Consider the following 72,089-nt stretch of genomic DNA (forward strand, 5'->3'; position numbering starts at 1 on the left):
GTTCTTATATTAGTAGGACAATCAATTATATTTTTTTATATTGAATTCCCGAAATTTTCTGCAAAACTCTTACTAACGCACTACGGATGTTGTCTATTAATGAAAAAAAATGATAATTTTTAAATCATTTAAATGATTAATGAATAAGAGAGTGAACTTACTGTATACCGCAATCTACTTGTGCAAATGCTTAAGAAAATACTGAATAAATAAAGATTAACAGTCAGTAAAATAAATCTTTTTAGATAAAGATATCACAATATTAATTACATTTATTTATTTTTGTTTTTAGTTTCAATTTCAGTAGCTTCTTTATAGTAACTATAACCCATTTTTCAGTCGATGCGTTAATTACTATGCTTTTTAGCAGAGGATGGACTTACGTAACCTGAAATTATCCTTTGTCACATTTTTAACGGGAAAATGCATTGCAACATAAAATACATAAAAGTTTCAAATCTATTCGATTAAGATTCGAGTGTACTTAAAGTACTCTTTCTTTTCGCCAAAGTACTTAAAGAGGATTCGAACGTATCTCGTAGAGGTTCGAGTGTACTTAAGAGTACTGTCTGCTTTTGATAAAGTTCTTATAAAAGGTTTGACCCTAGCTCGTAGAAGTTCAAGTATATTTGAAACATACTAAATCCCATCTCTTATTATGGTATTACATTCTTTCTTCAGAAAATAAAATTTATTAAACGATGTCAAATATTATTTTATTCAAAGAATGTTTCCCCGGGCTTACACCAAATGTCCGGGGGTATTTAAAATATTATCGCTTATTGCGGACGCTAAATAAAATATATAAATAATAGAAGCATGAAGATAAAACAACAGAAAATGAAAGTATAGGCAATGCACACACAAATATTACATTTTTAATATGCTCAGTTACTATAGCTCGTATCAAGAAAAGAGTATAGCAAGCGATCTTCATAGGCCATAGACATACAACAATTAGGTTCAAAACATTTTTTTCTTTCTCCTAATATTCACACATGTAATATTTGTTTCGTAAGAAATTTTATATCGATGAAAGAAGCTTTGAAATTCGATTTTAAGTTCTCAAGAAATATTAATTAAATTGCCAAAGTTGTTTCTGTTTGTGAAATCTTTGAAATCGGTTAACAAGGTACAGTAATTGGCTCCTCTGCCCTGTTTGCAGCTTTTTGGATCTTCGAAAAATTTGTCTTTTAAAAAACAGAATGCTGTGTAGCACTTTGAAATTTTTCAAGGCTGTTTCACACACCGTTCCTTACTTAAAAACCTGCAAAATTTCTGGTGACGTAATCAGGACCGCGGCTCGCATTTTCCGGCGGCTAATCATCTTCGCGCACGACTTTATACGAAAGTGCATGTTGCACTACGTGCACTCACAACAGCTGATGTTATCCGACTTTTCGTAAAAGTTCGGCGCTGTCGGCGGTGTTCTCGCGGATATTCGTTCGTCATCCTGGTCTCGCGTAGACAGCATGAAATTCTGCTTAAAAACAGGTGGTTCGTGTGCGCGGCCGGGTGAGCACTGACGAGGAATTTATTGGACAAAAGAAGCAAACGCACGTGGCAAGGGAGAGAGACAGAAAAGAGAGAGAGAGAGAGAGAGAAAGAGAGAGAAAGAGACAGAAAGAGAGAGAGAGAGAGAGAGAGAGAAAAGGAACTGCGAATGTTCCAAGTTTACCGCTTGTCCTTCAAGACTTCGACGGCTCTCGCGCAGCTTTCCATTTATTGCCGGAGTTTAAGCGGCCGCTCTTGCCAACTTGCGCGGACATTATGCCGGAAAACATGGAAGATAATCCGACTGGAATTTAACTGGATGGATGACGAACTTGTGACGACCGCAACGAAAACTTTTTGCCGCTCCTGTGCTCACTGGGGCGCAGTTCCGTGGTCACATTACAACGAAGAAAACGTCGACGACTATTTAACGAGCCTGACTACTGCTCGAAGAGCGCGACTTTTTGAATTTTCCCCGAGAACACTGTTGCGCGCGATGAACTCCAAACACGTGGACTTATTGATACGTAATTCCGAAAGACTCAGTAATTTTTTGAAGCAGGAACATCGAACTTGTCAGAAATGATTAAATATTTAATCTCTTTAGGGATACCGACACATATGCGTACACTTAATTTTCTTAAAATTATGATTAATTCTAGTGCAAAGAAAATGAGAATCAGTAGAAAATTCGCTAAAGAATTCCTCAGCAATTCCGAAAAATCAAATGAGATGGATGATAAATAAAAAAGAAACAATTAAACAGATAGTTTCCTACTATAAAAATTCATCCCTAAAGAGGTTAATGAAACGCCTTGAAATGTTTCTGTAACAGAGTAACATTCTGGAAATTTCAAAAAATTATAAATTGGTTTCGATTATTCAACAAAGGGATCGGCCGTTTTCAATTTTAAGGCTAGGACTTCGTATTAATTTTATTCTTCGCAAAGTTTCAGATAAATTGGCAATATTAAATTAACAGCGTTAGGGATGCTTCGTTTGAAGTTGTCGAAATTCAGAGTTTGCGAATTAAAAAGCCCTCGAAACGTTACAGGTCACGTGCTTGCTATAAAGACAGAAGAATTCTACCCTTTGGGAGCGGGTCTGCAGTTTGCGAGTTTCTCCGCCAGTTCATGAATTTGCTATTGCTACGTGGAAGAGAGCATGATACTGGCTGCGCCGGTGCAAGATAAGAAAGGTAACCGCAGCGATAATATAATGAAATGACCTAATACTTTTATAACAATTCTGCTAACTGTTACAGATGAGACTGTCAGCGGAGTCGCCCGCGTTAATTGGACGAAACATGTAAAAGAATCGAATACTTTTTACGACAATTTTATACAACGATAGAGGTATGCATCCCTTTAGGGTTTATTAATCAATTGCGAATGGTTCGATTAACGTTTGCACATAAATGGAATCCGAATGCATTGTTCGCAGCTTCTCGACGATAACCTAAGTGCCTATTAAGCTAGATTACTCCCAGAACAAGGGGAATCGATGCACTTAATACCCAATACGGCACAGCACTTAATACGAGAACATCTTTAATCAACTATACACCGAATCGATTTTACTTCTTAACTCTATTGATAACGTTTTTATAATATCTAACTCTAAATGCACTCACTTAATGCTAATTAATATTAATTATGTGTAATATTTGAATGTGAGGTTTTAATGATTTACTGTAGCTTTTGATAACGTAGACAAAAAATTTTGTAACGCTTTAGATTGTAATAAACCTCATTTTCTGAACATACTTTGATATTTGATCTTGTTTGTGACTGAAACTAAGCATCGTGAATGATTCAATTCATATCTGTCGGAGAACAGGTTAAAATACGATCGTTTAACACGAGAAATACCGGAATAATGTATTTAGGTCTACTGGAAAATTCCGTCTGCGAAGTGAAAAAATATAATCAATTTTATGTACATTTAATTACATTTATTTTACAATTTAATTTCGTTACCTATTATCTCTAGCCAGCGTGATGGCAATTTGTAAATAACATTTCTAAAACATATATGTCTCAAATGAACATATGCATACGTATTAAACCTCGATATGACACTGTCCGATAGAACTTTCCGGCAGATATAATATATTGTTTCATAACAATGTGAATTCTATTTGATTTACTTAAACTTCGTGCAATTTCTGTTATCACTATAATTTACATATAGTATGAAATCATCAGAAACTGATTTGGTAGTTCTACTGCTAATATCATTAGACAACTACAAACCATGACATTAGGTATTTTATCAGAAGCGTTGGTAAAGAATTAATTAAACAATGAAAATTATTCCATCGAAATGCTACAATTTAAATATAAAAGTCTTGCTAATTTTAAATTGTAAATATATTGAATGAATAAGGCACGGAAGTGTTCGAAGACTCTTTAAAATGGAATAACTTTTTTGGAATACGTATAATATAATATATAATCGTCATGGGATGTTAGAGGAATTTTTATTCCAGATAATTGCTAAAATGCTGTATTAAAGACTTGCAATTTGTTCGCATAATAAAAGAATTAAACAATTAGGCATTTTAAAAATTTTTGTTGCAGGCTTAAATAAAGAAGTTGAAAAAACATAATTTTCTAATTCTTCTATCATGCCAACAAATTGCAATTTTTCAAAATAATTTCTTAACCATTGTCTACCTAAAAAGTTCAATTATAAAAAGTTGTTCCGTTTTGAAAGATGTACGTATACTTTCTACATCCTATTACTATAGCTAAATATTTATTGCTAAAGTATAGCTCTTACATATCTTTTTCTGCGAATTACAATTCCTGCAAAAATTCAAATAAAAGATGCATCTGTAAATTAGACGACCACAGGGATCAAATAAATGTGAAAAATAGATTGTCCGACTGAAAGCAAACGTCACCAGTGCACAAAGATCTACAGTCGAAACACGATTGATCCACGCAAGAAATTAAAATGGTTTCGCTCAATCGCGCCGACACGCCTAACACAATCCCTAACACTGTTCATCCATAAACACTGTGATTCGTGTCTCGCGATTGCGCTTGAAATCACGCGCAACTATGCAGCGCCCGCCTCCCCATAAATTAATTGTAACTGATCAGTTTCAATCAGTTAATCGGTCGGTGAAAAGGGAATCGTTATTTGGTCCAACGCTCTCGGTTCGCGGGGGCGTATTCGGCGCGCGATAGACCAGCATCCTGTTGCAAATAACTCGAGAGAGTAACACGAGTTCGGTATAAAACCAAAATTCGGTCCGAGCCCGACCCTCCGTTCCGGTTCCAATTTGCGCCGGCTTATCCGGCCAGAGGAGCGAAAAGGATCCGGTCGCTTGAAACAATCGGAATCTCTGCTCCTTCTCTCTCTCTCTCTCTCTCTCTCTCTCTCTCTCTCTCTCTCTCTCTCTGTCTCTTTTTCTCTTTTTTCGAGCCTTTCTCTGCCACGTCGGATGGCACGCATAACCGACAGCCAGAAAACTGACGAACCGGACCTATGTGCATTAGCTGATGAAAGAGCAACGGTTTAGCCGGGCTTTTTGACTTCGGGACCTGCTCGAGAGGCAAACGCCGCCGCGCCAGTCGGGTGAAGCTCTCGCGCCAAGCGGAAAGCAGAAACAGCAGTCGCTATGAGGATAGCATCTGAATAATGGAGGCTGGTCGGTGTTACTGCTGCCTGGATTTTTGGATGTGCGAATCTTGAGCAGCCGCTCGATCTAGATTCAAGCGATAAAAGCTAGATTGTATGGGGACTCTGACGTTTCAGATCTTGCTTTATGTCGCTCCGTCGAATGAATATGTCATATTCACCCAGTTGCGCTCCAGCAACAAACCACTGTCAATGCATTGAAACTTTTCTCCGCGTATGAATCTTGAATGGAGATTTTCGGTCTATATGAACCATTCTACTCTAATTGAAAAGTTGAATACGTTTTTAGCAGTGGTATGGTATAGTTTATATTTTATGTTAGTATTATATATTTTTACGTTTAATATTAGCCAAGTAATTATGTCTTTCTCGTTTAAATAATTGTTCGAACAGGTTTCAATGTTAACAATTACACGAAAATCTTTAGAATCATTTACACAACTCTTGGAATAAGAATCATTTTTTGAATGTTGTTATTTAAAATTACGGTTAGTGATAATAAATAATATTAGAAAGTAAAATCATGTGCAACTGATGATATAGCTACATATCTGATCTGATAGTGTAAAAATTGAACGATGGAAGTAATATTTTTATATTTAATATTTAACATATGATCTAATATTAATTTAATATTCGATATTTTTATATTTATATTCTATTTCTTGAAATGTAAAATTGAATGAAGTTGAAGATGTATTAATTAGCTTTCCATTTTCATTGATTGATGATGATATTTTGTACATTATATTTCTAATATAAGTTTTAACTTGATTTCATATTTTAATGATATCAAAAGTTATAAAGATTCAAGGAAAGAAGCAATTCTATATTCATTTTCACAATTTGTGTTTATAAAAAATTTACTAATGAGAGGTATTGGAAAAAATGGTTTTACTCTTACGTAAGACGATCCTCGAAATAAAAATGTAACTTTTGATAGCATTGAAATAACAAATAGAACTACAACTTACATTAGAAGCATTATAAACAAAAGATTATGGTCAGCCAATGAAGATGAAAATGTAACTAATACACCTTCAAGTGTATTAGGTTTTTCATATTAGGAAATAAATATTGGGAACGATGACAAATCAAAACTCGAAACATATCTGTGAGAATCACGGATAAATCATAATTTAAATCTGACGAACCAGTGGAAGCGTGACTTTAAAAAATATAAAAAATTATCAAATTTGGCAGAGGTATATTCAAGTAATCTGGTTACGTCTGTTAGTTCAGGAAGTTTATTTTCTACGGCTGGAAATATCGCGACAGAAATACGCAATATTTTACTACCAGAGACAGTTGACCCATTAATATTTTTATTGCAAAATCAAAATGTAATATGGAACATAATCGAAATGCAGAATTTGATTTATTTGAATATTTATGTAGGAGCTGTAAAAATATAAACTGTTATTTCCACCGTACAATATTTATATCATCGAATTTATTTTCTCATGTATCCGAAATTTACGTACAACTTATCCAAAAATCACCAAATATATTATTGTAAAGTTAAAAAACAAAATGTGATAGCCGATCAATAACTGTTAAATTTTGACGGAATCAATTGTCTCCGATAACGTTTAATTCCTACATTGGAAATTTCGAGCGTACTTAGCGAGCGTCAAATTATTCGAATAAAATTTGATACGAAGAATTTATTCGACATGTTGTTCGAATAAAATTGTATTTGAATAATGTGAAACTCTGGCGAGTGTAATGAATGTCCTTTTGGAAAAATGACTTCGTACAACAGCAGCTAGATTCAATAACATTCTGTGCCACGTGTACCACTGGCGGTACACGCTTAAATAACTATCGAATGCGATAAGAAAGTGTTTTATGACAAGTTAGAGTCTAAGAAATAATTTCCGCCAAAAGAATGGATAAAAAATAAGTCTATTTTATAGTTATATTGACAATAATTAATAAATAAATCAAATTAATAAATGAACATAATATATTGACTTTTAAAGCTTCAATTGATCAGAATGAAGAGTCGACTAAATACAATTCGGCATGGAACGTGTTAATAGATATACATACTGACTCGTTAACAACTCTGTAATAGAACAGAAACATATAAAATATTATTCGGACCTGTTAGCATCTGATGATCCGAATTTGACAGCTTCTTAGATTTCCCGATGGAAATTTCAGAAAGATTAGATATTAAACGGCTCGCAAAAACTGGTATTAAGGGGATTAATTAATCGACTACGGCGCACCGTAGGGCACTAGTGTGCGTTTTATCCTCGAACATTTATAATCCATGGAGTCGATTCTCACACCTGGACACTGTGTATACTGGTGTAGAAAGATCTTGGTGAACTTTCCAGTCTCCAAGCTAGCAGAAAATGAAAACTGGGACTCCGTGTGGATTTTATACCAACAAAGTTTAGATTTAAAAGATTGTTAAGTAGCGAAACTGTTGGTACATAAAATGAAAATACTATGAACCAGAAATTTTAATTCAGATTTATAATTAAAATGGCTTCGAGTGCAAAGGATTAAAATAACTTTTTTGGCACTCTACTAAATGACATACATCTTATTTAGATAATAAAGAAATTACTCTATTAGATCATAACTAGAATGCTTTTCTTAAATGTTGCTGCTGATTAGAATGACAAAAGAGAATAAAGAACACTTTAACCTTTTCATCTGAACCCATAACGAAAATTTAAAAAATGCATTTCGTAGATCTTGGTAAATTACATATATGCATGTCGAAAATTTTATCTGATTCAGTTGATTTTCATATGAGCTCAAACGAATTAAAGATCGCCAGAATCGTAGTTTGCTAATTAATCAATATGTATGAAAAATGTGCAGTTTCTAAAATCTTTTCATAGGTTACGCGTTAATTTTTGCGTTAAGGTCGTCTATATTACACGTTAACGCCTTGGACGTCCTGTTAGGATGTTTCTCTGTCCGAAATCCTCGAAATTGTAATTTCGTAGCACTCCTTTTTCCTAGTGAAAATTGAACACTTACGTGACCACAACGGCACCGCAAAGGACAATATTATTATTCTCGAGGGGACTATTCATATTGGTTTCCGTATTCGGAGCGTTTCCGCGCCGTGGAAACGTAGGTGGAAGATGAGAGAGAGATATTTCTCTTCCTGTCGACGCCTTTAAATAACCTTGAACTAGCATACTGCAAGATTAATTCAATTTAGAGAAGAAAACGTAATGAATTAAAATTTATTCATCAAATTCCATGCAATACACTTTTATTTTATACGCATTTGCATATTTTCACTCTACGCCAATGTACATATTATTACTCTACGCAATTCTGCATATGTTTAGTCGACGCGAATGCATTAATATCTTTGTTCTGTGTTAAATTAGATATTTTTTATTTATATTAAAATTAGGTATTGTCTATACATGAATCGATAATGTCAGCTTACAGATAGCATAATCTATAAGTACATAACGCTTTCGACACACGAATGTGATAATATCTTATTTTACCTTAAGTGTTTATTTTCAAAGTAGAAAGTTACGAAAGTAATTATTATTAATTGTGATGGCCAGAGGTTATGCGATTGTACTTAATCTATATATATTTTATGATACTAACATGTGATATAATAATTAACCCATAATTAAATAATTATGATCGATTTATTTTCCTACACTTTGGACTTTTTTTGAAGAAATTTGCGATCTTCCAAGTTATTTAACAAAGTATATAACCATAACAATTCTTGAACCTTTAAATATATAAAACGATCACTACAAATTTTTAGACACTAAACGCAGCATTAATAAAAAAAATCTATCGAAAAACTCGCTGGTCGCCCAACAATAAATCATATTGTTGATAATCTACATCAAAGTTTTTATTCAACAAAAAACAAAAGTGACAAGAATTTTTCTTTTGAGATTCTATACTTTCTTTGACAAATTATTACGACATTTTAGTAGAAAATTAATTAGCTTAGAAGTTATAATTTTTATCCCGGACGCTGATTAAACGCCGCACGGACGTCTCCTCTCCTAATTATTTTCACTCGATAGCAATGTTCGCCTCGACCAAGCGTTCCTTTGACCGTTCAAAAGAAGCCGCAACCGTACACCCGGATAAAAAGGGCACGCTTTTGGAATTCACCCAGTTCGAACTCGTACTAAAACCCGAAATTTCAAAGTACAGATTTTCTGGGGCGCACGTGAATGATCATCGTTTCGGCGACTGGCTTCGTAAGCGACGAGCGGATCGATTCCACAGCCAATTTACCAAATATTCGAGCATCTATTTTCTTGGACAACGTGGGCCGAAATTTATTTTTGACGTTTTCTAATGCAGCTTCATTAAATCTTCAAGAAATAATCGTAGCATGAAAAACACAAAGAAATAAACATTACATTCGCATGTCAATCCAAGTGCATGTAGGTTTGAAAAAAAACTCAGATCCTTTTGTCTTCCAGTTTCATGACTTTAAATAATTATTTCACACATCCTATTAATTTATACGTTTTCAATGTTTTACATATTATTGGATATTTTATTAACGAAATACATTCTGACTTAATTTAAATTACATCGTTTAACAACTCTATAGAATAAAAATCCAGTACGCTTCACACTGTTGTAATTTAAACAATGATTTAAAGTTTTATTAAAAACTTGCCACGTTCTAAAAACTTATGCCTCTTTTAGTAATATTTTAGGAAATAGACGAATTAATTTCTAATGAATATATCAAAAGGAAGTGTACAATGTGTGTATATATATATATATATATATATATAATGTCAGTATATTGTATTTATTTTATTAATCATATTTGTTAGCAGCTAATTTTTCTATATATTAAAATGTTACCACAAGAGGAGCAGAACATTAAATTATTAGTTCAATTGTAATTTTTATTATGCTGTAGCTGTTACATGATGTAATTTAAATGAAGTCAGAATGTGTCTTTGTTAAAAATCCCAATAATATGTAAAACATTGAGAACGTATAAACTAATATGATTAAGATAATAATTACTTATAGTAGAACAATTAGAAAACAAAAAGACCGGAATTTTTATAACAGTGAGATTCGAATGCATTTGGATAGCTCCCAACGTGAACATAAAGTTCATTTCTTTGTTCCCTTAAGCTACGGTCGCTTATTAAAGATTTAATGAAACCGCGTCGCAAAATTTCTACGATACATTTTAGCCGATGACGTTCAAGAAAATTGGCGTTTCGTTCCATTGTGCGCCGGCGAACCTTTCATTAAAACAATCAGCTGCAACGAAGTAGACTCGTTTGCAGCGGCGCCGTTCCCCGTAACAAATTCGGCGTGCACGCAGCATCAAAGTCGCCCGACTTTCCGGTCCGAGGGCAATTAGAGGCCGCCCTTTGCGGCGGTTAGCCTCCGTGGCAGCTGAAACCCGGCAATTTTTCCGTGCCGTGCGAAATTAAAGCCGAAAACGGCCGGGGCGGTGAGCTGTTACGCGTGATTCGCGAAGGAGAGCCATTGTGTAACGGTCGGTCAATAAACAGAAATTATTTTCCGGTTATAGCGGGCGGGAGCGCGCGCGCGCGCGCGCGGAATCCTCAGGCCGTGCTGGATATTTTATATTCATTGCGGACCGCTTCGCAGCCGGGGCAATTTCTGCAACATTTACGGCTCGCTGTCCCAGACCGAACGTAACGTCGCTATTTGCAGTCCGTCTCCTCGGTAACACGCGAATTATTTAGGCGGCGGCTATTAACGCGGTTAGAAAACGTCATTTTTCGACGCGGAAGACTCGCGCCTCGTTCATTTTTACCCGCGCCACGTGTCCGGCCAATTGCGCCGGCTCCTCCCTTTCAATTTTCAATGTTTACGCAAACATATAATACATTATTTTCCGGAAACGATTTAAGTTTAGTGCAGTAGGCTTAATGTTTTGCGCTGTAACTACTTGTTAGACTCCCAACAAAAATTTTATACAGAATCTGTTAAATATAAATGTTATTACATTCTTTTTAAATGAAATCAAATTTGATGCTCTTGTTATGAAAGTGTAGGACTAAAAGTAAAGGAAGATATAAGAAATAAAATTTATCTCGGTGTATCAAGGAAATTATGATATATAATACATTTCTTGGCAGTGTAACGAGTCAAACTCATGGTAATTTGATTTGGAACAAGGTGACTAAGAAACTAAACGACCTATCCAATTGTAATTTGAAAAATTCACAAAATCAGTTCCTTTAATATGAGATTGCATAATGTCGATGAATTTTTCTTATTTTTAATTTTTTAACAAGTGCATCGAATGGAACAGACATATCTATGAATGGGTCAGTGTAACAAAATTAATTAATATTGGTATTAATCTAATGTTCACCCGGTAGACACGCCACGCCGCTGCGAGCGATTCTCTACGCATGCGTCGTCGCACCACCGCTTGCATAGCGACTTTTCCCAAATACCTTCAACATTTACATTTAAATATTTATCGAGTTTATCTGAAAATTGACTGCTGATTTACAAACTGTAGTTTAATTATCATTTCCCTTATTTGTAACATAGCAATTTAATTCAGATTAAAACGCCGACTCTTCATCAAGGTTTTCCATAAAACCGTGCGGCACGTAAAGTTTTAAAATACACACGTTCGACTGGGAATTGAGCACAAAAAAAGCGTTTGACAGCTTTTTTGCCCGGTTTTTTTTGTTAGACCACGTATTTGCGAATGCGGAATGAATTTGATCGGACGACGCGAAAATCCATCGATCAAAGGTATTGAATTACAGCATTTTAATTTCCGCGGGCGGCCCGCGAGTCGCGGTAAAAAGGTTTCGCCGAGGGAAATTCGTTGCCGGAGGTAAACGCGGAACAAATTTTTTTATTACGGAATTTGATTAGCGGCCGTCGGAAATATGGCGGTTAAAGGGATTAGCGTTTCGACGTTTTTTCGTTACAATTTATTCGGGGCGCTATGGAATTGCAAAGGGAAGTCTTCCGGTGGCGTGGCTTGGCGAGGCGAGGCGCGGCGCGGCGCGTCGTGACGCGAATGCAACTCTCGGCGGACGGCAAGCAACGAGGCTCGATAACGGGAAACGATCGATTCGTTAAGACAGAATGATTGCATCAGCGGTTCTTGATGAACCAGGTATTAGCAAAAGAATCGAGAAGCACTGATTGCAATCTTCTGCCGCGCGGTGGTCTCCGCTTTTCCTGTCGGCCGGGTCAGTTTTACAGATTGCTGAGCGCAATGTCTCGGAGCCTGCCGGCTCAATAGAGGGAACTTATTGATAAGAAACAAACGAATCGACCTCCGCTTTCTATGTTTCTTCAGTTTTCCTTGTGATTACCGAGCTGCGGCTTCATTTATGTTCGCGATTTACGAGCATTCATCGTTCGTTCGAAAGTTCTCATCAATAATCCGGTTACACTGATATCTACAGGCTAATGATTGTGAATCATTCTGTATCTATGGCGTCTGGACGTTTGAAAAATATCAGAACACATTGATGTTAATAAACAATGCTGAAATATCTATTTCATTGTCCTTCAGTGAATGAAATAAATATTTTATATAGTTTTACAATCTGGTAATTATTTGAGAACTACGAAATATCTATTCATTGAAAACTATGTACTGAAGAATGTTCGTTGAAAATTGTAGATTGCGAAACATTTATTTATTAAAAACGCTACTGCATGTTACAAAAACGATTGTATTGTAGAATGTGTTACAGAATTAGTGATTATCGTAAGATAATTAATTTATGTTTTAGTTTTCCGTAGAATCAAAGCACTAGGTATGTTTTTTAACACATTATCTCAAAATAAATTGAACTTAATTATTTCATTTCGAGTTAATTATATTACACATAAGCATTATAAAATTCCTATAGATTTCTATACCCATTTTCTGTAAAAATTACTTTATAAAGTGGCTTTCTATTCATGAAACAACCTAAACAAGCTACATTATCAACTAGCGTACTATTTGTTCTTCCTAAGATTCACTCGGCGAGCTCCCTCAAAATTAATCACATGCTCAATTTTTTAACATTTTGTTGCTATATTTGATTATATAGACATTTTAACACACCATACTCATAACTCTGAATAGATACGAAACAGTGACTTGTTGAAATCTTGTCCATTGTCATCCGCACTGTGCATCGCCCATACGTATAATAAATTTACGACAAACATTTATGCAAATCGGATTCCATAGAGTTCGTTTCATATGCAACAACGTTACATAGAAGATTCGTCAGAACGAAGATTCGCGAGAAAGATATTGATTAGTGCTTCGTCAAGAAGAAATCCGTCCGAACCGATCTCCCGCTGATATGGGACTTTGCACAAGGAACAAACTTCCGGCGACGAGCTACGACCGCGTCGGTCGGTGCGGGGCGGTGGTTCAATCTCGAACTGTCGAAATATCACTCGTCGAGTGATCGACATACGACAGTGCAGGAAACCGTGGCTACGTTCAAACAAAGCGCAGTTCAAAGCGACTGCATCGCTGCTGCATCCGCATCACAGGAAGTAGGATCCACTGGAGGGCCAGAGCGACTCTTTCTAACAAAATCTTACGATTGTTAAATATTAGATAAAAATAGTATACTAAGGAACTGTCGCAGAGGAAGTTCGATATGTGACAGGAAGTCGCCAAGGTTTGTTATCAGTTGACATGTTCTTTAGATATGTCTTTTAAACTATTGAATTTACAGACGTGTATTTTTTCAGGGAATGATAAAAGAATCTTTGTAACACGTATCAACGTGTATCTTGTTTATGAAGCGATAAGAGATATTTTGTTACGATGAAACTTGCGGTTAGTAAAACGAGAAGTCTTAATAGTACAGCGAATTTACTGTTATTTTAAATCTTTTTCTAGCAAACCGCATAATTATACAATCATCGATATTAGACTGAAAGATTGTACGCATTTAAATTATTTAAGGTCTTCTCTTGTCGATTCATTAACATTTTCTATTTTTTCAAACATTAAATTCTCGTATGAGATTTGTCAGTGTATCATATGTTGCTAATTCATAGTTAGTTGTGAAATATTGATCATACAAAACGGGTTTTAATTGCATATAAAATTGACAGGACTATTTATTAACATTCGATCATAGAAAATGTTTTAATGTGCACACATTTTCAAAATACATACGATTGCATGGAAACCATCATTCATTCATATCGTTGTTTAATTTTCTGAAATCAAGCGCAATCAAATGCTTGAACAAGTTTAATAAAGATCTTTATCTCGTTGCAATGTAATAAAGTATCTTCCAACGTAAACGAACATTTTTCATTATTTTTTTCCACAATAATTATACCTACGAGCACATAGATAAAGTCAATATGGAAGCTATAAAATTTAATGAACCGATAAAGTGAAATATTTGTGTAAAATCTTATTTTTTAATGAAAACTAATGATACACTTACCGACAAGAGTCAAGTTAAAAAACACGTTACACAGACACGCATTCTTCAGTGCATTTTTAATTTTTTTATAATTCCTTAATTTCTAATTTTTATTTCACTTTTGTACTTTTGTACTTTTTATATTGTTTCAGTTTGTTTTTACGCTTTCTGTTTCGTTTTATTTCGTATTTACGCTTTTTATTTCGCTTCGTTTTGTGTTTGCGTTTTTGATTTCATTTTATTTTGTGTTTACGCTTTTCAATTCATTTTATTTCGTGTCTATGTTTTTCATTTTGTTTTATCTTGTGTTCACGCTTTTTATTTATCATGTGCACTAAATAAATATGAACAACGTGTTATATGCTTCACTGTACGTATTTTTAATTTAATTAAACTTAAATTTGCTAAAATTGCAAATTTTACTGAAATGTTAACGATATGTAAAATTTCATAGTTTTTGGCAGTAGATGTACCTGTGAAAAATATTTCTGTAACTTCGTTTCCCATTTTAAATTGACAAATAATCATAGGAAGCGACTGCCAGGGATTGTTCCAACGATCATGGAGCATCCCAGTCGAATTCGCGACCGAATCAAGCTTAAAGAGAGAAACTCCATAAGAAAGAGGGAACGTCAAAGCGAGTTCGCCGTGAATCCTTAGCGAAGTTGCCGGGTGTTTGCCGAAACAAGGTAAATTTACAAGGTAACTTTACATTACAAGCAACTTTATTCGCTCCACGGTGAATTCATGAATGTTCCAGCGCTCGCTTCCTCCCTTTCGCACTCCGTAAATCGGCGCGAACCTCGTAAACACGGCGATTATCAATCTTTGATAAAGGGTGAAAAGGATCACGGAAATTTCTTTGTCGCCCGACTACCGAGACAATTCTCCGTTTTCCTTCGCAGCTTACCAACATGCCCCTTAAATTATACGACGGTAAAATTAAAACCGACTCCCTCGTGAAATTTGGTTAAAAAAGACAGCTGCGAAATGTAGACCATAAACATGGAAATTTGAAGATCCACGCAGTTCAGAGGACTCGTTCCCTTAAAAAGTTTCCTCTTGCAAGTTGGATCCAATTTTCTAACAAGTAGTTAGCAAACTAAATGCTGAAAAAAGTGCTTGCCACGGGTCGTATGCCGAAAATGGGGATAATGAAAAATTTATATACAGAGAGTTAACGATAACTAAGGTTTTATACAGTTAATTCGACGAAGTTACTATTGATTCTTGAAAAATTAAGGTAAATAATTCGATATACGGTGATGTAGCTCGACTAACGTTACATTACTTCATAACAATGCCAAGATTAGATTTGAAAATATGTCATAGAAAGATTTTTACATTTGCAGTAACTGTAAAGGAAAGAATTAGAAACCAGTCATTTAGACTGATGTGGTTAACATATTAACAATTAACGTATACGCAATTATAACGTAATAAAAGTGTGTAATATTTTATTTAGCCGAGTCTGCGTAGTAATGCCACGCAAGAAAGTAACTGTAGGCAGATCTACAGCTTTTCTAGTTCACGAGCAAATAATTTTTAAAGCTGAGCAGACGAATTAGTTTTACTTTCCTAAAACTAAATGCGATCGAAATAGGTTTCCGATTTCAATTTAACTCTTCTGCGATATTTTTATATGACCCAGTCCGTGTATTAGGGTTATATAGCTTTTATAATTAGCATCTTATCGAAGTACAATTTATTGAATTCAGCAAATAAATTTATCTTTTTTTATACCTTTATATCATTTCTAGATGAAATTGAATTATGCCTGGTTAAACAATTCATATTCTAATATATTCAATTAACATTTCAATTTATATTCCGTATATCATGCATATTTTATATTCTAATATATTCAATTAATATTTCAATTCATATTCCATATATCATATATATTTTATATTCTATATATTATTTTTATATTACATAAATTATATTCCATATATTATTTCTATATTACATATATTATATTTTATACTTATATTCTACATTCTATATTCAATTTATATCCTAAAACAAATGTTGTAGATTTCGTTTCATATAGTATTATATATCATCATATCACAGTGGCATCTATTTCACTTTCTCTCTTTCTGAAGTCGTCGACAATTATGAAGGCAAGCCGCGCAGCTCGAACAATCATGTCTGGTTTGCCTAAATTGTCCACTTTTGATTCTAAGCTACAGAGCTAAAGATTATCTGAAATGTTAAGTTTTATAAAATATCTAATCCTTATGAAAATCAAAGGGGTGCGATCTTTTATACATAATCACCAGAGAACGTCGTTGTAATTCTATCATAACTCTATCGTAACTCGACAATTTTGTGATTGCGACGATTATGGTGAAATTAATGCAGTATCTCTATCTTAACACATATTCGTCTGGTAATCTTGTGCGTCGCCATTCATAAAATGCCGGCATTTTTTTACACTATCTGTAGAGATGATATAGTCTATATAAAAACAGCGTAACTTGTTAAAATTCACATATTTTTCAGTGAAATTTTAGAAAATGATATAAATCAGATTTGTCTTTATTGGAATTATCTATGCAATCTAATAAAAGAGCAAGAGTTGATTATTTTCTAGAATATACAATCGACGAATTTTTATCATTTGGCTACTGATGATCGTCTACGAAATGACGAATTTCCGTCATGCGTATAAAAATGTGTTAACTGCCTTTCGACAGACTCGAAATTCTGCCAGCTATCGAGAGGAAGCACCATGGCGTTAGTTCTTATAAACACAATAGGATAGTCGAGGGATGAAAATTCATAGAAATTGATAGTTTGTTCTAGAGTTTTCCGGAACGAGATCACGAGAACGATGGAGACCAAGAAGGTGTACGTGAAGAAGCGTACAGAGTTCGGCAAGCAATGCGTCTTTGCGGCGACGGAGCCGAGCCTGGACGTGGATTTGCGGCCGAATCCAGCCGACATGCGCGATTACGTGAAGAGGTATCACTGTAACGCCACTGTGCAGATGTCGACGCAATTGGCAGAGCACGAGGTTAGCCTGAATGTGATTTAAGGAGATTAAAGGGGGAGCGGACTCGGCCGGTTCATTCAGTGCATCAGCGTTGATCCGAATCAACACGGCATGGAAAGTACGGCATTGTTCCTGATCTTGATAGGAGAGTTCTTTTCTCTGTCAAACCGGAACACAATAGCCGAGCCATCCAGTAGACATCGGTTAGGCTGCCAGCCGTTAACGATGTGTCCCTGAATGGGTTTAATTAACCCCTTCGACTGAAAACTTTTCTTCAGACCGTACCGCTCGGTCCATCCCGTGAACGACCGAATAGTTAGGCTCTGCTGTCCTTGGCTCTCCCTTTTCAGCCATAGACTATAGACTTCTGGAGCATTATACTCCACAGGTTTATGCTAAAAAGTTCCTGCGAAATTCGGTAACATTTCACTTTAACGGGTTCTATTGGTTTATAGGTTTATAAGGCAAACTTCTAAACTTCAAATATACAGCACTGGATTCATTTATTCGGACACTCTTTAAAACGCGGTATCTTCCTTCAAACTTGGACTAAGTGTCTTTACTAGGCAATGACTATAATACCTCTTTTCAATATTTCTACTATTTAGAATGACAGGAAGAATGAAAAAATCACGTTTGTTAACCTTTTTATCTGAGCCTACAAAGAGAATTTAAAAATTTATGATTACAATAATTTATGTATATATATAATATTATATAATAATATTTTACCGGTTCCCAAAAACATTTTATAAGTTTTGAGCTATGAATTTGAAGAATTTGTAGAAAAATTTGCAGTTCGGATTCAATAGAGCAGCAACATAATGGAAATCAAAAATTACGATATTATGTATCTTGAAACTAACGGAGAAACTATTATTGTAAAAACAGCTATAGTTTAGTTATCGATATCATGATATTCGATATTGTTATTATCAAAAGTGAACATGATATTCAGATAGAGAAATTTTGATGTTAAACAAGTCATTTTACGCATCCTCGTTTTGTGGTTTTTCGTTTCGTCACGGTCCTAATTTGAACAATAACGCTGTTAACTTTTATTTTATAATGTCCAAAGATTTCAACAATTTTTGTCAAACAAAGCAATCGATAGTTTATACGTGACAGCTTTCGTCTATAGTATAAAAAGACAGTGTTTCGAAATTTTCGTAGAACTTGAAAATTAATGTTCACTAGGATTTACTAACTATAACTTCAAAGTCACACTTACATGTGATATACTACACGTATACCTTCCAGGTCTTATGATCTAATTTAATATTTAGCAAGGATGTTGCTAACAAACGAGGACATTGTACCTCATAATTATCAAATTTTACTTCGCACATAAAAGTAAAATGAATTTTTGTTTAAATCTTGCATTCGTTATTAATTTACATTTCTGCAGATTTGGTATTGCATAAATTTTGTATAGCCGTTTAAAGTGCTCAACAAGCATGAATCGAACAAGTGAAATGCAACAAATCTCGCCTATATTCTACTACATTGTTTATAAATTTTCGCGCTCGCGTTTTTCCTACAACGACGAAACGCAGCGTCCGACTAAAATTTGCAATAACGAAGACGTCGGAGCCGGAAGACGATGCGAAAGCGTCGACGTTGTAACGGGATTAATGAGAACCGAAATTTGGACAGGCGAAAATCTCGAGGGGGCGACTGATTGCGCTGAAGGCAGCAGAAAAGTTTATTTACTCGGCGGTCTTGTTCAGGCAGCGCTACAATAACGGAAGCAGTATCAACTTGTTGAAAGCTTTCGGTTAGACGGGCACGAACGGAAGCACAACAGGCTCGCCGAAAACTTTCTTACTTGATGCATCGGGCATGCAACTTTCCGCGCGGCTACAGATTCCTCGGTATTTTGTACAGATTTCTACAGCAGCCACCGCGTTTACCAGCCGGTTCCCTCGGCCGTGAGAGCCACGCGATGTGCATCGCCTGTCCTATTAATAAGTAACAAATCTCGGGGATATATATCCTCATCGGCGATACCGGATTTGCTTCGCATTTGTCGCGTCGCAGATTATAAATGTGCAACCTTTCACCTATGCCAGGAGGAATACATTAAGAATTATAATCCCAAAGTCAATATTTATAGCATGGCTCGAGATACGAACAGGAATCCCAGAACTGTCCTCCTTCGGAAATATCATTTTTCTACCCGCTGTATAAAGTGTAATTTATGCAGCAAAATTCATGAAATAAGATTGATCAGGTATTTAGAGAAATGGATTCTACATTTGTTTGCAATGCCGTAGTGAAATAACATGTTTTTTAAATTTTATTTAATATGAAAATAAGATATAACTATTTTAAATTATTCATTTGAACCGTTACCATTGCCGTTATTGAAAAATAAAAATAGTATCGATCTTTTAAATAATACATTATCTCGTTATTTTTTATTGAAAATGTGACGAAAGAAATAATCCTTACAATAAAGAAAAAGTGTTTCTTATTGCGGTATAACTGTTTCAACATAGTCAGATTTTATTTTATCTTGCTGAATAATTATAATAGATCACCGTATAATTTCCAAGAAGAACACCACAATTATCTCAAATAATTATTTCAGATGATTGCAAAATAACACGTTCTTCAAAATAATAATTCGAACAATATTATCTTAAAAGTAATAGTCATGCAAATAATTATGAAATAACAAAACATGTTATTTAAAATAATATTCCAAATTAGAATTTTTGTTAATAGAGCAATTGGAATTGGTTTGGCAAGCCTCTTCGATATGTGCATTGTTATCAACAAACAGGTTTTTTTTAAACCTATTTTGTTTAAGAAACACTATAACGCAAAGTTTAATGGCATTCGCTGTGGTTCTTTTTTATCGTTGATCTTCAAAGTTCTTAAAAACCCAACGAACTAGAAAGCTGTACAAACTAATTCGAAGATTAATTATCGTCTCGAAAGACGCTGATCGAATTGGGGAACGCGAGTATGTTTATAGTCCGCTGTACGTGCTAATCGTTCCCCGTGTCGAAAATCAAATTATGCAAACCGATTAGTCTGCTATGCAAATGCTTGACAAATAATTAACCTGTTATCAAGTACACAATCCTCCAACGCGGGTAGAATTCCAATTAGGGTATCAGAGCATGAATATGCGATACTTGGTCCCCGTAATCTACGCGAAAACATTTTTATCCTGCGATTAACACGGTCACTAGATCAAAGGCGATGATTTCGCCGCTAATCTCTAATGTTTAATCCATGAACGATATGCCTACGATCGATCATATTTAACCCTTTAACGTACTATCTTCTTCGTAGTTACAAGGATGAGTACTTTTTCTACTGTGATAATTTCATAGAAGGAAAAGGAACAATATTTATTGCGTTTGTCTACATGGTTAAATAAGGATGACAAGAGGACAGACTTTTATTCCGGCTTAAAAGAATGGAATAACACTTATACTTAAGAAAATATTAAATAGATATCTCTATGACGAGACAGACTCGTCAAAATACGGCAAGGTGTTAATTCTCATTATTTTAATGTCACTTCGAAACATACGTACACGCGGCTGTCGCAAAGCTACGGTATCACGCACGGAAAATTGCATTCTCCTCTTATTTTTATACACGGTTCGCGCTAGATTACTTAACACCGACATGAAAAAGCTTTTCAACAGACTTCCGCTAAATGTTGAACTCGAGTTTCTTTCTACACATCGTTCTTGGTCACCTGAAATCCAATTCCACCGAATTGACGTATGCGAGAACGATTACAACGGTTGGTGAAGCTCCTATAACAATGGTCAACATACATTTCCAGCGATATTGATTGTTCCATCTTTTGTTCTAACTGTTAGCTTTTGGTAATAAAACTGTCTAGAGTCAGTTTGAAATACGTTCAAACGAATAATTGCATCTATCCGGTGAATTGCTGTATCAGGCGAATTTTGAAAGATGATTGGGATATAACAAAATTTTCGTCGTGACTTTGTGGTTGATTCTTTATTATATATTTCGTATAAAAATATACGTAATGCAATAATAAACTTATGAAATACTAAAATTCTTATTAAAAGATCAATTCTTACTGATGTATTCAAAATTTTCAAGATTTATTTAAAAAGTTTAGATTTCTTAACGATAACAACTGTTATTGTTTATAATTGTTTATAATTTGAGGGTTTATTCAAAATTGTAAGGGTTCTAATGAACTAAGTACTTTAGGATTTTCGTAATCGTTCAATGATGTCATTAAATTAATAAATAAAGAATTTTTTACTTGATATAATTATTTAAAATCATTATATATTTGTATCAATATTAATGTCCGCTCTATCTCTAATAATATTACCTACATATCATTTATACATTAATATTCTTTTTACAATCTTCTATGACTCTGGTCAGTCCTTTTAGGTTAGACTATTTTTAATTATATTTCTTTATTAGATTTTATTGTGTTTCAAAAAATAATTATATTTATTGTTATTCTTTATCTTACTTATTTAATAGTTTCAATTTTTTGTATTAATTGAATTAAATTATACATATTTGATTTGGAGAACACAGTCTGCACTGATCTCTCGATTTAATATGAAATTTTTTAAAAGATTGTTTAAATTACTATTTACATCTAAATACTTAAAAGTTTAACATTTATTATTTTTATAATTAATCATACGTTTTTTATTAGGTGTTTTTAACATGTTCATCTTATTACTATACATTCATACAACCGCACAGTCCTTCTTACATACCATACACTCTCACCCATACTGTACACTTACATATCTATATCATTTATGTAAAACGAAAATTTTACTTCTTTTTTTTTATCATTTTAATTTTTGTAGGAATAAAAGAGATCATTATGTATTTAATTTAATACATATTATATGTTATTTAATCTATAGCCACATTCTCTGTAAAAATTATTACATATAAAAGTATCTTACAGATTTATATTACATGTAATCAATTAAATATCTATATTTTTTACTAGACATTCCGTTTTTAAGGATGTTTTAATATGTAACAGTTTTTTAATATGCAATCGATTATTACAAGTAGAAGCATAATTATGCATTATTCTACAATTCCTATTTTCGCGCGATGGTCGATCTCACTAGATCTTATAACAGCTAACTTAAAAAATTACTAAGTCTCAGGTGTATAAGTCTCACAACCATAAAACCATAAAGGTTATATATGCGGACATAGTACAACTTTTCAAAGTAGTTAAACAGTTTCTATAGTTATAGTACCTATGTAAACAAAGCGACAAAAATCGCGCGAGAAAATAATAAACAGAAGATTTCAAGGAACCCCCAAAGCCAGATATGCTTGTGATTCGATATGGTCTATTTGGGGATGGCAGGTGAACCCTAGTTTTATAACCGAAACAACAGTTCCTTGGAATTTCAGGTTCAAACGACCACAGTACCAATACAAAACACCGGGATGTATCACTTCGAGGGCGGATGGCCCAAGGATATCAATCCGTTGGATGAAGAGACCACATCGAGGTTCCGCAGGAGGGTGGAGAAAGATGATTCGTGGGCACCGAAATTAAAGAAATTGTTCGGTGTAAGTTGTTCCTTCATTGAAATTTCACGTATTTATTTTCCTTTGCCTAAGAAACTTTTTAAATAATTTCTTTCTGGATGTTACCGATTCCGATTACTGGACGAGCTACCCATTAAATCTTTATGCAAAACACTTTTCCAAGACGATCGTAAGAAACCAAAATTGAATAATAATAAACTGTTTCTATCGATAGAAACTAGTTTAACAAAATTCTTAAATTCATCTTAGGCCTTTACGATTTTATATTTTCGATATTTTTGATATTATCCGATGTACGCATAAAATCTACAGTCAACCGATCACAACGCCTCCTTTTGTCTATTAAAAATGTCTGCCACATACCGAGCAACTTTTTAATAAACGTTAGTCATGCAATCAAGAAACATTTCGTTGTCTACGTTTTGCTATCGTAAAAAATGTCGTAGACACGTTATTTGTTGTATTCCCGATCGTGGAAATGAGTTCAACACTTATTTATTTAAAGAGGGGTTTTACTATAAGTTTTCGACGTGAGGAGAGGTCGTCTTTTTACACTGAGTATACGACTAATTGTAAGACCTGTTTTTTTAAATGTGTCCGGTTCAACCGTGCTGAGCCAAAATGTTTGTCTGTAGGATCGATTTAGTCCCTTTTAAAAGGAAAAACTAGGAGTAGTAGGGATGAGATAGGGCGAGGACGATTCGGTGTTCAAGGGGTACGGATGACTCGTAGATCAAGGTACAAGGATGAGTCAGTAGGAGGTGAGAGTTTTGGACGGCTGAAGATAAGATAGAAACAAAGGAAAAATAGGAAATATTTAGGGAAAGGATGACTATCGTCAGGAACTGACACACATCCTTCAGTATTTCATTTGTGAGCGTTTTCAAAGACATTTCGAAGTTATTTAAAGTTCATCTTGCTTTTTATCATTTTGACTTCCCACTCGAAATACTAAAGGACCCGTGTCAGTTTGTTTCTTTTTTAAATCATGTGTCTATAAGATTCTTTACAGTCGATTTAACTCGTATATCTGAACCGTGTATTAATATCCATTATATATATTTGCAATATTTAACCTGTTAATTATCATCCCAGTGTTACATCCGAGGTCGGTCTTCCCTGCGTGGTTAAGCTAGTAACAAGATCAGTAAAATAACAGAACAGTTCGTCTGCGATCATGTAACTCGAATTAGACGCACTAAATGAAGCTTTGTTACAGGTAATGGAAGACGGTGTTCTTCAAAATGGCGCGATCAACATATACCAGCACTATTTTGACGATATGGTGCCGACGGAGCTGGTGCAACCAGTCAGTCTCAGGTGAGCAACTGGGAAGCTGCGATTTCACTGAATTTTCGGTCATCTCATTAACCTTGCGTGTAATTCGAAACGGCGGCGTTACAGGGTTAAGGTCTTATTCGTAAGCAACATTCTGTATATTCGTTTCACTGCGGTAACAATTCCCTTTTGTAATAATGCCCGCTCGATTTGAAACAGTCTTGATTAAACGTTGCATGTTAAACGAATCGAAACTTAACGAATCAAAGAAGAAACGTAATCTTCGATTAACATCAAAGCTTGAAGTCAGTAGTACAACAAAGTATAGTGTCCAACTGAGATGTGCCGCTTCGTAGGAATCAAGAATATTCAAAACTGTACATTGTACTAGATTAATTAGTTATTAAGCTTTCTGATAGAATCTAGAGATCTGGAAAATCTCGAAACATCGTGCAAGAAATATGTTTTTGCCGATTAGAGAAATGAATCGTCGAATATTCATTCTAGAAAATTAATCGTCTAAAAATTGTTTAAATTATATACATTAAACTATAGCTTACAATCTCATTTATATAATTGTCCATTTTCAGACGACTAATTTTCTATGATAAGCGATTCATTTCTTCAGTCGATTAAATCAAACGACGATTAATTTTCCTGGATCAGGTTATGTCAGGTTTTGTCATTGACAAAAGGTTTAATTAATTGATCGAACCAGTGGTCTACTTTGAACAATTAATTTTTCGTAGTCAACGATGGACGATCAACGTCATTAATCGATTATATCAATCGCCAATTTTATGAGGATTAATTTTTTTAATCGCAAACATTAATCATCCAATCAAACAAAACTTTTAATTAATTAAGTGAGGTATTCGAGAAAAATTAAAATTTGAAAAACATGCATTTTGACAGCATTTTATTCGCCGATTTGAATTATGTGCCAATCATTTTGCCAAGTAATTCTTTTGACAATAAAAAGAAATCCTTTTTTATGAAGAACAATCGGTTTGAAAAATCTGCTCTCAATTATCTTCAACGTCATGTAGACAAAGTACAGTATAAATTTCAGCTAAACAAATTTATTATTCTTGTTGAGTTGTTTCAATTTTACTGATAATTATTGGTCTATGATCGTCTTTATCTACTTATTAGACTTTGATAAAATTTTATAGGCGTATAGGAAATAAAGACTAACGAATAAAATTTTATTCAACGATATCAAATAAATATGTTTCGAGTGAAAACATGAGCAATCAAAATTTTATTCGAGTAAGTTTTCCCAATATAAATTTATACGAATAAAGTCGAATAAACTTATAAAATAATTCATGACTTATAATAAACGATCCATAAAGTTTTAATATATTAAATAATTTACCCATCGTATGAGTCAACATAAAACACGATATCAAAATGAAGGTTTTAAAAATCTTATTTGACAAATTACTAGTTGTTGATTTTTTCTCGAATAATCCCGGCCCCCCTAATGCTCAACTCTTACTTTCAGAGCAGTGGCATCGTACACGGACCGAGGTCATCTGAAGCGACCGGTGACCGATATCTCCGTGTCCCCGGACGACGGCAGGAGGATAGCGGTCTCCTACTGTTTCTTGGAGTTCGGTAGACGAACAGACTACGGCAACACGGTGTACATCTGGCAGGTCGGTAGGTAGCAGAGAAAGCTTCCGGTTCTTCAAACCGCGAGCCCCGATTTTCATCGCATTACCTAAATTCGCCCAGGTATTTGCATCGCTTTGCATCCGTTTGCATATCCTCGGGGGAAAAGGACGTCCCATTGGAAATGTCCGAGATTGAAACTCCGGACGGCAGCGCGTTTCCCTTTCGCCGAGAAATTGTCCGCTTCTCGCTACGCTGTACACGGTGGAAAGAGATTCATGTTTACGCGATACCGTCGGGCGAACGATGAAAATTAATTTTCCGCGCAGGAGACCGAATTAATTCTGCAGCAACGTCTTGCTCAATGCGGTTGTCACGCTAAGCTTCCAACGCGTACGCCAGCGAAGAAAATTTGATATCCGGCTGACAACCTTCATTAACCCCTGCGGAGCGATGGGCAAATTATTGCTTCGTATAACGAACGGTTCGCTTCGTTTTACACTGTAAAATCGCCGCGTACCGTGAATAGTTTCTATTTTATTTGCGATATTCGAGAAATGGTCTGGACGTGTTCTGAAATATTCTACTGCAATTTATTTTTCGTTCATATACGACTGCGTCGTACTCTGATTACTCGCGAGTCGATCTTTCTTTTGTTTAATTTCTATGTTATCTATTATATAAAAATAAGTCGGGTTTTCCTTCCTGACGCTATAACTCCAGAACGCACGAACCGATTTCCACGGTTTTGCATTCGTTGGAAAGGTCTCGGGCTCCGTGAGGTTTATAGCAACCAAAATTCTGGAAAAATTTCAACAGAAAAGCAGGAAAACAGGGAAAATCATTTTTCACATACAGCGCCATCTCTGATACATAGCATGTACTACAAACCAATATGGTTTATAAAACAAAAAAAATAACTTTTCTTCATCTTTTAATCCCCAAACGAAATGTTACAAAAAACGAAGCCATCTGGTGGCGAAACGGAGTTCGCCAGGTTTGCTAGTTTTTCATAAATTATTTGATCGAAATAACTGTGTAAAAAAATAACTTAAACGTTTGAAATTGATATTTTAGATTCGCTTTAAAGTATTGTATTTCAATTTATTTTTGGTACATTCGAGATCGTATCGTGTTCTTTTTATTCGTGATTGCATCCTCCGTTCGTTTGTTTCCGATTACATTATTTGCCGTGAGTTATTTACATTTGACCGAAATAATACTGTAACGTTTAAAATTGATGTTTAATCAGGAAAATTTGTGAGATGGTTCAGACACGAGTTACTTTAAATTCGGCTGTAACAATTACTCAAATAATCTTTGAAATGGAAGTTTCTTATTTTTATAATTTAAGTAGTAACATTCTAAAAATAGAGTAAAGTACTTATTTGTACAATTCAGTTCGTACTATACTAAAGGCAGAGTAAGTACTTAATTTTACAGTTCAGTTAGTACTATTCTAAAAGCAGAGTAAGTAGTTATATTTATAATTCTGTTAATAACATTTTAAAAATATAGCAAGTACTGTTCTAAAAGTACTTATTTAATTCAGCTAGTAACATTCTAAAAATGAAGTAGCATTGTCAGTACATTGGGCATACATTAACCAACAAACAACTTTCACCCAATTCATAACCGCAAATTGAAGTGAGCGAACGAAAGCTTATTTAATTATCCGATAGCTGCCAAACTCGCCCGATTGCTAATAATACGGAGAACAGAGCGCAAGGTTGGTGGTCTAAAATTGTTCCGTTTCTATAACCGAAGCCAACCGGGCGCACGTAGACGATACGAGTCGGAACGACAACGAGCCTCGAAAGAGTAATTGATTTTCATCCGACACCGAATTGATCGATGACTGGCGGCGAGCCGCCGCTCGGTGAAACGCGCGAAGAGCGATGATCAAACGTAAACGGGACTATGAAAATGATGACGGCTCTCGCGATCACGCTCTTTAATCCAGATTAAGAGGCACCGTCGTTATTTTGCGCGCAGACAATTCGATCGAGCCTTACATGGCCCTGGAGCCTTTCTGTCCATGCGTGGCATGCGAATTTAATCCTCGAGATCCTTCCATCCTCATCAGCGCTCTTATGACGGGCCAAGTCTGCTGCTGGGATATCAGAGCGAGCACGAAACCCGTCCAGTACTCGGATCCGCTATTCAGTCACAGGTAAGCGGCACGAAGGTGTGTCCTCTTCACTCTTTTATCGCTGCATCGGTACGTCCGTTAACTCGCAATCAGCATGTCTAAGATCATTTATAATCTTATTTTTCATTTTTTTTTAAGAGAATTGAAATTTCTATAAAAATATGCACGGAAGAGGAGAATCAATCTTTATCCTGCACGAAGATAATCAATCTAATATGACGTATGATAATGTCTATGAAAAGGAGCACTTGAAAACTTTTATTTTGCACAGAAATCATTCAGCTCGATAAAAATGTTTATTATAGCGGATACTCGAGAATCTTTATCTTGTTTTGAGGTCATAAAACTAATATAACACGTTAAAATGTTTATGATAATAAATCCTTGAAAATGTTTATTGTGCTCGATGATCTTGAATCTAGCGCAACACGTAAAACTATCCATGAAAAGAGAGGCTTCAAAATATTTATTTTCTACAAAGGTCCCTAGCCCAACAGACGGATGAAAATATTTCTGAAAAGATGACACGAAAAAGAAGATCTATCTTAATTAACACTTTATATTCCGTGTAGTTTTATGAAAAACTTTCACGGGGAGCTAGTGATTTTTTCTTGGATTAAACTGTTATTTTACGGCTGAACAAAATTATAATTAAATTGTAGTTTGTAGATCAGCAATCAATTTTCAGGTAAACGTCACAAATATTTTAACTTAGATGCTGAAACTAATCGTAATATTAAATAAAAATGTATATGTACCTGACGGAAGATTAAATATTAGAGAAAAGTCGGTAGGCAAGGAGTAGAGTAACGACGCATGCGCAAGGAGATCCTACGCAACGTCGTGGCACGTCTACCGGGTGAACATTATAATTCTAAACTTCGATGGTGACGCGACACGATGCAAAACTACAGATACAATAAAATAGGTATCACCTTGTAGATACGCCACGCTACGGAACTCCTGCACAAGTGTTGTCTGTTCCTACCCCTTTTCTTAGTTGCACTAGCGGTCATAAACGTGAATTTGTGCAAGACAACTGTTGCACCAGCAACCGGTAAATTGTTCCTAAAATCCAGCTCCAAAATGAACCAAAAAATAATGGAAATAAATAATTGAAAGTAGAACGTTGCTAATCAAAGCGTCTGAAATTAACAGAACGATTCTTGCCGAAGGACTTACGCGAACGGAGTGACGTGGGTGCCATCGAAGACCAACACAGAGTTCTTCTCCACATCATTGGACGGCCGTGCAATGTGGTGGGACACGCGACAGCTTCGCCGACCAACAGAAACTCTGATATTCGACCTGGATAAACCGAACGAGCCGAGCATGTACAAAGCAATTGGTGTCTCCAGTTTGAACTTCGGTGCAATGGTAGGGACGAAGTTTATGTTCGGCATGGACAATGGTATCGTAGTGACTGGCTCAAGAAAGGCGAAAACGAACGTCGAGAAACTGGCTGCGAAGTTCGAAGCCCATTTTGGACCGGTGGTCGCTGTTGATCGAAACGTGTTCAACCCCTCTGTGTTCCTGTCTATCGGAGACTGGACGGTGAAGGTGTGGGATGAAAGCACTAGAGAAGGGAACTTAATCTCCACTCTGTATGTTAGTTTACCTAGGTTGTAATTTTAATATACGTAATCGTTTTATGTGTTCTCCTTATACAGGGTAAAAATCTCTAAGAATCCGGAAATGGGAGACACCTGAAGTTATTTCAAGCAACTTTTTCCTTTGCAGAAATTTTCTTCGAGGCACCGTTAACGAGATATTAATAAAAAACGTTGGCCAATGGGGCGCGAGTGTCGTTGGAGCGAGGCGGCCGAGCCAACGAGCAGATAAAGCGCAGTCTCACTCACTAGCCCAAGCGCAGCGCGTCAGTAGTATTCGCGTCTCATTGGTCAATAGTTTTCATTAATAACTCGTTAACGGTGCTTCAAAGAAAATTTCTGTAAAGGAAAAAGTTGTTTGAAATAACCTTAAATAACCTCTCATTTAGACATTTTAGACATTTTTGAGACACCCTGTATATCCATGTATCGATATTTTGGGAACATTTTTTACAAGCCGAGCGGCTTCGTGTGATCAAGTTTCATGATGCGCTTATAGTTCCATGATGCCAGGTTTCGGGTATCTTGGTAAGGAAGTGCGTGGTCTAGAAAATGGCTGTTTCATTTCGTCAGATAGGATAATGCATGGACTAACCGATGCATATTTTATCAATAGAGCGCCATTAGGTTGCAGGATTGATTTTCGTGAATTGGCCGTCGTTTGTTTCGTCACTCTGACGTCAATAGTTAGATTAGGACGTCGTGAACTAGCCAATACTTGTTTAGTCAAAGAGGCGCCACTATAAGGTGATAAATGATTCGTGAACTAATCGTTGCCTCTTTCGTCACTAGAACGTCACTAGGAGGATGTTGTCGACTAGTTGATACCTGCTTTGACGAAGGGGTACCACTATGAGGTAGGAGGTTTGTGAACTAACCGATCCATGTTTCGTCATCGGGGTGCACTAAGAATAGAAGGGCAGGGATTGAATATTTAAGGATAAAGATTAAATATTTAAGGGTAGAAATTGAATATTTAGGGATAGAGATTAAATATTTAAGGGTAGAAATTGAATATTTAGGGATAGAGATTAAATATTTAAGGGTAGAAATTAAATATTTAAGGGTAGAAATTGAATATTTAAGGGTAGAGATAAAATATTTAAGGGTAGACATTGAAGTATATATTGAAGAAAGATGTATCTCTGTGGCTTGTACTAGCTACTAAAATCGAAGAGCTACTACACTGTAGTATATTACCAAAAGTATCAAGATGCTACAATTGTTTAAGTATGTAGACGAGAACTACCATGAATAGGTCATTGTACAAACTAAACCATCTATCTAAGTCTAGTTCGGAACATTTGAAAGATCAGTTCTTTTACTGTTAGACATTTTTGAGACACCCTGTATATCCATGTATCGTACATATAACAGTTCGTTTACTTGCTTCACTTTTAATTTCTTTAGCAATTGCATTCTGTTCGATTCATAAATTAGTTGTTTTGAATGAAAAAGGCATACTCATGAAGGGGACAGTGTAGCAAAATAAATTAATCTTGGTATTGATCTTATAAATACTGTTCTCTTATTCATTAGGTACATATAATATTATATAACGACCTTAAATTACATAAATCCTTGTTTATGCATATCCAGGATTAATGAATGTTCTGGCAACATGTTCTAAAGATAAAATATTTTATGACAAAAAATAATCCTCTCAATAAGAAAAAACTTAACAAAAGTAATTAAAAATTTATCGTAACAAATATTTTTGTTTTGTAAAGCTGCTATATTAATTTCTTTGTCTTGCAAATTTTACATTTGTCATCATCTTTTGCGCCTCTTCTCGCATTATATTAACAATTTATAATAGTTATCCTATCTGATCCAGGTTCTCCAAAATTAAATTGTCCATTTACTATTCACAAACGTTCTCTCTGTCCCATTCATAAATTTGTTAACAACATTGAAACTGTAACTTGTTTAAGTACTACCATACAAATAAAACTATTCGGTATACGTGAACATTTTTTAAAAAATACCTAGTCGAATGCAAGCAACAAAACCTCGGTAAAAAGTAACAGTACTTCATGGAATGATACGGAAAAAATGGAAAAATATTACTTTCAAGCATAAAAAATATGAATCGTCTGTCATAATTACGTAACGGTTTTAAATTACGTATGATTAGATATTTATGATATATAACAAGAATAATTTTATTGTAAAAAGATTAATAATTTTTGAGACAATAATATTATCCCATTCATGGTTCTTTTCATGTACGGTTTTGGAGATTCTATATTCCGTTCTCTCGATATTCATGATATTCATTCACTGATAAATGCGGGGACGATAGAATATACGGTGGTGGTATCGATTCTAAGATACTGCCCCCGATGAGCGTCGAATTTGTGGCCCTTTTATACCACAAAAATCGTCTGAAACTGATGGCGAGGGAGTTGCGTACATGCCTCGGATTCTAGTTCCTTGGAACCCCTGTTTACGCGATCCAGGGAACAGTCAAGAGGCCCTTACTTGAACCAAAACACGCGAAACTCTCTGTAAAGCGCGCACAGGTCTCCGAGAAAAAGGCCAAAAAATGTTGGCGTTGGAAAACCTCCGTGCGTTACACAGTCTAGAGGATGTTCAGAGTAGAAATTCGTGGAATTGACGAGACGAATTAAACGATTTGGACTGCTACCAAACGATACTACATCCTTTTTAGCATCGAACAAGCATCCAGAATGCTCTTAAACAATAACATTAAGTACTTAGAACTACCTTTCTTTTTAGTTCTTTTGAGAATTCTTGAATAGAATCGCATAAAAGCAATCTTCCAGAACTGAAAGAGTTATATTAAAATATAAAACATTTGCTGGAACTTGAAGAAAATGTCAGGAAAGGTAGAATTCACAGTATAAGAACGCCACGCTGTAAAGCAGATGCACGCCAAACGCGGTAAAAGACAATTTTTATCTGAAATCATGCAAGTCTAACTCATTTCTTTATTTTATACGGTTCAAATACATATTTTGTTTATTTTTTAATCTTTCATATAGCTATGTCACTTATGTAGTTACTATTTCTATGTATATGCTGTCGTTTTATATTATTCTCTTCAAGATTTTAAAGATTATGTAAATATGTATGTTCTAGCTGATAGAATAGCTATATATCTACTATATGTACATATATCTATATATCTATATGATAATATAGTATAATTATCTATATGATAATTTTTTTAATAATTAATAAATTCGCAGAATTATGCTTTTAATTTAAGTGCACCTTCTAAAAGTGTTAGGACAGCCGCTGTATTAGTATAAATCATAATTTTTTAAAAGTACAGATTAAATGAAGTATTTGACTTTTGTAAGGGAGTGTATATTAGGTTTTATTTCTATCACTTTTCATTTAATTTTGAAGAACAAAACGCTTATAATTGTAAGTGTATAGTATGGGTGAGAGTGTATGCATGTGAGAGTGTATCTGCACTTCAAAGTCATATAGTCCTGTTGGAAACGGACAAATGTTAAACACAGTAATAATACATTGTAGGCCGCGTGACTAATTAACTATTGGTAAAAATTTTCTTTCCCACAAGCGCACTTTTAAAAAATGCCTTTTTACCGCATTTGGCGCGCGATTGCTCGATAGCGCGCCGCTTTGCAGTCAAATATAAAACCGACCAAAACGGCGAAATCAGTTTGAAAATGAAAAGTTGAATGAACTCAAACGAAAATGACCCATATATTCCGAGGGAATTTTCGGCGATTCTCGGCTGATAGGGTGGGTCCACTGACCTATATTCTTTCGAAACTGTCATATATTGGTTATCAGCGGTTGCCTAGTAGAGCTAAATATTTAGAGGAAATCTGGTCGGCCGACCCTAGCCGATAGGTTCAGACTGGAACTGACCCACATTGTTCTTTCGAATCACAATATTGGTTATTAGCAATCGAGTGTCTGATGCAAATATTTAGAGAAAGTCTGGCGCATCATCGACTGGAGTGATAGGCTGCGAACAAACCATACTGTTGTTTGAAAGGGTCATATTTGGTTGGCCTCGTCAATCGGCAATCTAAATCCCTGTGTGCTCTATCTTTTACCGCGCTGTTGATCTTCGGCGAATCGCGCGAATGCCGGATTGTAATCTTTCGAATTAATTTCGGATTTCGGTGTTGGACCTCCTGAAACTGATTCGCTCGGATTAAATAGTTATATTTACTGTCTGCTCGGTCTAGCACCAAATTTTATTTATTTCGGGTCGCTTCTTTCGAGACTATTTGTCATGGATTTTTTCGGATCATTCCTTTGAAGCTAATCTTGTTATTTTGTCAAATACTATTTTTGTATGAATACATAATGTGCAATGTGGAGCAGAAGTCTCTACGTACCTTTTACGACGGTATGGCTTTTTTTAAAACTGGTCTAAATGACTTCAATTTTTTGTCAATATTAGAGGAACTGATTTACTTTATAATGACTATTTTTTTAAATTGTGTTATTACTTGAAATAACAAAAATGTCAAATATTCTCTTTCCTCAATCTTTTATCTGAGTCTGTAATAAAAATTTTAAAAGTATGTTTCGTAAATTACAGTAACTTATATACATGCTTAAAATTTAATTGAACACTGAAACATGTAAACTTATCTGATTTTGGTCTTGTGAAAAATTGCTATTTTCGTGACCTTAATTGTAAATATTCACCATTCATATAAGTTACCAAAATCTGTTACATACATTTTTTAAATTTTCATTGTAAGCTCAGATAAAAAATGAGTTGTTTTACATTTTTTTAATTTGAAGTAATATCTAACTTATATAAAAGTATTTTAGTGATTGTAGAGTGAATTAGTACCTCAACATTTATAAAAAAAAATATTCACGTCATTTAGACTGGTTTTAATGATGTAACATCGTTCTAAAACATTAAACACTTTTGCGAATATTTTGGACATTTTTTCCTTGTTATTTCGAATTAAAAATTTAATTTACAGCATAAATGCTTTATGTTATAATGCATCAGATGCTAAAATGCAACGTATCACGGTTATATCATTCAATATAATGTTGCTATCTTACCGAGAACAACTTGCCATGAAGATATTGTTACATTCAATGTTACATTCAATTTTACAATACAAGTATGACAAAACAATGTTAATATTTACTGTATAATTAATAACATTTGTAACGAAACTTGCAAAACTTTTTCTAATATTTAAGTGAACATAATTATGCTCTTAATTTTTCAATTACTTCTGCTACTATTAAATAAATTGAATCGAGTTAATTAGTAACTTCTGTTACTGTTATTGTCCGTCATTCAGGTATTTGTTAACATTCTATCACAGAAAAATTACTATAGGTTCAACAATCACTTTCAAACGAGCTAATTATCTTAAAAAACGATTCATTGATATCTTCCGAAAAAATTCCTAAATATCTCTTTTCAGGGTGTCAGGTATTCGTCATTACAGTGGCAAAAAGACATAAATTTGTTCTTTAATATTTTAAATTTAAAAAGTTCGTTTTGATAAAATTTTCATTTTTGCATTTTAAATTACCGAGATCCACATGCGAAAGTCCCTAGGACCCCCACTAGCGACAGCCCTGTATGAACGCGTGTTTTCTCTTTAGAACTTCGGACGGCATAGGAAAAGCAAAGCGCCAAAAAACGTTTCACCATGTGCTTACGAACACCTTTTGTCTTTACAAACCGTGATAGTTGAGCTGTGCTACGTCTTCGTTTTTTCGTTATTTTTACATTCTTGTTATATGTATTCATTACTGTGCGGGATTACGCTTTGTTACGTTTATTTCTGTCACTTATTTTATAAAAAAAATATTTGTTGCCACGACTGTCCGACTACACATTATTCCACATAAATCCGTCAGCATAAATACAAAACGCACGTTTTAAATTTTCGTCACAGTCTCGGGTAAAATGTTTTAAAAAATTGAGTATTTCATTTCTTTGTAATATCAGGCAATACCAGAATTTTTAAAAAATGTCTTTTTTATTGTATTTTAGTTAAGTTTAGTTCTTGTATTGTATTTTTCCAGCTGTCAAAACTAGAATGATCAAGATTATTATAAAATACAGATGTTTGCAGAGTGTTTGAGCAGTTTCGAGTGACCTGAGTTTACTGGGTTAATAGTTATAGTTTATTTATATTTAGGTTCTTCAAAGTCTTGTGCTGCCGAATGATAGCGCGTGAGTGAATTAATGATTGAGTGAATGAGTGAGTGATTGAGTGAATGAATGAATGAATGAATGAATGAGTGAGTAAATAAATGTGTGAGTCAGAGAGTGAGGCAGAGAGTGAGAGAGGGAGAGAGAGAGGGAATGGGGGTGGGGAGAGAAAGAGATGAAAAGCAAAGGAGAAACACATAGACAGAAAAAGAGAGGGGGGGGGGGGGGGGGAGATAAGATTGAAACAGCGAATGAGACAAAGTGAAACATAGTTTCGGGGGCTCCATTTCTCCTGCAATGGAGACCCCGGGAGCCGTCAAGGAATTCGTGCGGGAACTCGATTACCCCGTTGGGTAACTCTCAAGGGGGTAGTGTGCCCCGTCGCCCGTTGCAGGGTGCACTCGGATAATAATATAGGAAAGAGGAGATCGACCCCCCTCATGGGAGGTATGTATAAGCGGGGGTTTCCGGTTAGATATGCGCCGGCGGGTCACGGAGACCCCCGGCAGCTTAAGAACGAACGTGGAGTTAGGCGGATATACTCTGGGGACTGTTCGCAACCCCGCTTGGGGTGGATGACTGGCCCACTGAGACAGCTTCGCTTACCCAGACCTCTTTCTCACGAGAGGGCGGGTTATCCGTAATTAGTAATTATCTCCACGGGAGAAAGAATTGATACGGAGAGTATGGCAAGAGAGGGAGAAAAAGAGAAGTGATGAGATAACATGGTTAAGGGACCTTTCTCTTAAAAAGGAAAAAATAAAGGGTGGAAGAGTTAAATGGAAATATCGAGGCAGCGAGGGCAGAAGTGCGAGCTAGTAAAGTCGCACGTGGTCCAAGTTAATGTCATTATTATTGTCGTTTCGAAGTCGTAGTCATTATCGTTGTCGTTGTCGTTATCCGTGCAAAGTGGTTACGTTGTCCTAAGCTAGTTGCTATTTCTGTTAGTAAGCCATTACTGTTATTGTTACTTAAATTGTATACGTGTTGTTTCATTTCCTCACGATACTCGTAGGATATCTTAAAATAATCCTTATAGTACAGTAACCATGTTCCACTAGCATTTAAGAAAACTTCAAATTGTTCAGTTCAAACTTCAACACTAGATTTACGGAGTACTAAAAGCAGACGTTTTATATTGTTATAACGATTTATTCTGACTTTCAAAGAGCGTTATTCTAAAATTTGCCGCATGTAACATGTCATTAATTTTTCGTACATTTAATAATATTTATTATACAATTTAATTTTGTTACCTATGATATCTAACCAGCATGATGGCAAGTTAAAAATAACATTTCTGAAAAATATATATCTCAAATGAGCACATGAATACTTATTAAAACTCGATATGACATAACTTTCCGGTAGACGTAATATATCGTATATTGAATAAATATGCCATAAATGTATCTTTAAAATCTGAACAATGGTACATTAACAAATCAGTGTCCCGTTATTTTGACGAACTCCGTTAATCTAGTGTTAAACAGTTGTTACATTTTCAAGGTGTACGATCACTTTAATCAGTCACTGTACATTTTCGAACAGTCGTATAACTGTAAAGCACTAATTGATAACACGGCAGTTTCTTGAAAACTGGTTCGACCAGGTACATGAAGGATAATCCAACAACCGGATGCTGGGACAAGATAAGAAACTCAGTTTTTTACGTGGCGACGGACGCCGGAACTCTGATCGCCCTGGACCTTCTTCAGAAAATCGGGAAGCCGATTTTTAGGTTGCAATTGTGCGATTCGAGGATCACAGCAATAGCGCCGTACGAGGAAGGGACGTTCATCGCCCTCGGCAACTACAACGGGACGTCGATCCTCGTCGAATCGACGGAATTTCTTCAGCGCTTCACCCGAAAGGACAGGGCGGCGCTGTCAGAGGTAGATGACCGTAAAATTAATGCCCCGCCCCTGTTTTCGCCCGTAAATTTTTGACGCAGCCCGGCGCTAGCAGCAGTTTTTCTTGCCGGCCCGTGGGAAACAAAAAGTTTCCGCGGAACTGTGCAACTGCAGTCCACCGAAATAAATAATTCGCCGCGTGTTTAAAATCCGTTAATGATTGCCGGACTGTGAAAGTTTAATCGACCGTGGCGCCGTTTAATCAGGACCGCTACGGTGAGTCAGTGATTCCACGGGAAATTTAACAATAAACATTTACCTTTTATTACTGCACCGTAGAAAGTCGCGAGGATTTATCGTTACAGAAATTGAAATTAAATGGGACCTAGATAATACGTTTCATAAATTAGAAATGAAACGAAACTGGCCTATCATGAGTACACGGTTCAGGAATTGTTGTTAAGAAGACATCGTCCATTCATCCGAATACTATAATAATTCTTTGCAGATGATTTTTGCTTGCGAAACAATTGGCAGATTTTACTTAAGAAATTCGATTCTAGTGACCGAATTAATTAAGCAGAAAAAATAGTACTGTCGTTTGTCTCCCTACTTGAAATGCTAAAGGTCGATTTCTTTACTATAAATCACGCGTCTATGAGATTTTTTACAATCTCTACTTAAACGGGGCACCCCTGTATTTATTCAACTACATGTGGCACAGAGAAACGTCGTTTGAATCGCAAGGTCGAGCAAACGTCCGAGATTCGACAGACTCTAGTTGTTTTCTCGGTAAGTAACAGATTCTCTGAAAATACTGTCTCGGTTTTTATTGCAGTACCTGGAAAGATGCACGAAGTTAACGAGGGCGGTGGACACGCGGCTGAAAGAGATCAAATTAATGCAGAAAATTACAGCCGACGAGGAAGAGGCGGCGGCATTGCACGCTGCTGCCTCTGCGCACAAGGTCAAGGAGAAGAAGAAATCGAAGAAGGGTGATGAAGACCATCATCATCATCACGCGGGATCGAAGAAGGATAAGGAGAGGGACAGGGACTCGAAACAGGGCAAAGAATTGAAGAGGAAACTTAAAGACTTCGCGATCACGGCGCAGCTCACGGAGGCGGAAAATAAATACTTCGAGCTCGTCGGACAGGTACGGATACGATTCAATCTGGTATCGCGATTAAAATTCATGGGGATTCAATATATTAGATCGTCCCAGAAGTAACATGTTTTTTTCCACGATGATGAAAAAGGAGAACCACTGTGCTACACAAGTTGTCCGAGCTTAATCTATAAAAAGATAACTCGTTCATTGCGTACTATATAGAAAGTGTTTCCAACAGAAATTAAATGGCTTCGAGATGACATAATGCGTTTTTCTGCAAGTGCACGCGTGCAGGGAAAACAAAGATCAACTACACTTTTGATTAAACGAAATCATGTAATTTTGTACATACTCGTCTATTTAGATATAACAAGAAATTATTATTATTATTATACGAAATATTATTATAAAAATATTGCAAAGTAGTAGTCTTATTTTTACATGTTTACTTATAATATTTTACTTAATATACGATTGTTACTTAACGCTTAAAATGTTTTGCCAGTTTGGAAGGAGCAGATAAGATGTTGATACGGTGTTGCAATATTTGGCACTTAAATATCCCGTAATGCAATACTAGTGTACCATGTGTAGTTTGATAGTTATTTTTTTCAAAATAGCAGACTGACTAGATTAGTGTATTCAATATATGATCTCGTTAAAAAAAACAACGAAGTTGACCTTTCTTGATTAAAGTTGACCTGTACAAGTTAATTGCAGAAAAATTGAATTACGTCATCTTGTAGCCTCCGCGAAACTATTTAATTTCTATGGGAAAAACTTTTCATACAGCGCGTAATTATCGTGTTATTTTTATCCATATATTAAAATGGGACACCCTGTATATAGGATGACTCAACATAATAAATAGAATCACGTTACATTGTTACGCACATTACATATTTTTTTAGTCAATATTAATTGTAATATTAATATTTTCGTACTGTTGATGAATTTCATTACAGACAAAATATAATCATGATACTGTCCTTTCTTTTTATAAAATATTTCGGCTAATTATACAATTCATTCAGAGTTATCGAAGTTATATTTTATATTTCTTCATACGTTACCTTTTTACTAGTTTTAATTTCTATAAAATGGTCCAGGTACTTGCACAATTGCATAATAGTTCTCAGTTTATTAAAAATGATTAAAATTAATAGTATTTAGATTTTTAAAACAACTCTCGAAAATTGGCAGACACATAAATATCTACAGTTTCTCCAAAATTATTCTTTGAACATAGTAGCACAAATGTTTTAGATTATTACGTTATCTGGAACTATTCTAATATTAGAATCTTTTCACTATTCTATGATTGAAATTACGCGCATTTTACATTCTGAATCTTAATTCGATGGAACGTTACATCGAGTAATGACACAAAGGAATTATAAATCGCAGAAATGGAAATATCAGCGGAGTCGTTGATGAAATCATTCGCTGAATTTCGACAATTTTGTGCAGCGATGTTCAAAGGAATGGGCCGAGTGCTAATTGATAAATGGTATTTTACACGTCCTTTGTCGAATCACAACGTGCCACAAAATTGGAGCAATTTATTTAATGAAACCCAACCCGAAAGGGTGGAATTTATCACGGTGATTACTCTTTTTAACGCGTCTCGTATCTCATAAATACTAATGACATCAAAACTTATATTCTAGTCTGGACGTGTTAATCCACCAGTCAACAGGTTATACCGGTTTTTTTTTTACAATAAATTATTATTCACGCTACTCTCTTTGTTCACTTCCATTAGAATCTTTCAATCGATATCGATCAATTTATTAAATAATCATATGTAATTTATACAACGAAATCTTCTTATAAACAAATAGAACTGTACGATAACAAAATATATACATAATCTAGATACAGATCTTAACTTAGACATTTTTATTAACAACGTGAGTGTCAATAAATAAAAACATTGTCAACCATAAATAATGTTCTACCTTGGTTTAAAGTCAATGCTCCTACAAAATTATACTTCAGACAAATGTTACTCCTTTTTTTACATAAAGTCAGATTCGAATATAAATAAAACGATTGGTCACCTTTTATAGGTTTCATTAAATAAAACAGTTACTTTGACTTCAAAGTCCTCCTTGTTATAAAACATATTATTAAATTAAAATATTGAAATGAATTTGAGATACTAATCGACACAAAATATAACTGTATGAGCTAGTTACTGTGACATGATCACACAAACATAGTGAGTTACTAAGCCTCTAATACTGTAGAGTGTAATATAGCGTTAACAGATCTTAATTTGACACTGATTTTATTAAAGCGGTCAAAAGATCTTACAAAATTTTCATTTTCAACTTCCTTTTCATCATCAATTTCAATTTCTCCTTGTTTATCCGCGCACACACGATTGTCTCGAAGATACGCGGTTCCCGGTGATTCTTTCGAATGACAAGGATGATAAAATTGGTTCATGTAAATGTAACAAAAACTGTTTATTATAATAACACTTAATAACAAAATCGAAATTATAAATGACGTTGATACTGCGAATATTATTAGTTGATTACGATGCAGCGAATAACTAACAGATGAGAGTGATGGTTAGGCTAATGAATCTCGTGTGAAGTGTATGTTTGTACTGTCTGTTCGTCGAACTGATCATCTCCGAGGTAACCTCGGAGTGGGTGTGTATTAAAATATGGAACAAGCGGATTCGTAGATAACAATATTTCGGAAAAAGTAAGGGAAACGGTCGTCTTGAATTGATTGGTTCAAAGAAAAGCGTATACTAACGGAAAGTGACCGCCCCGAACTCATCGTCACCCGCAGGTAGTGCTCGTACCCTCGGGTGAGGGTCGCGAAGGATCCGCGTGTCCCAGTGACGGGCCGTGGCAGACAATGCATCATAAAAGGGCCTTGTGCGTTCGACAAAATACTCTAGTGCGGGTCTTGGCAAAATATTAAAATCTGATGGCCAGATGTGGGGTTTATTGAAGAAAATGACAAACAATAGATTAAGCACCGGCCTTTTAGAGACATTACCGGTCAGGAATGCGTTGAGAATATTTGAAAATTATACTATGCGCGTGTTTTTATGACGGTAGTTATTGCTATGAGAATAATTTCGCCCTGCAACGGAACAGGGTGTTAGAATGGCAATGACGGCTGTAAACTAGTTCCGTTCTGTAACGGAACACTCCTACAAACATTATAAAAATAATCGATAAAAACAGGCGTGTATGAAATCTCGGTAGAAACAGTTGTTAAATAACGATTTACTATTATCAAAGGAACTGCTGCAGTACGCGAACGTGAGCGAAACGGAACTGCGTCCAGTGGGTCCGATATTTGTAGCGAAGAAACCGGATCGCAAAACGAAGTCGCATAAAGAGGATCGTAGCGCAAAGAAGAAGGTCGCGGCGAGACCATCGGTTTTGCCGTCGCGCAAGCGGACACGAGCAGCAACCCGTGCAAGATCTTTGAAAAAAGCAAGTTCAAGCGTGCCGGCGTTCTCTTCCGACGAACAGGTGGAACAAGTAGAGTCTTTGGTATCCGCGAAGATGGATCGCCGAGGAAAGAAGACGAAGAAACAAATGGTCAAATTCCGGCTGCCGATACCCTGTAAGAAGCAAGTATGCAAACCGCAAGTTTGTTGCTTCAGACATAAAAGGGGATCGAAGAAGAAGAAGAAGGAGGAGGAGGAGGAAGAGCAGCAGACGGAAGTGAAGACAAAGACTTCGCAGTTCGACGAGAGCTCGACGTCGACGTCGATAAGGTCCACTCGCAAGAAGAGGTCCTTGCGAGGACTAATCCGCTGGCAAATGCTGAACCTGCCTAAGGAGCTGGTCCAGGAGACCAAGAGAGCCAGGAGGGAGATCAAAGAGTCACCTTCCGTACGACTCTCCAGGGTGACGGCCATGGCCGAGACCGCGAAAGAGGAAAGCCGGTGAGAATGTTAACAAGTTACTTCGATTCGGGTAAATTTAACTAAATGATAGACTGTCCTGGTGGGCACGGTTGACCACAGTGCTGAAAATTAACCCGATTTAACCCTAGAACGATCCCTTGGGGTTGCCAACGACCCTACAACATTTTTAAATTGTCTGAAAACGTTTAAATAAGTGCTAAAACATTGAGATATTTTCTTAGAGATTGTCCACTTCAAAATAGTATATAATAATATTATTATACTAAATAATAATATTGTCCACTTTGAAAATAATAAATAATATTTTATTTTTGAATCGCTCGCAATTCCATGACGTCGCTTATGTCGATAATGGAAGGAGGTTGTTGTTGGGTTAAGAGTGCAAAATTCTGAATGCTACTAATAATCGATAATTCCTGCGTTGAGGTGGGATTTCCTGCACGCGTCAGATGCGAGCGTTTGCCTTTCGCGCCCGACGCATTAGTATTGAAACAACGTAAATCATTGTTCTGGATTTCTATAAGCGATGTTTAACTGCTGCATCGATGAATATCAAAGCCGTACTTTTTCTTTGGGGCGCATTGTGTTGCGCATACGCGATCGTCACTGCCAGACGCGTACAGGAAATCCACCTTTGCGTATGTTCATTATGTACATACAATTGAGGTAACTTTTTCCTGAGTGCAAATACAATTCGTCGCTTTGTTTGCAAGTTGTCAATGAAAAACAGTGACGCAAGGCGGTCGAGTTAATGAGCCGAACTGGGCTTCGTTCGCTCATTGGCTAGTGCTTTTCGTTAATAACACGTAAACGAAGCGACGAATTGTATATGCACTCAAGAAAAAATTATTTCAAGTGATCTTAGGAATCCACTATTTCTCGATTTTTAGTGATTTTGGGACACCTTGTATAAAATCATGAGATGGTGGATCTCTACACAGAATAAGTATGTTGTGTAAGAGAACTAGAAAATAAATAATATTCAATAATGTTAATTTATATAACAATTTCAGTAAGCATTGCACCGTGTTACATTCGAGATGTTTATACGTTCGTTAAAAAAATATTAAGAATTATCAAATGCCAGTAAATAGAATTGGAATGTATACTCTGCTTTTACGGTTATTTATTTTTATTTTATATTTAGACTTATTATATTTTATATTTTAATGGAAATTCATATTTTTATTGCACAGATCTATTGTTATTCTACATACAAAATTATTAATGTGTTATGGCAAAAAAAAATCATATCAAAAAAGTCTTTATGGAAGTAGATTCTCAAACACTTCTCCATTACATTGTAAATATTTCTGATAACGTTTTCTATCATTTGCAGAATTCCGTTTAAATTTTGTATAGTTATTACTGCTCTTTCAAGAATTTATTCAAATCATGTAAATTCTGTAGAACAGGACGAGCAATAACGACAGATAATTTAAACCAATTTAGATTTAGAAAACAAACTCAATAAAATAAACGGACAAGAATAAAAAGACAATACTTATATGATTAATACAGAGAGTACTCCATATTTTACACTGTTCGATTCAGTTCAACCTATTGACAGATATGACAAAATGCACTTTTTAGAGAAATTGAAAATGAAGGAGGTAAACATAGGAGAAGCTCATTGAAACTGTATATTCTTGCAGCAAATATCTCGAATGTTTCAAACTGAAATTAGGTAGATCGTTTAGTTCTTCTACTCTCCTGTCCTGAACCAAAGAGTCCTATTCATGACAACTTTGTGTTATAAAATATTCATAAAATCCACAGTCGCGACATAATCCACATTGCCTCCATTTTTCATGGAAAACAGGGTAAAGATCAGCGAGAGCGTGCGATCGCGACGAACGTTCGAATCGGAGACGCATCGGGAGAGTGACGCGAGCGTCAAGAAGGAGGAAATTTCGGCGGATACGGAGGAGACCGCGGAAGAAGATTCGCCGGCTCGGGAAGAACGAAAAACAAGAGTGAAACGAGATCCATGCGCTGTTCCGAAATTTCCGAAGATTTCGAAGCAGTTCGAGGCAATGTTGAATGCCCCGATGCCGCATTCGGTCGAGGAGGCGGTCGCTGAGGAAGAGGATCTCGTAAAGGAGCTGGAATTGAAAAAAGACAGAACTTATCCACGAATTTCGGAGTTTCATGTGAATAACTGATGCTCTAACGACACCGTTCCACGAAGTTTCTGTCGCGATTCATCCAATACGGACCGGACAACCACACATTTTCCACGGTGCCGCCGGATGTGCGCTGGTGGACAGAATTATCGGGGGGTGGAACATTTTTCGGAATTGGAGCTAAATAGGGAAGCGAAGCCGGTTAGGTGGGCTGTGGTCCTATCAATTGCTACGGCTTTGGTTTTCTTCGGACATCGTTATCTTCTGCAACGTATTATATTTTTCTTATCTCTTTATTTTGGTTTTTTAATGCGAGGAATCATATAACTTCAAAAATAGATATTTGAGGATAGCAAAGAAGTTATTTCTTTTCGTGTTACTTTTTTCCAGATATATAAATGTTAATATTATATAAATTAGAGATTAAGAAAATAATTTTTATGGTATCGTGTGAGCACCATTGAACCTTTCAATTTTTCCCTAACAATATTTGATTGTGTCTTTGAAAACAGTAAAGATATTCTAGGTGCAAACGTTAGGTGACTCACTCTATACTCGGTGGACTACGGAACGTGATCAGCTTAATTTATTTTGCTACTAGTGGTTCGATTGGAAATTTTTTGAATTAAAATAAGTTTAACAAAAGCTTGAAATTGTTTTACCAAATTTTTATTAACCCTTTTTTCCAAAGCATTTCGGAGCATTTTCATCTTTTCATCAAGATCACCTTCAGTTTTTCATGAGTTAACATACAATTTGGCAAGCATCATAACATAGATTTTCAGAATCTAAAAGAAATGTTGGTTTGTCTATAAAAAACCTTGATAGCTCCGGAAAAGAAGTTAACAAAATACTTGGTACAATGACCTTAAAATTTTCTTTAACCCACTCTATTTTAGCTCAAAAAATTTCTTATCAAATCACCGAATACATTAAGTTAACCATGTTGCGTGATCAATCCCATATATTAATTACTGGAAAGTCGAATTTGATTTCGATTGAACAATATTACATAATATCAAGATTTAGTGTACCATGTTTGAAAACTTCGAAGTGAGTCTGACACAATATCATAGCGCAATTTATTTTATTCTACCTTTAGAATCAACTTCTTCACATCCAATCTTAAATGCATAAAGAAAGGAACCACAAATTCATATATATTTGTTCATGGTACAGACTAATCTGAACATTTCTTGTGCCAATCATTGAATTTGTAAAACTACTCGAAAAAGACGTTCGCTAAGCTCCAATTCCGATTATGTGTTCACAGAAAGTAGAAATCTTCAACAGCAAGAAACCGAATTATCTTTCTCCTTCCGTAATTATAATAATTTCAAACAACAACGTTCTTCAACTCCTCCGATCTTTCGAAACTTCAATCCATTCGTTTCTGTCACGGATATACGTAGAATCCACCGACCACTCGCAATTTCGTCGAGCAGCAACGACGCTCGGACTTCCGATTCAATTCAATTTCGAGTCGCAGTTTTAACAGCGCGCAATTTGGTCCAATTGTTGGGCAGTCAGTCCAGTTACGTGGATCACGGTTTAGTTAATAAGCGATGAAGTCGGGATTACGTTTCTTGAGTCCGGTTCGCGGGGACACGGTGGAAAGGCGCCAAGTTGTGCCGGCATTTTCTCGTTAAACCGTGCAACACGGTTGCGCACCGGTCTCCCCCCTCTCCCGTGGACCCAAATTAAATTTTTTCCCGTCGCGATACTCTTCCTCCGTTGTTACGAGCAGCCAGGATCTTGGACGGGGAACACGGTTGCTGTTCCTTGCATTCGAGTATCCCGGAATTGCGGTTTCGGGAATGGCTTTCGGGGGAGCATTGAGAAGCTCCCCCCCGTTGGATTAATGCAACGTTTTCGACTGCGGAAGAATGGCCGATGTTTTGCTTCCACGAATTGTTGCGTTCCCTTGGAGGCTCTTTTCAAAGCATTGATATACGAGGTGGAATATTTATGGTTGCGAAACGAGATGGCTGCAGATGGAACCACGTACCAAAAGAGACACGGCCGAGTTTTGCGAAGACGTTCCTTTTGGTACCCAAGTTTCATTACATCAACGTTCCGTTGGTATTCGCGTGAATGGATCGCTGCTTTGACGAGCTTCGTTAGGACCATTGTTATTGTAATGTTCTATATACAGTATGTTAAGTCTCAATGTGTACCGTGTAACAAGAGTTTCAGTTTTCTGTAAGTTTTACATTGAGTAAAGTTGTAAGGCTTTTAGAACACCCTGTCTTTCATTTATTTGAAATGATTTGGTACGCGTTATTCAAATGCAACGCAGGTTTTCGAAAAGCGTATGCTATTGGACTATATATTTTTCATACTTCGGAAGTAAAATGCAATGGAACAACAATTTAGTAAACTTAAACCTCGTTCCTTGCTTTGCCAAATACAGTTATTAATATACAGAAAATTAATTAATATCTGTCTGCCTCCAATTTTTGAAAATTACAGTCTTCTATAGGAATACGAACTAAAAGAATGCCACTTCTTTTATTTCTCAACCTCTAAAAATTTCAACTCCTTATGTAACTGCAGCGCACGATTTTTTTGTCACGATTTCGTTGTACTGCAGGAAATGAGTTGCAGAAAATTGCATATTAAAATGTAGAATTCAAGAACATTGCATATTAAAATTGCGTATTAAAGTGTAGAATTCGTAACCAAAGAATTCCGAGAAACAAAATCAACATATCTGTTCATAGGTAGCCAATTAAAAGGGGAGATCTCATCAAATTGAATTAAATCGTTTCATAATCGAATGGGGAAATTTTCCATTTTTTTATTGTCATCGATTGGTCTCATTATATTTTTTCTTCTTTTCATAGAACATAGTTTTTATTAAACTCTGTCAACACATTGCCACGCCTACCATATACGGGTTACAGAATTGTTTGAAATATAATTTCTAAAAGTTAATTTTTACGCTAATCAAAATAATTTTTCAATTTGATCAAGATTTACGAGAGGTGCGAATGTTGAAGAAATAATTAATACCATATAAGTTTGCTTCGCAATTTGAATTTAATTGAATGAAATACTTCAATTTTGTGAAATTTTTAGATTTTTGGTGCGATTCGTGAAAGTTCTAATGCGTTAGGAGAAAATTGAGTCGTTTAAAATTAAGCTTGATTTTTATTTTGCGAATGTTCGTTGAAAGGGGAGATTTTGGTAAAGCTGCAAAACGTTTCCAGAACCACAGTATGATAAATCAGTGTAGGAAAGGCTGACGATCAGGGGTTGGTTCCGGGCAGCGGTGCAAGAAGACATTTCCTAAAGTCGTTTGCCGACAATGTCCAGACTGACTTCCGGTAGTCTAGGCTAACATTCAACCGAAGAACAGAGATATCCACGTAGAAGGATAATTTGTTCTGCGGATGCCAAAATTTATTCGTTTTAAGAACCGAAAATGGAAACTGAAAATTCCGTTCAGCTCGAATTCCTTCCTCGGTGCGAAACTTTTATACAATTATGTTTATTTATGCACTTTTTCTAGTTTTAATAGAAGTTTAATTTACCTTTTGCTTCTATGAAAACCCTAAGTTTGTTTTCCATTTCGTGAACTAACTTAGAAGTAACATTTGGATCTACTGATTGCCATATTTCAATAATCCTTCTAATAACTGTATTTCTTAATCATTTTTCGACATCATTCCATAAGTGTTCAATGGAGTTTAAATCGGGACTTTGCGATTAATGTGGCAACACGTGTGGAACATTATACAATACCCATTCATCGACTATTTTAGCGATATGCTGATATATGTCCGACTGAAATCAATAATTGTTTGGTAACTTCAATTTTCATACACTGTTTTCGAAATTTCCTACAAAATTTTTGAGTACTTCTTTTTGTCTATTATATTATCGATAAACACAAAGTTTCCCATTCCACCAGATATCATGCAGTTCCAAACCGATATAGATCCGCCATTATGTTTTATAGTCAGTCATAGATTTCGCGATCTTAATTTTGTGGTTTATTTCCTCCAGACACTTTTACGTCCATCGCTACCAAAAATGTTCAATTTACTCTTACCGAAGATTAATACTTTGTTCCAGAACGAATTATTTTTATAAATCAATCTTTCGCTGAATTTTAAACGTATAATTTCAATTTTTGGTTGATTGTTAGACGCGTAAGCGTTCGAATATTTTCATATATGAGAGTGTAGGTATACATTTTTGTTAGACATTATTTTACCCGTTCGAAATTTTGAAACCTCTCAAAATATTCTCATGCATTGTTATGATTGAAATATCCTTATACAGAGAAACCCACGTCCGTAAAGTTGCGTCTCTCGAAAGAAGACCAGCGACGCCGCCCAACAAACTAAAGTTCCATAATCTACGATACTAGTGGGAAAACTGTACCAGGCCTGATACAGTGCCGAGTTCGTCAAAAGATCAACCGCGTAAATGAGACCACAATAATTTCCTATTACGATGCAAATAGAATTCTGGATGAACAAGAATTCAATCCCGGGTTCTCTATTCTACAGTCGAGATAAAGCGGAAATCAAAGAAGTTCTACAATTTCTGACTAAATATTCATAGAGACACAGTTGTTCTTGAATATTGACAAAAACACACGAAATTCCATGTTTTATGTACCAATTCGAAACCAAGAAAACGATGGGTTAAACCTTGCGCTGCGACAGCGAATTTGTGAATTTTAGTAAATAGTTAAACACTGCTGAGTGCTATTTCGGTATCCCAGGGCGATTTGCAGAGCTGCAAACTGAATTATCGAGGACAGTTTTCAGTTTTAAGAGAAAAGAATAAAGACGTTATAGTCGGTGCTAGAGCGGATAAAACACTTGTATATCGTAATAATTGTGAAATGCTCAGCACACCACTTAACACCATTATTTTTAGTCTTTTGGAGCATTTATTACCAGTGTAATAAAATAATAAATGGCAATCAAACAGTATTTCTAAGAATTGAACTATGGTCACTAGATTTAGTAGAACAATTTCTCCTTTTAATATAGCAGGTACTTTGTCGAATCCCCTTTTCATTAAAGTGGATAAGTACGATTTCTTCAGCTACTAAGGACAATCGAAGCTGACTAAGATTAGCACCTACGATGATAATAGCTTTTTTCAATTTTCTCTTACCTATGTTAGAAATTGAATATGGATAACAGATGGCTATATCATCAGCAAACTGAGAAATCCGAGTAGTCCTTGAGCGTTACGTATTCGAGTAAATTTAAACTGACAATAAATATAAATTTCCTTCATCTTCTAAGAGCAGATTACAATCAAATAAAGATCAATTCGTTTTAACTGTGAAGAAAATAAAAGAATGATATGGCAAAAAATAATGAACCATAGCTGAATAACGAATTATCATACCGAAAATTGAAAATCCGACAAATTAGTTACCTACCCGTTTGTACTGCACCAAAATCCCTTTAAATCGCTGTGGGACAAGAGAGGTTCTCCCGATTTAGAAGGAGTTTGTATCGAAAGGTTCGGAACCGAGGCGAGTCCGCGAAACAAATATTTTCGTCGTCGTTACGGCAGAGAACGGTGGAGAATGGGGAAGAAGTCTCGACCCTATACGGGACGACAAATCCACTTTGGTCCACGTTATTCTATCGGAAGAAGGAGCCCTGGATCCGCTAAGCTCATCAGTGGACTGCTCGGAACAAGCTCGGTTTCCCTTCGAGCTTGAACAAACTGCTTTCCCCGGGAAAGCGGTCCTCGAGCTCTTCGACTGTAGTTTCGTTGCGCGAACTCGTGCGCGATTAAATTCAAAGGGAATTGCCCGGCGAGACAGTTTCTCTCGAGCCGAGCCGAGTCGAAAGGAAAGGAAAGAGAGGAAGAGGAAGAGGAATCGCGAGCGTCGTCGCGCGGGCACGAGGAAAATTTTCGAAATTATGAGCGAGGGAACCCGAAGTGGGAGCGCCGAGGAGTCAACGGCGCCGCGCCAGTCACGAGAAGAAACGCGGCCGAGCACACGGAAGAAAGTCGAATAAAATACGAGACTCTCGCGAACCGTCTGGCGGAAATCCAAATTCCGCGACGGATTCGTGCACGTTCAGACGCGACCGTTTTCCGTGTCATCGTAATCGCCGATTCCTCGGGACACGGGATCCCCGATCGGGCGATTCTTTCGACGCTGCCGCATCGGGGCACTCGATAAATCGCGCTCGAAAATTTCGCGAACGTACCAGCTCGGTCCGAGAAGACGGGGGCATGCTTGCAGTTGCGTCGCACGGGCGATCTGTTCTTCGAGAGTTGACCGTAATTCATAACTTTCAACGATTTCGCATAGAAATCTCCTGTTTGTGTGATCGATGAGTTCGAATGTGTTGCTAAAAATGCAAAAGTGAAAATGGAAAATCAAACGGCGCTAACACAAGCATTGTCTCGTCATTCGGTTTTTGTGTAAATTAATCGTTTTCTGATATTTCGCTTTAATTGCAGAGGGTGTCGTTTAACTATTGAGCAAAGGGTTAAAGTTCTTAATATTGCGTTCTAAGGCAGCGGTACACCTTTAACACAGCAAACTAAATTTTGCATACACAATTGTCGGAGATTTTTCGAAATAAAATTAATAAATGTATTAAACTTTGTTTTTCTAGTTATCGATAATCAGTGACTAAAGTCCACGTGCTTGTTGCATGATTTTAGTCAACATTATTGTATGTTTTTCGAAAGAAAAGGGTCGTTCAAATATACAGTTAGTTCTGATGTAATAGTTACTCTTTTACTTCCAAGTTTTCTGTTCTAAGAAAACTGTTACAATTCCACTGAAACTTCTGCTGCATATATTTATCCATAAACAGAGAATGTTTACCTTGCGGAACTTCAGAAATGGGAAAAACTTCCAGCTGAACGGTAACAGTTATTCTGCTTCGAAAAAGATCAAGTACTTTCACACAAATGTAGCGTTCAGTATTAAAAGTAGTTCTTACAAATAGTTGAATGAAATGTAAATATACTGGGGATATTGGATTGATCGGAAAAAGCTGATTCTAAATAAACTAGCAATAGCAATTCACAATGCTACGCAAGACAATGTGAAACGAGAATTTAGTGCTTTGATTTCGAATGACTCAGGCAACTGTATTACTTCTATAATTAAATGCTGAACAGTGGGCGTGTACATAATTGTTCTTTACTTCGCGCAATTTTCAATGTAATAGAAGAGTACAGTCAAATAATAACCATCTATGTTCATCCTGTTTGCAGTTGCTTAAATACTGCGAAATCAATCGAGAAAAAGTACAAGCTTGTATATTTTATTGGAAAAAAAAGTTAAACAATAAACGTTCCTTTAAAATTGTTATCAGTCAAAATAGAAAATAATTGTTAAGATTGAACGTCTATAACAGAATTAAAATGTTAATACATATTCGTCCGCATGACCAAAATTCGTGATTTCGCAAACAATCACCAATAGCCAAATGACGAAAATTCGTCATTTCTATGTAACAGAAAATAATTGATTCTTGTTCTTTTAATCCTAAATAAATGAATTTCCAATTTTTACCAAGCAGAGATAATTCCAATAAAGAATTGATTTGCGTTCGCATAATAGTGCAAACGTAAACAATATATATTGCGTATAGAAGAATTTTATTCAAAGTTTAGGTGTTTGGATATTATATAACATCAGAAAGCAAAAAAATTTGCTTTATATCATTCACCAAAACTCCAATGAAAAAAATATAATTTTCAACAAGTTATGTTGTTTTTATATAGACCATACTGTTACGGCGAATTGTTTAAATCAAGTCGCAATTCTACAAAATAGCGTAAAAAGATGCCGATATTTTGTGAATGGCGGTGCGAAAAATTACCGGGCGAATATGTATTAATATAAAGATTAATTGAAAACAGAAAAAGAAATAATTGTAAGGTTAATTATTCATTACGTAACTTGTATTTACAAAAGTTTACATTACAGTCTTGTTCGAGGCGTCTCTGCAGAACTCTGGAAACGAGCTCGAAAAAGTATTTTCTAATGCGCTAGAGAAGCTGCACAGTAGAAACAATGTTCTTGAATGTTGATTGACTGTGAGACCGCGTAGACTGTGGTCTCTGGGTCGTTCCCTGATTCCGAATCAATTTACGGCTGTCCAGGGTAATTCAATGGCGTCTAATAAATAATGAGAGTATCTGAAGCGGGGCCGAACGAATACGTGGACGGGCCGCGTTCTATCAACTTCTAGGATTAAATGGTAAATTGGCCATTGTAATCCACGACTATCTGGTACAATAGACGGCCGGTGCAGCTGACACCGATTGTATTAATGTCGCGGTGGTGTTTCGCGATTAGCGGCGCCGTGATTTGAAGTGAGATCGAGCGTTTCGGACACCTACAAACTCGGCCCTTGTCTTTGGCACTCGGACCCGACTGAATCGCTCGTAGTATATCACCCTAAACACTGCCTGTGTTTCGGCGACAGAAAATTCTCTTGTCGTTTATCATGGAGACCGAAATCATATGCAACTAGTCGATGCGACACTAAATTGCGATATCGTACGTCGGAATGGGCCAGAATAAGGCAAACTATGATAAATTTGCTGCAATAATATAGTTAATTAAGTAATACGACTATAATAATTTCTAATGATAATTTAATAGTGAATCGATCATGGTTTATATTATCTCTTTTTATTTTAAAGAAATTTAAATGATTTATTATATCATTAAATGTATGACAGTGTTTGATTAGCTTTGACTAAAATTATATGTTTTATTGAAATTGAGGTTTGTAAATAGACTGGTGATTTTGCGTATTTAATACAAAAGTGATCGGATGCAAACTAGTATAAAAATATTGAAACAATTTCGAAATATTATTATATTACTTTCAACTTATTAGAACAGTGAAGGAAGGCCTATGCGCTACCCGCACCTTGCAATTAATGATGATAGTTCTGTCTATTTAAGCTATATAATTATAATGTTTCTTATCAAAAGGTAAATACATTGTTTTGATTACAAAATTGTTTACAAAGTTGTAATCACTTGTTTATAAAAGAAACAAGAAGATTGAATAAAAGTAGAACAGAAAGAAGAAGAATCGATTCAATAGGTCATTGTATCCTTAATATTAGCTTGAGGTTTCAATTCTGTATATGTGTGACTTTGAATAAATAACATATATATATTACACAATGATACGTTTTCAACAATTATTTCAACTTGAATTGACTCGAAAGGACGGCCGGAGAAGTAAAAGTAGAGTAAAAGAAATAAAAGTACAACAAAACAGTTGATGTAAATGAAAAGCAAGAAGACTAACTGGACTAAAAAAGATTCGATAAGAAAGCGAACTATCTACAAGTAACCAATAGTCATAATTTTGCACAAATCTGTCTTTAAATAAATTAACTAAAAAGTCATACGTGATCAACGATGTGTATCGAATAATCGAAGAATCAGAATTGATTTAAAAGGAAGGTAAAAGAAGTACAAGTAGTTCAAAAGAAGTACACACGAATAAACTGAAAAATAGAAAATTAATGAAAAAAGAATAACTAATTCAACACAAAAACGTCTCTTTAGAAATAGCCAACAGTCTTAATTTCGCGCATGCGTGTCTTCAAACCTTACGTCAATAATTAAAATTGTCGACAATGTTCTATAACCGGGTACCTTTGTTATTAATTACAGCATTACATTACTGCTTTATATAAATTTTATGTTATTATGTAAACATTAATTTTAATTGATTTTATATTTACCACCGCAATAAAATATTATTTTTATTCTACCACTTCCTACTTTCCTTTTTCTCCTATCAGGCTACCTATGTATCACGATTATTAAATAAATGTATATCAAAATTTATCATCTAATTTTAGTATTATTCTGATGAGAAGATTGTAGTTTAGAAATAGATATCGATAGGAAATATAATAAATAAGGAAGATCCAGCCGGATATTGAAATATTTTACCAGGATCATTAAATAGTTCGAAGAGAATGTACAAAACCGTACTTGCCCACCGGGTTACTGACATAAAAATTAAACAAATTAACTGGAAATCAACGTAACATCGTCAATGTGTATTCAACAATTGGAGAAACTCAAATCTAAAGCATCACAATTCAAGTATAACTTATATAAAAACTTCTCGCCATGAAATCATCTTCCCCAAGTACAGACCCGATTAATAGTCTCAATTGCGAGCGTGTCCTCCTTCAAGACAGGGATTTGCATGTAAAGTGAAACTTGTTTGCATCCGTAGGGTCCCCTAAGCCTGCCGATGTCAAGCTTCCTCCGAAAATGGCTAGAATTCCGCGGCACGAGGGCAAGATTTTCCGACTGCGAGAAAGAAGCCCGCGAAAGCCGACAGGCATCGAAACAAGTTCGAAAGTTTGCCGGGTCTTTGAAACGGTGCTCGCCCAACGCGACAGTACCCTTCGAGTGTGCATTTCCCCGGGAACGTTAGATCCGAGTTCAAAGACTGCCGCGATGCTTAAACCGCGAAATCGACCCGGAAATTCAACGTGCACAAAAGAATCCGGGCAGATGAAAAAAGCGGCTGCGCTCGGATCAAATGCGAACGTGAATCGGCCGACATTCGTTATCGCTCGCGACTCGGAAATAGAGACAGAGAGAGGAAGCTCAAGAGATAGAAAGAGAGTTAGAAGAAAGAGAGAGAGAGAGAGAGAGAGAGAGAGAAAGAGAGAGAGAGGGAGGTAGAGAGAGAGAGAGAGAGAGAGAGAGAGAGAGAGAGAGAAAGAGAGAGAGAGAGAGAGAGAGAGAGAGAGAGAGAGAGAGGGTGATAGAGAAAGCTAGAGAGATAGGGAGAAGGCTAGAGAGAGACAGAGAGAAAGTGAGAGAGAGAGAGAGAGGGGAAGGGGAATGATAGGCAGAAAAACGGTCTGCAAAGAACTGACTCGCTTTACTTCCAGGATTATGTGATACCCCGTAGCGATACGCTTTGATACGTTACTGTCACTCCTTCGGTCTAATCTCCTTACTAATGGAAGCCAGCCAGTTCGGATCAAAGGCCGAGCAAAGTCGAACGCTGTCCAGGGAAATTCATTATAACCAGGGATAATGCGTTAACTGGCGACTCGTCACCGGGTCAGCCGAGCTGCTGCCGTTCTCTCGTCCTCTTTGCTAACTGCTTTTCACTCGATGTTACCAACGTGCAATGCTGACGGCTCGCTGGCAGGCACTATTTCTTCCGTTAGGAATGAAGTGGAAATCAGAGTGTGTGGCTGACGCGATAATCCTGGCAGAAAATGATCGATCGGGATCGTTAGCACTATAATTCAAGGGATCGTGGTAGGATTTTGAAACTCGGAGATGGAAAGGAATGTTTCGACGAAAATGTTTGACGTTGTCTTTGTGCTAATTTTCGTGAATGTTGCATTATCTCGCAAACACAAATTAAATTTGTATATATCTGAGAAACTTTTTGAATAAATTATCTGGTTTATTATATAGTGTTTGGGTAATTACTGGTTAATGTGGATTTTATTTGGAATTTGTAATTAGTAAATCAAAATTACTAATCAAACTTTGAAATACAAAATTATAAAGATCCACAGTCTAATCACGATCTTCAATGCAACAATCTTTTCGTGTAGACACAGGTTCTGATTTATTAAGAAACTAATTTATTATAAAGCTAATTTCTTTATTAATCTATTTTATTTATTAGTTGTTGACAGAAAATCTACTTCTAATTACAATACACAAAAAGATTGTTACATAAAAGATCTTTATTCTATTTTACGCAGACAATTTTTGTTTTATATAAAAATCCGCAAGCTATTGATTATTAAATATAATCAAAACTTTGGTTACTTGATTATTAGATTTTAAAATAAATCTATAACAATATTTCGATACTTTCATATATCTTTTTTAAAGAAATAGTATTTATATTACTTTTTCATGAAATTGGAAATGAAGTACTACTAAATTGAAGAACTTCGTGCTAATTTATAGAAATAAATAAATAATAATAATCATAGACAGAAATAAATAATAAAATATAATAATAAAATAAAAATTTCAAAAGAGTTTATTGCAGAAAATAAAACGAAATTGTAAAATTTCAACAGCTCTTGTAAGCTTTGTTTTCAAATATTTATATACACTGTAAGTGTTTGAATAAAAATTTGAATAAAAATTTGAAAGATATTTTAAAAGTCAACATACCACCGACATCATTCATTTAAAAAATCCAGAAATACTCTACCATTATTTTCAACTACAAGAATAGAAATAAATAGAAACAATTAAAAGAGAAAAGACATTTTTATCTGTCCTACTTAAACAATTTTCATTCGACAAAAAAGTTCACAGTCGCAAGACAGTAAAATCTCAAAGATAGGATTAGTAAAAATTCCAATTTCCATAATAATGCACAATGACGTGTTACATTTTCCATTCGGTTGTATGAAAATTGTTAATTGAGAGCGCAAACTCGTCGTTTGAACTCGAAATTTCGAAGAATCGAAGACATTCAAGGACAATGTAAACATTACCGAAGTCGAGTGCGCAAGGAGAGTTTGCGGAGAGAGACCGATTTGATCGGTTCAAGCACGATCGGGGGAACACTCGCAGCCGATCGAGGAGATCAACATTACTGGGGAAGACTTATGATCCACGTGTTATCCCGCGGTGGAAAGCGAATTGTTCCCCGGGAAGCGGAGAAATCAGGGATTCCCCGCGGCTCTGAATCGTCCGCTCGATTTTTCACGGGGAAACTGCGGATTCCCCCGGATCGGGTCAGCCTTATTTCGATCGGGGGGGATTCTCGCGATTTCCGCGCCGAATCCCGGGGCCGAGCGCCGGAGATATCAAAAAATTGTGTAAGCTCTTTCGGCGACAATCCGATTATCCCGCGTTTCATAGAATTTCGCCGGCGGTTTTAAGCCGGAGAAGCCGGACTAATTTTCGGGAGCAAGGGGAGCCGAGGAAGTTGGTTTAAATTCTTAATGAGACGAGACTACATCAGCCGAGATTTCCCTTCCCATTCGGAGCGGCCAAAGTTTGTCTAAGTTATCGAGGCAGTTTGATAGAAAAACTGGGAACGAAATTAGCGGCATTCACGGCGAAAAAGTTAAGTCGGCGACGGCTGATTTAAAGTGCTCCCGATTCAGGATGAGACTGCATTGTTTTAGACGCTCTGCTCTGCGGAAGAATTCGAGAGATTTGCAATTGTTATTATTATTGCGTTGCGCAGCGGTTCTTGAATCTATTTGTAAGAAATGAGATTTTAGACTAGATTTTAAATGAACTATAAAAAAAAGTTTCCAACGAAAGTTATTCAGTATAAAGACAAGTATACACGCCAACAATCATTTTTTAACTATAATGTACGAAATCTTTTAACCTTTTAAATATCTAATCGTGCCATTCGAAAGTCTATTTAAAAAAACAATTTTGTTTGAAGCATTTTTCTTACACACGTATTTTGCGAGGAAAATTAAAACAACAGAATTAAATGATTCACTCTGTATACATATCTACGAACAACTTCATGCCAAGCCAATCACTTTTCTACTTCGATGTCTGAGAAATATGTTATATTTCACAGGCAATGTAGGGAGCGAGCGGGAGTGTAAGTTGTTATTTTTCTAATTTTGTAATTTTATAAAAGACACAAACCATCAAAATTTACAGTTTTTGTTTATTTTTATACAAAATGCGATCTTTGTGAAATCTGCCTCCATAATTAGTTTTCTTCAAAAAATACTTTTGTCTTACAAAATTCGTCTGCGATCATGTTTTTAAAAATTCGGAACAGATATCTTTGTCTTCTGTCAGCTCTTCTCTTCCTGTTCGAAGTGTTTAGTTCGCGGACACTCTGAAATTGTAATTATGGTAGGGCGCGGAAGATCGCGTCGCGCCCCAATTCAGATAAACAGACCGCGCGCACCACTATGATGGTCGGCAAACCGTATCGCTATCACCTCGTGTTATTTGAATGTAAAGCAGGAGTTGTAAAACGAAATCGACAGGTTTCCAAGATAGCTGAATAGTGCGGTCAATGATACCTATAACTAAGTGTTAGAATGATCAATTCTGACTATGTAGTTCCTGCTTCGTTCGTTAAATGATATTGTGGTACTTTTCGGGGTTGATATTCGGCACTGAACGTGTTATAAACGGTGACGATGTCTTTAAATATGAGTCTCTTTTTTTTTTAAATTGCGCTAAGTTCGTTTTTATTGAAAATGAGATACTGAGATAAATATTAATTTTTCAAAAAAATATAAACTCTATACGTATACAATAATAATAAATATGCAATAATAATGCATCACACTACTTAATTGTATCTAAGAGACTTATATTTATAATTCTTGTTAAGGCAATATAGGCAATATAATTCACTTAATAAGGCAATTATTATGAGAATAATATACTACAGCATTACTACAGTCGACAATAGGAAGAGACAAATGAATTTAGGTAAATTTCAAAATAAACAGTGCACAGTAGCGATGAAGCCAAAGCAATTGTAATATGTTGATTATACCATCATCTGATTAAACTTGAACAAAATCTTAGGTCAATGAAACTCATTATAAACTCTTTATTGATACTGTTCTCAACTGACACCTATGCAGAAGAATTAAAATACCGATGATTTCAAACTTTAGAAATTTTATGACGGTTTCTAACTTTCTAGCTCCAGTTTGATTAATAAAAGTACGTAAATTTTGTCAATTTTCGGCATTCAACATATTTAAAATTATTAATCCTAGAAATGGTCGGGACCCTCCGCAACAAACCGTTTAATTATTCCGTGAAACGAATGACCAAAAGATCGTATTAAGCAATATATTATAGCAGTATATTAAGCAGTATATTAAGCAATTTTTCTTCGTCCCTGAACAGCCTGGTCCATCAAGCAGAATCGCATCGCAAGCTTTTCGAAAACTTCTAACTTTCTAGCTCCAGTTAAAACTAGCCCCAATATTAAAAACTATTAATCGTAAAAATCGTTGGGACTTCCCGCAACGAACCGTTTAAATACTTAGTTAAGCGCAACTGACGAATGAGACTAAAAGATCGCATATAACGGTGATTAGTGTACCGTAATTCCTCGTTCGTATTATGCATTTTTCTCCGTCCGCGGGCACAGCCTGATCCATTAAGCAGAATCGCATTTTTCGCTAGCTACCGCGGCGAAATAAAAAATGAAAAAAAATAAAGGATAGCATCGTACCCGGTATTATGCAAATTTCCGGAGTGTAGGACACGCCATTAAAATGGGGAATGACGAATGACGACGATTTAAAGTCGACCAGCGGCACCTGTGGCAATCCTCTGGGTGTCGTGAGAGTATGGAGAAGCAAAACGATCGGACAGGATCTTGAAGGAATAATCTCGCAAATGCTTTAGATCCTGGACCCTTGGCGAAGCCGTGAATTAAGTCATTAAATGATAGGGTAGGGGAGTTATTTATGACTATGTGCTCGGAGGGGCCTGCAACGCCACAGACTATAAATTATTGAAAAGTTATTGGTGGATCAGTGACACGGAAAAATAAACGCGAAATATCGCGCATTAATCAACGGGGAAGCTAGCACCTGATCTCCATTTTGTGTGCTCGAATTATTAACGGGTAGAACGGTGCACGATATCTTCTCTATATAACATTAATTTTCTTGTTAAATTTCGGACAGCGTCAGCTTAATCGATCCATGTTTAAAAAAATAACATCGTCTAGACTGCGTGAAACTGATAATAATAACGAATAAAACTGCTAATAAAAATTCTATTCTATATTAGCTCATTACTGTTATTTTTTATTATTTTCATTTTAACACTTTTGTTCTTTCAAGTGGGTCTTAATTTATTCATTCATCTAAAAGTCTCGTTTGTTGCAAATCAAAAATTATGTCTAGATAAGTGTCAAAAGAAATACATTGCTTTAGACACGAAAATTTTGCTACGAAAATAACAATTAAATAAGTCCCAATAAATTATGTAAAATAATGCACTGTGATAAAATTAGTCAGCCAAAACTGGAATTAAAAATCTATTTAGATTCTTTGTGGAATATTGTGTTTCTCCAAAACGATTTACAAAAATATAGATTAGCTCTTTATATAATCAATCGCTATGACGAATAAAAGTGATTGCTAAAATCGTATAGTTTCTCGTGATTCGCATACCAGCAGACGCCATAACCGCACGAAAATTTGCAGTCGACATGCGACATCGACCGTACACGGTATATCGGTAAACGCGCATCGCGGCGCGGTTATTTAACACAATTAATAAACTTCATTGAAAGTTTCGCCCGGTATGGCAGAGTTGACGGATAGATCGCATAGTGATCGCCGCGTTTAATAATGCGCGATAGCTGCCGGATGGTCGGTGTATTAAAACGAACAGACGGGCAAGTAAACTAAATATGCATATGCGTTTAAAATATTTTGAAAGGCGCGTGTTTCGCATTCCTGGGATCGTGTCGAGGGGCATTAAAATTTTCGCTGGATGCCTCGGCGATTTGCTGTTCACTTTTAAATGGACACCTCGTTACGCGGATTTTCAAGCAGATGTATTTCCCACGTGTCGTAGAGGCTGCTGAATCGCATGGTCGATTTTTTATAAAAAAAAAAAGGAAATGACAAACTCATCCGGTGGAAGACCGTAATCAAATGCACGAGAGACGGGAGGTGTCGGAAACTTCGTTATTAAAGCCGGTATTGTACCGAGGCCTCATTATTTTGTTGCGAACTGAACGATTTATTCTAATTTATAATGATCTTTTTAACAACTGTTTTACTAACGACTATTATACGTGTTACAAATTACAATAGCGATAGCGAATTTTCGTGTCACGGTAATATTTATAAAAACACTTGCAGATTTCTGGAAATAATATTTTTAAATTCGTAGATTAATAATCGGTCAAGCATAATCATTTATTTATGATGCTTCGTCTAAGAAATGAAATTTGTTTTATATTGAATGTTAATCTAGATGAGTAACTGTAAGAAACTTCATATAAATTCATTACAGGTCCATACTCTAGAAATTGTTTGCGTTGATTTCAAGATATAGGGGTTACATAAAAATTTATTCTGATCTAGTAATTTATATAGATGGTATTATCGACCTGATGGTATAAATGATGATAGGGTGAATCTACATGAAAAATTAGGTCGAAGATGTAGAATGACATTTTTCGTACCGAAATGCATTTTTGAATAAATCGGTGCTAATGATTCGTAGAATATGTTCAAACTTGCTTATGCTGTCGACTAATCTTAGTTGCATTTGAGTTTATATTATTTATATTACTAGTGCCATGGGTAGTAATCATGTCTGATTAAAATTCTCATAATCAATTGTTCTTGATGAGGAGATTACTAATAAAGAATATCTCAAACAGAAATTATTGATTGCATTTGAACGTTCAACAGCGAAAAATACCCCGGAAAATGTTTTCAAAAATGTATGTAAAATGTATAAAAACATTTCCAATAATTCTTAGTTTTATAAAAAAATCTTTCAATCAAATAATAATTTTATTTCAATATTTATCCCGTGGTATCAAAGCTCAAACAATCGAAACAGATAATCGAATTACACAATAAATCTTTTAGACGTAGACGTATATTTAACATGGATAGTATATAATAAATATATTATATTTACTATACGAATAGATAACATCAATTTATTTATTTCAACTAACTTTTCATATAGATTCACTTCTTTTTTGTTTGTACGACCAGTTGTGTAACACCCTGTATATAATCTAATAATTATAAATATATAAAGATCCGTAGTTTACTTATAACTATGAAAGTTTATGCAAATTCATGTCTTGTATGGCTTAGCAAAACTTGAATGAAATTGAATATTTGAATTTTAAATTTCACAAAGTTTAGCGGACTCACAAAGACCCATAATGCAGCTACAACACTGTAAGTATAGTCCTTGCATGACAAGAAGGCGCCTTTGTATTTACATTCATTCTTTTATTAGCTGTTGCAAAGGTGCCTTCTTGTCGCGTGAGGGCTGCACTTTTATGTATATTAATAGACTCTGAAAACCATATAAAAACCAAACTAACGTTTCGACAGAACTATATACACTCTTGCATTATTTTGAACAAACTGAAACTATACATATGTATAATATGAAGTGAAATAGATTATATAAATATGAAACAAAATTGTTAAAAATTAATTGCTAATTACATGCGTTTATGGCAAAACTGAGCACAAAACCATTAAAATTTTATAAAAATACTAACAATTTCTAACGAGTTAACCCTTTGTACTCGAAGCTAGTTTACGTGTAACTCTAAAATAACTTCTCCGACTCATAATATTTCCTTCTTTTGACAATTTAAATTTTGATAATATAAAAATTATTTTGGAATATCATACAATAATTTTCGTGATGCCTCAGAGTCACCACTCGAGTGCAAACGGTTAAAACTATTTACGCAATTACGAAGTCCATCATTATGCAAACCACGAATTGTTGATTAACAGAGATAAAAACCGTAACCCGTAATAAATTACGTTAATAGGAACATGATAAATCCTATTTTACTCTTTTACTTTTTTCTCTTGTTTTACTCTATTTTACTGCTGCGCAATTAATTTTACAAAAACTTTATTTCCTTGAAAGGAAATTAATTTTCATCTTATTTTCAACCACGGAATCTGCAGGGCTCATTTCATACCATGAATGAAAGCGTTATCTCATTCACTATTTTAAGATATGCGTATAAAGAAGCGAGGTCAATAACTGCAATAAAATGGTAATTTAATACGTTACAGAAAGCATGTTTCATAATTCATGTTACAAATTAGGTCAACTAAACACTATGGTTAAAAATAAGGCAAAAATCAAGAATAACGAAATTGCATGACGGCTTTCAAGAAAATTGAATCGAAATATCAGTCGATGTACATATTTCGAACAATATTTGGACTGAAAATAATAAACTAAATTCAATGAAAACTGACGACACAGCAGTATTGACATAAATTTGACATCGAGGAGTTATTGAATTTATCGTTGATTTCAATTGCTTGCGATTTCATCTGATTATTTCACAGGCGATGTCGATTGTTTTATAAATCGATTTTTCACTCCAACCGGTAAGCAATAAATCAGTCATGGCAATCAATAATTTGCTATCTATTACCGAGGTATTAATGTATAATTTTAAAAATATTAGATACCTTTCGTGGTGAATAAAATAAATAAAATAAATAAATGTTCATTAATGCTAATATTATGAAAATATAAAAAAAGTTCACGGCCGGATGACCGATCGGTAAAGTGTTAAGAACGGCCGGCGCCAAGCGAAGAAATTTGTACGAGACGCGCGGACGGCAAAGTGTTAACATTCTCAATGGTAATTAGTCCGTGGACTACTTTCGGCGTGCAAGTAAATGATTAGGAGTCGGATCTGGGATCGACGTCTCGTCACCGGCATTACCAGCAGTAATTATCGATAATTTCCTCGTGATCCGTTGTAAGCACATACTCGGCCGGTCGAAGAGGGCAAGGGGCGTCGTTTTGACACGAGCGCGTTCGTACGTTGGCGGTGCTCGAACAGGGGCTGCAATAGATGCACCGACATCGAGTGCATGTCCGGCCCCGGCACGGCGATGCACGGCGAGGCACGGCGCGGCGCGCGGCGTAGTACACCGGCAGCCACTTCCTAAAGCGCTTACTTCGCACACAGCGGATTCGATTTGCTCTCCGCAATCCCGCCTCGATCGCGTTCCCTGTCCCGCGCAGATTGTTTCGTTTTCAATGAAAATGCGGCCCCCGCCGATGGGGATTCGTCGGCCGGGAGCTGGAAACAGTGATGCGATCGGGCAACGCTTTCAACAAGAGCGATGGGGATCCTTCCGTTCGGATCGGCTCTCGTATCTTACTTGTTAACGCTCTGCGCCAGGGCCGGTAATTATTCCGACAATGGTTTTACACGGTTCTACCCCCGAAAACAAGCGGATAAATGCGCTTTGTTTCTCAACACGGCGGAGCGCCTTCTTTTATTGGAATAATTTAGACACCTTTCGCGCCGGCCCCGCGTACTCTGAATTCCAATCGACGCTTTTTCCGCTAATCCTGCTGAGGTCGCAGGTGTTAGGTCGCTGAACGTGCTAAATCTTTTTACGAGCGCGAATCTTTATCGAATTTAATTAAATTGATCGAATAGATTGGGAGAAATAATGTACCACGCCGTGTACCGGTTTTATTTCTCGAGCCATTTCTTCTTCATTACTCAAGGAATTCTTGACGCGGAGCGTCGATTATCTAAATTAACACGTTCAGTGCCGATAATTAATCCTTAAAATTCCTAGGTTAATGAAATCATTTAATTAACGAAACTGGTATTAGAAAGCTGGTATTTATTTATTTATTATGTATAAATTTTGAGAAGTAACCAGGAATTTGGGAGAATGTAGGCGTTCGCATGACAGAGCTGCTGCTCGGTTATAGTGCGAGGTATAATTTTTATTGATCTTTATTGAACTGCTTGTATAATGCTATGTTTGAAAGCTGGTTTGAGAACTTTTAACACCGAGTCGGATCAAAACAACCATAATTTTCTATTTTTTTACGATTATTGATATATAGAGGCCCAGAGATGTAAATTCTCGATTTAAGATTATTAAAATCGCAAGGATGTGAATTTCCAATATATACTTATCGAAGTCACAAACATGTAATTTTCAATAACAAAATCGTTTACTTGAAATAAAAATTTAGTAAAATCATTTCGAATTGTCATTTTAAAAATAATATTGTGCCATTACAAATAATAGCAATTTCATATAATGAATAAATCGTTATTTTTTATTTAAATATGAAGAAAAATAATCTTCTTACTAATATAACATAAAATGATTTTATCATAAAAAACCTTTACATCAATCCGCAGTTAAACAAAACTCCCCCTTTAGAAAATATAATCTTTAAAATAATATACGACGAAAGGATTCGATTTTAAGAAATGTTTACAGCAATTTGCTTCGAACAAAACTTTCCAAAAAGTTTATATTTTAGAGATTTCTGTCCAGGTTCAAACATTAAAATGAGAATGTAAAACATAAAAATCAATAAGAAATATAGATCATCAAAATCAATAAGTAATATAGAATATCAAAATCGATAAGTAGGTAATATTCGACGTCAAAGATTTATTAAATAAGGTAGATCGTCAAAACCAATAACTAATGTACAACGTTAAAATTGCTTAAATAAGGTACAACCAGATAATCGATCACTGATATAAATAACATTTCAAATAATGTTATTTCAACAGCGATTACAGCCATGGGAATAATTATGAAATAAGATAACAGGATGGTTGAAACAATATTTCAAATAATGTCGTTCGAAATCTGTCGATAACTGAAGAGACGAACTGACGATAGCGAAAGATAAACCGAATAATATGATAAAGTACAACGAAGATTAACGAGTGAAATGAAAGACCGCCGATACGTGGACGATTTAAAATAATTTCAAACGGCGAGTGGAAGCCCGGCTATTAAATATAATTGACCGAGAGGATCCTTTGGACCCGGCAGCAGCCCTAATACAGAACCCCGCTAATTCCTTTCCACCCGTTTGAACCTTCTCGGTCGGCAAAGACTTCCTCCAACCCTCGGCCGAGGCTCGTCAGTTTCTTTTAATTCAGCCGGAGCTTCGGTCAAAAGAGGCAATCTCGCAAACCGCCTGATTCTGCAAGCCGTAAATCGAATTCCATCAGTTTCGAAGCGACTTCCCTCCGAAGCGGCTGCCGCGCTCCCATTTCCCGATACGGAACCCGCAGGTTTCCGGGGCGATCAACGCGAAACAGCGGCAGCTTGTAAAGGGGTTAACAAGCACGCGAGCCAAATAAGGGAGGAAAAGTCTGTCGGCTGGAGCTTGTTGACACACACGTAATCGACATGTGAATCGTAAACTGTTACCGCCCTCGGCCTGCCATTTTCCACCCCTGCACTGTGTCCTACGAATCACGTTTTACGGTATCCTCTATTCGCAAACAATTTATGATTTATACGTTATTCATTGATTCCGACGTTGTACCTCATTCATTCAAATTCGTTTATATACATTACGATTTTAACACTGTACGTTAATAATTGATTTTCACGTTGCACCTTATTTATTCAAGTTCAATGTTAAAAATGACGTATTGATTTTGATCTTGCGGCTTTTATTGATTCACTTTTTATATTATATATTACTTACCGATTCTGATGTTATACATTATTCAGTTAATTTCGGTCACGAGCGTTAGTGAACTGAACAGTTTCAATAGCGTACATTAATTATTGATTTCGTCGTTGTATCTTGTTTGTTCAATTTTGATGTTGAATATTACTTATTCATGATGACATTGTTAATTACCTATTGAATTTCATATTGTATATTAATCATTGATTTTGATCTCATACCTTGTTTGTTCAATCTCTATATTCTAACATAATCTTGTACATTATTTATATCATTTTTATGCTCTATATTATTTATTGATTCTGATGGCATACATTACTTATAGATTTCAATGTTGAGCATCAAGCTGAAGAAGTAAATATCATTCCACCCTTATAGTCTTTCTTCTCATTATCTCATCATTCTCTCTCTCTCTCTCTCTCTCTCTTTCTTTCCTTATCAACCCTCACTCGTTCATATTCTACCTTTCGGTCACGCAAGGCTTCGAGGCACCAATACAATGATATCAGATCACTCGAAGCCGCCCGAACACTCTGTAAACATCTGTCTCATTCATTCTCTATTTTGACTCGTACTCTCGATCATTTCACCTTTCGTACTTGGTAAAAACGCGGACAGTACCAAAGGACCGTACAGTACCATCGAAAGAAAATGGCAGAAGTAAGCGTCGAAATGCCGGCTAGCTAGCCTAGTAAACGTCACGTGCCGGCAAGATTAATCTTCGTCGAAGAAAAAGCGAAGCGTCTGAGCCGGGTAACAGCGTTCGTCACTTTCTGAAGCGATGTCTGCGCCGCGACGCGAGCCAGCCTGAAAGCGATCGTGTCCAAGTTCCGCTGATCGTTCCTCGACGTGCCGGCGCGCGGCATCGCGGTGCTTCAATCCGCTCCCCGATCCCGGTCGCATTTGCATAAAAGCGAAGAAACAAGCCGAACACGATTCAGCTGTTCCACGGGGAGAGCCCCGTTGCGAGGCGGACGCGCGACGCGACGCGACGCGACGCGACGCGCCGCTCGGATGCGCGCCGGATGCACCGGTTGCATTAGCTTTCTCGGCCGGCGTGTGCCGGCGAGAACCGCGTCTTGCCGTCGCCTCTTGCCGTTATTTCGACGCTGTTAATCGAAACTTTCACTTCTCTCCAAAGTTTTCGGCTACTTCGAACTCCACTATGCACCTATTACTATACCGTTCACGGCAAGAAAGAGGCCAAGTTTCGGTCCCACTTGGGAAACAAACGCCCGCGCGCCATATTGAGTAACAGATATTGTGCACTTCGGGTAAATGTTCGTCGCACTTCACCGGCCCGGGAGGTTCCCGTAACGGTGTCGGCGATATAACAATTAATTGTCTGTCTGCTTGCGTCAAGATGAAGCTATTTTACATCCGGCGAAGATATTTGGAACTGTGTGTAGCTCGGCTTACAGCGCAATGGTTGGATCTTGACTTCGCGCAGAGTTCAGTTTACAAGTATCTAAGGCGACGGAAAGTTGTAACCATTTTGCTTTGTGGTAACAATACCAGAAATTCTTAATGAACTTATGAGACATACGTATACAGTTTCGGAACGTGACGTAATGTAGTCTGTTTCATTCGTAGCTAGACATGCTTTGTAATTAATTATGGTACTTGAACAGAGCCTTGCTGATTAGTTATTTTCGACTTGTTCGACTGACAAAGAAGCAAATGCAAGACAAGCGAAAGATGTTGTAAAGCGAATAACGAACGTTAACAATTTTTGTGTTAAGAAAATCAAAATTGTAGATGACCTCTTTCGTTTCATTATTGGCCGGTGTATCTTTAACCCTTAGCACTCGAGTGGCGCCTCTAAGGCGCCAATGAAAATCGTTATATCATTTCCAAAATAGTTTTGACATTATTAAAGCCGCTTCTATTTAAAAGTTTGTCAAAAGCGCAACAGTTTTATTATTCACTAGACTAAATTTCATATTCATAAATTGTACTAAGTTATATAAAATGGAAATGCAGCTGGTTAAAATAGCTATTTTAGGCCCAGGCTTAAAATGGCCTAGAGTGCAAAGGGTTAAAACAAGAATGAAACTGATGCGTTTGTTTTCCTAAAATCAACGTATCCCCGCATGACATATAAGTATGAACAGCGTTAACTAAACACTTAGATCTTTTAAATAAATCCGAATAATGACATATGTATACATTATTGATTAAATTTCTCCTAGACAAAGCGTCAAACTACAATTATCAATATGTGCTATCGAGAGCATATTAATACGTACAAAATATTATCTTCTGAAGGATCAGCGTTATCCTTAAAAAATGCCTAAACACGTTATCTCATAATTATTGAAATCATGAATAAATTCTGTTGCGACGGCAGTACCGAAGATCGAAAGTAACATTCAAACATAACGCATTCAGAACGAAATTCATACTCAAACATAACGCATTCAGAACAAAAATCGAACTCAACTAGAACACATTCAAAACGTAACCAAAGTCGAACATAACGGATTCAGAACACATTCAGAAATCGCATAAAACACGTTCCGAAATCGGAACCATTATACCTGTACAGTGTTGTATTAAAAAAGTATAAAAAGAAGCAAGCAAACGTCTGTATCACTAGGGTATTGTACTAAAAGGGTATACATAATTTTGGTCCTTCGAGCCGGATCAAAGTAAAAAACGCGTATACAAATTCAATATCCATACATATATACTTAGACATAAAAATCACAAGAAGTCTAAACTAATTCAACCCTGCTCTTCTGTTTAAGGAAATATTCGCTCGTAGTGTTTGATAGATACGCTGTCAAGCGCGTTCGATATAAAATTGATCACCGTTCATTATTGCTCGCATCAAGATCGTGAGAAATAAAACCCCTATTCTTGAAGCATCGTCGCAAAGGAAAGCACGCAATCGATAGCGGATAAGTGGACTAATTAAAGGAGAAGCAGCGCTGTTTGTCTTTTTGCAGCAGGTGCAAAGAGGACAGTTACAGTTGGAACGAAGAAGCGACTGGTTAAATGGCTCCTTTCAGCGGCGTTTCGTTGACGATTAGGGACCGCTATCGCGCATTGACGCACGGTGAGAAACAATCTTGGACCGACTAGCAACGGCGTGTGTCGGCGCATCGTCTCCCGCGAATCAACCCCTTCGAGACGTTTAGCAACGGCGCTCGTTGCGTTACGACCCCCTTTGAACAGATGCCCTCTCTCTCCCGCCGCTTCTGCTCGAGGTAATTTCAAGCAGGCTAATTAAGGGATAGGGTGGCCGACCCTTCCCCGATAAAACTGGCTCACAGCTTCGAGCACCTCATTCTCGGCAGTTATTCAGAGTAGCATCTCGAAATTTACGCTAGCTGTGCTTTAGGCGCACGTTCCTGTGGGAAATGCGGACGGTCGACGAATGGGGACCGAGCAGGGCCGTTTTGTTGATGTTATTTGACTAATAACAAGCGTTTATATGCGATCTTCCGGGAATACGTAATGCTACGATTGATCTTTAGTTTTATTCAAAATAATATCCTCTTTGCTTGAATACACTTGTTGTAGCGATTCAAAAGGGATTTAAATGCATAAAATCTTTTAAGAAGCACCCTTTCAGCTTCGATTTCAATTTTGGAAATGAAGAGAAATCACGTGGTATAAATCATATAAATGCGACGCATAGACTTGATTTCCAGCCAAAAATTTATCAAAAATGAGTGATATTAATTTAAAAATAAAAATTAATAAAAGTGACCAACTTGAACTTGACGAATGAGGTGTTGCAGAAGTCATTACCAAAATGCGAAGTCTTTTGTTTCGTAAAACGGAGATTCTGAAGTTTCGCTAATATTTTTGTTACAATTTTTTCTGCTAGATTCATTATGCAAAATGAAAATTGTTTGCATACATTGGAAGCAGCAGCAGAATTAGTATCTTGCTTCTTTTAACTTTCATTTTCGTCATAAACAGGTAAAACTCGCAGTTTAGTGATAATTGTATGCAGGTATTATGATTATACCGACGAGGAGAATCAAATTTTGTTTCAATTTAGAAGAAATATATAAATTGCATATTTAATTGGTCATCTATGAAATCTTCGTTACGTCTCTAGCAGGTTGTTGTAATACAAAGGGTTAATATAGGATAGTTCATCACTTGTATTATGTTTGAAATTGCTATAAAATAACGAGGTATCTTATATCACCCCATCTAAAATAATATTATTTGAAATATTATTTCAACTAAGATATCATTTACAGCCTTTTTCTTTAAACAAATTGTTGCGAAGATTTCATGAGATAAAATCTTTTCGTTTATATGTTTATTACAATATATTTTATATATTTTGTTGTAATGCATTATATTTATTTCAAACAAAATTTTCCTAGGTCCATTCGCGGCGGTCATTTCATGAAATTATTTCTTCATAATTACTCAATAATTTCGCTCATTTTAATAAAGCGCAAATCTTTAAGAAATATTAAACGGTATTTCATAACAATTTCAGAAAGAAACCAACAGATGGTTAAATATATACGAAGCACATTGTACATCGTTGTCGCCGAAACGATTGCGCGAAAGCTTCGCGACACAACAGGTTTTATCGCTACTGGCAATTTCCCTCGTCTGATACAGCAATTTTCCAAGTATAGGAGATGCAGTTTTAATGGAAGGCCTAATTAAGCGAAGGAACCTATTATCTTTCCCCTATTAACCATCATTCTACCTCCGCGTTTCATCTCCTTCAGTTTTCATTATCTTGTGGCATAAAATTAAGTCGCGCGCTCTGTCGAATATTCGTCGAGCCAACTTCAATTTCGAGCTGGATTTTGCCGAAAAATCATCTTCCGCGGTATACAAGGTAGAAAAGTTCAATATTTGCCCGATGCTTTTAAAATTATTTTTCAATTTACTGGAGCCTCGCGACTATTCTCGCGGCAGTTATAAAAGCGGGGAACATAACTCGAACGATATTTGGTCGAGTTTTATTTGTTCAACTTACCG

The 72,089-nt window shown here is 35.9% G+C and overlaps 1 protein-coding gene across 1 annotated transcript; it reads left to right on the top strand.

The window, feature by feature from the left end:
• Positions 1-17,391: 17,391 nt before the first annotated feature.
• Positions 17,392-44,962, top strand: LOC144468436 (dynein axonemal intermediate chain 2-like). The gene is made up of 10 exons (XM_078177895.1): positions 17,392-17,574; positions 22,969-23,130; positions 24,329-24,429; positions 25,898-26,055; positions 28,003-28,180; positions 29,335-29,767; positions 37,546-37,818; positions 38,615-38,932; positions 42,160-42,815; positions 44,620-44,962. The coding sequence occupies exons 1-10, from the start codon at positions 17,392-17,394 to the stop codon at positions 44,960-44,962; spliced, it is 2,805 nt and encodes a 934-aa protein (XP_078034021.1).
• The last annotated feature ends 27,127 nt before the right edge of the window (positions 44,963-72,089 follow it).

The sequence above is a fragment of the Augochlora pura genome, chromosome 4, assembly GCF_028453695.1.
Source record: "Augochlora pura isolate Apur16 chromosome 4, APUR_v2.2.1, whole genome shotgun sequence".
Classification (NCBI taxonomy): Eukaryota; Metazoa; Arthropoda; class Insecta; order Hymenoptera; family Halictidae; genus Augochlora; species Augochlora pura.

Bases quoted from the DNA above. Each gene is read 5' to 3' on its own strand.
- LOC144468436 (XM_078177895.1), top strand. From the start codon at position 17,392: ATGGAGACCAAGAAGGTGTACGTGAAGAAGCGTACAGAGTTCGGCAAG. The intron at 24,430-25,897 runs GTGAGCAACTGG...TCTTACTTTCAG, and splicing joins GTGCAACCAGTCAGTCTCAG to AGCAGTGGCATCGTACACGG. The intron at 28,181-29,334 runs GTAAGCGGCACG...TTCTTGCCGAAG, and splicing joins GATCCGCTATTCAGTCACAG to GACTTACGCGAACGGAGTGA.